At 34.8% G+C, this 72,089-nt stretch overlaps 1 protein-coding gene and 1 long non-coding RNA gene across 6 annotated transcripts; both read right to left on the minus strand.

The window, feature by feature from the left end:
* Nucleotides 1-18,162: 18,162 nt before the first annotated feature.
* LOC140891342 (uncharacterized) lies at nt 18,163-30,489 on the minus strand. 4 transcript variants are annotated; one of them, XR_012152493.1, is made up of 10 exons: nt 30,352-30,489; nt 30,006-30,237; nt 29,717-29,937; nt 29,501-29,621; nt 27,888-28,448; nt 27,624-27,800; nt 27,455-27,510; nt 26,925-27,040; nt 26,742-26,808; nt 18,163-18,497 (listed from the first exon to the last, which is right to left on the minus strand). It is a non-coding gene; the product is annotated as an uncharacterized lncRNA (long non-coding RNA). The 4 variants fall into 4 exon arrangements; XR_012152492.1 differs by having other exon boundaries at nt 18,170-18,497; nt 29,717-29,901; XR_012152491.1 differs by having other exon boundaries at nt 18,172-18,497; nt 27,888-27,963; nt 28,100-28,448; nt 29,717-30,237.
* A 15,489-nt stretch (nt 30,490-45,978) lies between these two features.
* Nucleotides 45,979-48,555, minus strand: LOC140892084 (BTB/POZ domain-containing protein SR1IP1-like). 2 transcript variants are annotated; one of them, XM_073300829.1, is made up of 5 exons: nt 48,495-48,555; nt 48,321-48,390; nt 47,633-48,223; nt 47,008-47,547; nt 45,979-46,683 (listed from the first exon to the last, which is right to left on the minus strand). In XM_073300829.1, the coding sequence occupies exons 1-5, from the start codon at nt 48,512-48,514 to the stop codon at nt 46,162-46,164; spliced, it is 1,743 nt and encodes a 580-aa protein (XP_073156930.1). In that variant the 5' UTR covers nt 48,515-48,555; the 3' UTR covers nt 45,979-46,161. The 2 variants fall into 2 exon arrangements, with proteins under 2 accessions (XP_073156930.1, XP_073156929.1); XM_073300828.1 differs by having other exon boundaries at nt 48,321-48,413; nt 48,495-48,526.
* Between the last annotated feature and the right edge of the window lie 23,534 nt (nt 48,556-72,089).

Below are 72,089 nucleotides of genomic sequence, written 5' to 3' on the forward strand. Positions count from 1 at the left end.
TAATCCAAGTATGAGTTTTTCAAATGAATATACATATATATATATATATATATATATATATTTCGTATGATTGATCGGTCCTCACTTTCTGAGAGACACCTAGATCACTCACCCCCTACTTCTCTCCCCAGATAAAAACGAAGAAGAACTTGAAGAGGAAGAGCATAGCTAATATTGTACTGATGAAAAAGGAGAAATTTAGAAGTGCTGCTATTATTTGAATTTCTTTGTTCCTATAATGATAAGTTTTAGCTTTCGTTGATGTATTTGATTTATGATTTTCTTCATGGGATGTAAGAACAAATTTTGTCATGAAATAATATACTGGTTTTTGGTTAAATTCTGTACTATGTGGGCTTGTTGTTTTTTAATTGAAAACAATGCCTATGTCAACTAATCCTGGTTCCGGGGCACAACAATATTCATCATGAATGTTGATAGATCAATTTCACAAATATTGATAGATATTTGATTGACATAAAAATATATATGAATCGTAGATTATGATAACACACATATTATTTTATTTGTCATCAAATCAATATTATTCAAGAATATTGACAAAATCTTTAATATTATGTAAGTATTCATCGAGATTGATGAATCTTAAATTTATATCATTATTGCGCACGAATATTGACAAATTTTACGATAAATCAATATTTTCAATAATTTTGACAAATCATGATTATAAATTAATTCTTCAGAGATATTGATAGAACATAGATTTTAGATCAATATTCTTTAGAAATATTGATAGATATACAAAAATATGGATACATCTTTAAATCTTGAATCAATATTCTTCAGAAATATAAATAATCTCTAATTCAAATATCAAATCATAATTTTGAATTGGTAGTTAAAACAAAATCTTTATTATTCTAGAATATTGATGAATATTAATACATCATGTTATCAAGTCAATATTCTTCATGAATATTGTCAAATCTTATATTATATATTAATATTGATAATTTTTTATATCTTTTATCAATATTCTTCGAAAATATTGATAAATTAAATAATTATATAGTATCAGTAGATCTATCAAATATAAATATAGAAAGATGTTGTGTTACATTAAAAACATCAGCATAAAATTAAAGGTTCTGCTTCTTCAAGAACATTAATAACTAACTAGAAACATGGTCATAAAAATAAAATTTAGCTATTTCGAGGAGTATAAATATAAGATCTAAATATTGTGATTCTTCGAGAACATTCATACAAAGAAATTAATACCAATATTTTTTTCTCTACTTTGAAGAGCACTCGTGCTGATAATATGTTATAAATTTAGAGGAGAAAAATGAGAGAAGAGAATGAATGATTAGAGAAATACAATAGAGAAAGATAAGTGTCATTTATATGAGTTAAACACCTCTATTTATAGGGTATAGTGATTAGTGTATAAAAAAAATATTACAATCAAATCTGAAACGACCCAAAAACTACTACTGGAATTTATTTATTAATTATACGTTATACTTTAATTTATTTATGTACTATAAAATAATAATAATACTATATATATGCCCATATATATATATATATATATATCATAATTAAAATAAATTTACATAACTTAATATACACTATATAAATATAAATATATATAAGTATATTACATGAAGATAAATACATAAACTTAATTACTAACTCATGATAAAATCTCATGCACAAAAATTTCATAACTAAATACTTAAATAATGTTTCTTCATTAAATCCACGCAAACTTGAAAATAAATACTTAAATCTAAAGTTCATGCATACGTAAAATATCTCATCATCATAAAAAAACCATTAAAATATTTGAAACGACCCTAACCTCTAAACTTAATTAAATATTAAAGAAAAATGCGGATTTTTTTTAAAAAAAATTTTCCATGACTCGTTTGAAAGTAAACGAACCACCCTGTTACACGCAGCAATTCTAAAATAAAGAAGTAAAAGTGATAAAAGAAATCCAAGCCGCGATAATCATAAACTTCGAAAATAAAGGCAACCACACACGTTTGCAATAATAGCGATAACAAACTTCAAATCATAAAAATTTAAGCACACAGGGAAACACATCCTGGCTAATACTGAAAGTACTCATAGACAAATTCTTTATTTCAAAACATAGTCTAATGCGGAACTTAAATAAAAACAGCGACGGTCATAGGGCCTTGCACCGCCAGCGTCCTCAACCTCGAGGATCCTGCCCCTCGGTCCCTAGGAACTCCTCCTCACCTGACAAACAAACAAGCATAGTGAGTCTAATGACCCAGCAAGTATAAACAGTGTAATAACAAGGGTTTAAAATAACTGCAGTAATACTCAAAATACGGTACATAATATACTTGAAACATAAGCTGTAAGAATGCGCATGCTACAAGAGAATGAGACAACATGTAAATGATGAACACATGCCAACTCACGCTATGAAACTCTTGAACTTTCTTAACTTAACTGAAACTCAAGCATGACTGAAAACTGAATGCAATAAGACGAGTCAAACTGATACTGAAACTGTAACTGTAAACTTAGATCCTTGAGTTGTGACCCTCTGTTTTGATCGATCAATGGCTGCAGTGTACTATGCCGGCAAGACGTCGAGATTCTTCTCTACGCGACTTACCCCTTTATCTGTCAGTTGGTAGGGATCCCGAGATTTCTCCCGATCTCACACTACCCGTCTATTTTGGTAAGGATCCCAGGATGTCTCCCGATCTCGATCTACCCGTCTATGGAAAGTGAGTGGGGCATCCCCCACCCATCAATACTCTGTCCCGTCACAATCAAATCACTTCGTTCAAAAATATTTTTCTTTTCTTTTTCCTTCTTTGACTCGGCATTAAAATACTTAGCTGCATGAAAGAGCCTTTCTTTGTAACCTTTTTGCTTGACCCATGGCCAAGGCTTAAAGACGCATGTATGCATTTATATGAATGAATACTCAACACATAAATGTGGGTATTAGGTGAGTAAGTGGCTGCCCCTAGGTGCTAACCCAACCTTAACTCAAAATTCTCATATACAAGGCACAACCCGAGCAATTGCACCGAAAATCGCTCAATTCTATCTTCCTTTAACCAAATTCAACACCGCTCAAACCGACACTCTCCAAACACTACAAGCTAACCATAGGACCTGTTTTCAAACTCATTTGACAGCCTAAGCAACTTGAACAAAAACCCATTCCGGACAGCCCACTTTTTTCCTCTAAAATTCTGCACCGACACCTTAACTTCAAAAACCCATAACTTATTGAAATCTTAACCGAAACGAGCCCATTTTATACCGACGCGACCACAACAATATGAACTTGACTAGGACCAGTCCTAACCACTCCCAGATCTCATATGACACCTCCCCTGCCCCAAACTCAGACTGCCCTGCCCAATGCAAACCTCATCATTCCACACTTCTACTTGGAGGAAACACCACCAAGCCCTACTCCCTTGCCCTTACATACTTCCAAACCACCAAACACACTAAAAAAACATATCTTAGGACTTAGCACAAGCACCTTGGCAGCCTTCAACCCTACCTCCACTCCACAATTCAAAATCAACAAGATTATGCACCAAAAAGCCTCACATTCATGAATAATCAATCAAGACCAATTGCCAAACAATAAAATACACTTATATACTTCAATCCCAGCCCTAACATCATGCAAATTTCGAAATTTAGGCATGCTTCATTTCTGAAATTTTTCAAGTGGGCATATGCATCAAAACTCATCATTTTTCCCATCACAATGCATCATACAACTCATAATCATCAACATAAATGAGATTTTCGAAATTTTAACATAACCCTAGCTGGAAAACCATAAAAAACCAAACACATACAAGTCAAATACAAGGGCATTTCGAAATTTTGCAAAGAATTAAGCTCAAAACATAGTTAGCTAGTTTGATTGCCCAAGGAAATGCATATACATGCCTTAGCTAGCAAAACTAAAAGAAATAAGGGAAATGAAGCTGGACACCACGGCCAGCAGCTAGCTATGGACCCTGCACACGAACTCCGGTCGGCTGCGGTGGCTGGAGGGCGGCGGCGGCGGCCGGAAGGCCAAGGGGAGGAGTGGCTGAAGGTGGGAGAGGAAAATGAGGGAAAAAGATAGTGAAGGGGGAGGCGGCTAGTTGAAATAGATTTGGGGCTAGGGTTTCACTTGTGTTATAAATTCTAATTTTAATATGTGTATATGTGTGTATATGTATAGGTGTAAGTAATTGAAAGTAGGTGTGTGTGTTCTTTAAATGTATAACTTTAAAGTACAATTTTTGCCTACTAACTTACACTAATAAAATTCCTAAGTTTAAAAGCCCCAAATCAAAAATAATAAATTGGGTTTTACTAATCCGGGTTTATGAAAACTCTAACTTTTGAAAAAGTTAAAGAATAAGACCAATATTGAAATAATAATAAAAATTATTTCTGATACCCGAAAATTCTCAACTTTTGAACTCTCATCTAATTTTCCTCATACCTCCCTACTAAAATTTTAAAATAACAAATCTTGGAATTTACCGCCAAAATCCACCATCTCCAAACGCCGAAACCGGAAGCCACTGTCTTAAAATTTTCAATAATAAATGACTTAAAATATTTGAGCACTTAAATTTTAAAGGAAACTTAAGCAAATAATTCCAAGCAATAAAAATCATAATTATAAAAAAAAAAAAGAATTTTAGGCATGGAATTTTAAATTATGAAATCTTAGGTGCTACAATATTATTCATGTGCAAAAATTAAAACTGTTCAATCAAACATCGACATCATAAAATGAGTTATGGTCACGGGTACTAGCTGCCTGGATGCTCATACGTCTCACCGTCAGTCGAGACCACATTTTTTCATTATTCTCATGCTCATCTGCACCATTTAAATCTAGTGAGCCTAGAGGCTCAGCATGTTCTATCCTTGTGTAAAAACATGAAACCACACACAAGCACACATCATATAAAATACGTGAATATACTTATACATGCATGATCTTAAAAATATATGCATATAAACGTATATAGCTTACTCATAAATATCATCATCATATTTCATCATAAACATTATACTTAATACATTTCATAAAAATGACATGTCTTAATCAAACGACCCTAACCACCATGCTTAAATAAATAATAAAAGAAATTACGGATTTTAAAAAAAATTCGCCATGACTTGTTTGTTAGTAAGTAAAACCTCTCTGTCACAGACAACAATTTTAACCAAAAGCAATAAATGCGGTAATCATAACTACTGCGATAATCATAAGTATGAAAAGGAAAGGCAACCACCACCCGGTTACCAAAATAGCAATAACAAGTTTAACAAATAAAACTTAAGCACAGGAAAAATACATCCTGGCTACTACCAAAAGTACATAAGTTTAAACTCTTTATTACAATCATAAACTAAAGCGGAAACATAGTAGCGACGGTGATAAGTGTATTTTATACACTTAATTTGTATATGATTTTAATTGTTAATTGTAGGTTTCGAGCAGATTTATGTTGTGTTTTGTTGTTTTTGTGATTACAGTGAATTATGGAATTTATTGTGGAGATGAGAAGAAAAAGAATAATTTTTGAATTATTTTGGAAAAGAAGAAATGGAGAAAGAAATTAAAAGGAGAAAAGAAAAGAATAAAAGAAAGGAAGAGAAAAGAAAGAAGAAAAGAACGTACAGAGAAGACTTAATGGGCTTTGTAAATGGGCCAATTTGTTGGCGCTAAAACTTAGCGCTTAAGGGAAAGCTATCGCGCAAGTGTGTGAAGCGAGAGAATGGAAGCCAGAGCCCTATGCGCGCCCGCGTGATGGATGAAGCGGCCGCCCGTCGCGAATTCTAAAGTTGGAAATTTTTATCGGAAGGAAACTTTAATATTTTCTTGGGCTTTTGAGTGGGCTTTTGTGTCAACATATATATAAGATTTTGATCAGACAATTAGGGAGGAAGCCGCCACAACACTTTACGATACATCAGAGAAATATTTTGTGGATTTGATCGTGAGATTTTTCTGGGATTTTCTGGAGTTTAATTGAAGAACAAAGACGGAGTTTGATAGACCGGACACGGCATCGACGACGGATTTGTTTCTTATCTTTTATTTTATTCTGAATATGTTTGGATTTTTGAACATGTTTTATTTTATTCAGAATTTTATTATGAACTAAATTTTTATAGTCTAGAGGTCGGATGGAACCTGGTGTAGACACTTTCATGAATTCTTGATTTTATTGAATTGAGTTTCTTCTAGATTAATTGTCTTTCTAGAATTGATTGTCTTTTCAATTATCTGATCAATAATTGATTTGTTATATTTATTTGAAATCTGGCACTCGGGAGAGGAGATTTTGAATAGGACCAATAGAAAATACACTGTTAATTATTTATATTACTCGGGAGAGTGTATAATTTTAACAGAGCTTTTAAAAAGAACATCGCTTGAATTGATCACTGCAAGTAGATTCTTAATAGGGATATTGGAATTGAACTGTAGTTGATATATTTTATTCGGCACTCGGGAGAGGGAATAATACACTTAAGTGTTCTTGGCTATTAATTGATTGAAATTCATGAAGATTAATTAACTAGGATTGATTGTTGTTGAAACCAGGTGAAATCTATACCTCTGGACCATTTTTCTCTAATTGATTTTTAATCTGAAAGTTGTGTGCGTGCTTTTAAATCTCTTAATTATTTTATTTTTATTGAAAAATTCTCAAAGTTTGATTTTCTAGATAAAGTTTGGACTATTCTAATTACAAGTACTAAATATTTTCATTTTACTCCCTGAGGGATCGATATCTGTTTTAATCACTATATTAAAACTTGACACTCGTACGCTTGCGAGGAATTTTCACAACAGACGGTCTTAGGGCCTCGCACCACCGGCGACCTCAACCTCGAGGAGCCTGCCCCTCGGTCTCAACAAACTGCTCCTCACCTGGCAAACAAACAAGCATAGTGAGTCTAATGACCCAGCAAGTATAAACAATGATATAACAAGGATTTTAAAATAACTGCATTACTACTCAAAATACTATACATAATATACTTTGAAGCTTAAATTGTAAACATGCGTGAAATAAGGGAAATGAGACCATATGCAAGTACGAACTCATACCAAGTCACGCCATGAAACTTATGAATTTTCTTGACTTAACTGGAATGCATGCATAACATAAAATTGAATAAATTGAGACGAGTCAACTGATACTTGAAACTTTAACTTTTGCTTTTGCTTTTGCTTTAGAACTTAGATCCTCGAATTGTGACTCAAGTTTCGATCATGATCATGGCTGCAGTGCACTATGCCGGCAAGACACCGAGATTTCTCCCGACGTGATTTGCCCCTTTACTTTCCTTTTTGGTAGGGGAGCCGAGATGAACCCGGCCGCTTACTACACGTCTCTTTTGGTAGGGGAGCTGGGATGTCTCACAGCCGCTTACTACACGTCTATGGCAAGTGGGTGAGGCATCCCCCAACCCACATTGCCTTGTCCAGTCACCATAAACTCACTTTGTTCAAAAATATTTTCTTTCCTTCCATGACTCGACCCAAAATACTTAGCATGCAAGAACTTGTAACGACTTCCTTTGAAAATATGGTTTGGCTCAAAAACGAAACTCACGCACACGAATATGCAACTTAAGAAATGAAACTCAACTCAAAACCGTGGGTGCAAGGTGGGTGAGTGGCTGCCCCTAGGTGCTATCCCAACCTTAACTCAAATTCTAACATTCGAGGCAACAACCCGAACAATTGCACTGAAAATCTCTTAACTCTATCATCCCTTAACCAAATTCGACTCCGCTCGAACCGAAACTCTCCAAACACTACCAATTAACCAATGGACCAATTTGTAAAATCATTTGACAAACCGAGCTATCCTATCAAACTCAACTCCGGACAGCCCACTTTTCCTTCAAAAATTCTGCACCGACACCTCAACTTAAAAAATCCATAGCTTATTGAATACTTAGTCGAAACAAGCCCATTTTATACCGACGTGACCAAAACATCATAATCGGACCAGCCCTAACCATGCCCATCCCTCGTCCAGATCCTCCCCTGCCCCGAAATCATACTGCCCTGCCCAAGAAGATTAACACCTTACACCCAATCTACTTGGAAAAAACCATCCCAAGCCCTTTCCCTTGCCTCTAACTCCTACCAAATCACCAAACCCACCTTAAGACATGTCTTAAGACTTTCCTCAAATACATAGGCAGCACTCAACCCACTTCCACTCCACAAATTCGAAAATGACATGATCAAGCACCGAAATCCTTCAACTCTTGAGCAATCGATGAAATCATTAGACAATCAATATAATGCTTCAAACACACTTCAAACACTGCCCTAGAATCATGTAAAATTTGAAATTTTAGGCATGTAACTTCAGAAATTTTCGAAAATGCTAAAATGCATTCAAAACCCATCATGCCTTCAAATCACATATCACCATGCATCACATAAACATCCATGTTCAATCAAATTTCGAAAATCACCAAGAACCCTACTGAAATTTAGCTTAAACCGTGACCAACATACCTTATAAACATAGGCTTTTCGAAATTTAAATAAAGGTTTAGCACAAGAATGTAAATAGCTTGCTAGAATGCCCAAAAAATGCATATACTTGCCTTTCTTGATTTTTACCCAACAAATTTTGAATTGAAAAGAGGGGAAAGGGGCTGGACACTCGAACCAACAGCTAGCTTGAGCCTTCAAGGTGTTCCTCCAGCGATGGCAGCGGTGGTCGTGGGCGGCGGCGGTGGCTGGAGAGGAGAGGAGGGGGCGGCCGATGAAGAAGAAGAAAGAGTGACGGAGAGAATAGAGGGGATCGATTCTAAGGGTGATAGAATGGGGCTAGGGTTTCATTTGTGATTTAAATTATAACTTTAATATGTGTATAAGTGTGTGTATGTATAGGTGTATGCAAATAAAAGTAGGTGTGTGTGCGTTTTGAAAAGTACAACTTTATAGTACAACTTTTACCTACTAACTTTACACTAATAAAATTTCTAAGTTTAAAAACTCCTAATCAAAAATATTAAATTGGGTTTTATTAATCCGGGTTTATGAAAATTCTAATTTTCGAAAAAGTTAAAGAATAAGCCCAATATTGCAATACTAAGGAAAAATGATTTTTCGATACCCGGATATTTTTAACTTTTGAATCCCCTTATAAATTTCCTCTTACCTCCCTAATAAACTTTTAAAATAGAAATTCTTGGAATTTACCGCCAAAATCCACCATCGCCATTCGCCGGAACCGGAAGCCACTGTCTCAAAAATTTCAATAATAAAGAACTTAAAATATTTGAGCACTTAAATTTTAAAGAAAACTTAAGCAATTAATTCCAAGCAATTAAAATCATAATTATTAAAAAGAATTTTAGGCACTATCTTAGGAATTAAAAATCAACACTTAAAATATTTTGATGTCACTGCGATTAATGAAATATTTAAATAATGACACAGCGATTAGAAAATAATTTAAACAAACAAAACGAACGTTTAAAAATAATTTAAATAAATACACAAGCGGTATAAGAAACCTTTAAAATGATTTCGACAGATAAAAGCATTTAAATAAATAAGCTAGACATTTAAAATAATTTAAATAACTAATCAATAAACTTTAATTATTTTAAATAAATAAACTGGAAAATTCAAATCATTTAAATAGGAACATATTAAACGTTTAAAAATTATTTAAATAAACAAATCTTAAATCTTTAAAATCTTTAAAACGATTAAATTGCACAATAAAATCATTTAAATAAATAAACTTAAACAATTAAAACATTAATTAAATAGTTAGTACAAAAGAATCATTTGAATAAATAATTAATATTTTATTAACACATAATCCACACATAGAATTTAAATCAATAAAACTTAAAAATAATAATCATAATATTTATTTAATTTAATGCACACAATTTTTAGTATATTGGATTTTAGGTGCTACAATTTCTTTCCCCCTTAAATGAAATTTCGTCCTCGAAATTTAAACTTACTAACTAGATCCAGATACATTAGACCAGATCTGTACTAACTATTCTTACCTAGTACCTACACGAGTCGGCGTTAATAAGCTTTAGATGCGCATTTTGATGTTTATCAACACCTACCAAGCAAGGAACTAACTAACTCCCACTGAAAAATAAATTTAAAATTCCTATTTATCCCCAATGGTAGTAGTTTACGAGAAATTTCTAATTACAGTTGACTTTAAAAATTTTCAATTCACCTCCTAAACTCCTAAAATATCAGATACCTGCCTTAGTTTGATAACCTTAAATCCTGGATCGCAATTTCAAGCAATAAATATCCGTGAACCCAATAAATAATTTATGTCGACCTTACTCATAACTTAAAAGCTTTCTAACAACGAAACTACGCTTATTGTCTATTTAACGATTAAACTTATCTCATATAATATACGACTCGATCTCTTAAGAAATTTACAAGCCCTCAAAATACTTAACAACTAAACACTAAACTTTTCTAAATAGAATAGCTAAGGGAACTACATACCTCTACCTCAACTGCCCTCAAGATACAAGAGAATCTGACCCTTACTTCCACAACATCGGCACATGAAACCCATCATGTATTACTAACAAATCTGCGGCATATCCAACGATAAAACAAATTACTAATCTCCTCAACATTTGCATAAAGACCAAAAAACAGAGTAAATTTCCCTACATCCCAAATCGATAGTATTACAGGGCAACGATACCCTCAAGAACAACTTATTAACCAATTTGAAATTCTAAAGATCTATGACACTTATTAGCAGTTCTGCGCTTAATGATCACGGACTATGCTCAATCTCTTATTAGTTACTACAACTCTCAACGCTTCTAAGTATGATTAAAATTTTCTTAAACAACGACTCTAGCTCGGCTAACCTTCAAGTTGGACGAATGCTTCTTCTCAACTTAGGATTGATTTACCAATTTCTATAAACAAACCTAAGCTAACCCTTGATAAGAAAATATAACCATAAAATTCCACTGTTGTTCAGTCCCAAGGTATTAACCAATAACATATAGAATCCAAATAGGGGACTAAACAGATATCAATTATCCAATCACCAATTTATACTTTCGCCTCTTGGTCATTTTTAATTCTACCAAAAGTTGAATTTCTTAGTTAAAATTTCCCAACGGATTTAACCACCTTTCTCTAACTCAGACGCATTGACTAAGTAATCCTTACTTACTCTTCAAGTCAAAATATACCACGAGCTATTATCCACTTATTGGATTAGATGGTCTCTAAGTACCAAACAATTCCTACATATCTCCTGAAAACATATCTCAAATCCCTAGTTCAACTAGAAAGCAAGTCTGAAAATCCAAAGATTCCCAAATTATTATATGTACAACCAGAATTTATATTTCAAGAACTTAGTATACAACTGGACACCTCGAAGGGTTTGTAACCTGATCGTAAAGGCTTTCTAATTGATCCTCCAGTACCTTAGTATTTCACCGATAAATAAATTTATAGCTTATCTAGGAAAACTACCTGAATATTCTATTCATCCTTCTGTACTTATAGGTAGTGCATTACTCTTACCGATCGACAATCACAAAATCTTAGAATGCTAATATAAAGTACTCAAAAGTCTCTAGGGACCACTCTATTTTTCCTATCTTGCGACTGACCAGCCATTCAGCTTACTAAAATCATCTGTTTACTCTTAACGATCATATTTAAAATGAAACAACACATTCAACTAATTCACTAACTAGCAATCTTCTCGCTAGGACAAATTATAACTAGTAGTCGACATTCCTCGGATCACACAATATCTTAGGATTTTATCTAGTACTAATGCTAAATCACAACGGTCTAAATACTTACCAAGAGGTTACGAGCAATTTTCTACACAAGAAATCTAATTGGTAATTGAAAATATGATCCACCCAAAATCCTCATCATGATGGATCATGAAAGAAAAAAAAACATACAGGTAATGTTGCTCGATATGAAATGAAATGACGCAAGCATTACAAACAAACAAGCTGAAAATACAAATCTAGGTAAGTGAAAACAACTCACTCATAATTCAATTCTAGGGACAAATGAATAATAATGGAGGCTCCACGAATATTGAATATGAGCCAACAAGATACAAATCTCGTGACCATTCATCCATGGGTAATGAAATCATGCTCAACAATCAAAGCACAATTAAGACAGTCAGTGTGACTACAGTCGAGAGAAGTACACACAAGTCAATAATCAGGGAAAAACAACGGTCTCAAAATAAAATCAGATGTCAGCCAGACAACATGAGTAGATTACCAAAAAGAAAAAGTGAATCTTACTCACATCAACATGTGGCTCGAGAACCGAAGGAAAAATTTCCATAAGTATGAAACATTAACAAAATTTTGCTAAGAAGTTCAATCAATGCCAAAGTGGCAGAATTCAATGCTGATTAATATCATACGAATCCATAAATGCTCAAAGAAAGTGCAAAAAAATTTCAGATACTCAGAAGTATATGTTACTACAATGGATACAAACATAAATGAAGAACAAGAAAATAATGATCGGAATAATAGTTCTCATAATTGAAAGGCTCATAGTAACCGACTCAATATTTCCAAAAATTCATATTTGCCCAAATAACAAAAAAAACTCAATCTATCCGTAATAATATAAAACCAAGTTCGTATCACAAGTCTTCACATGTGTTCTATTCATAAACTTAACTTACTAAACACACGTCTAGAAATTCCTAAATAAACTATTCACTTAGTTGTACCCTACTAAATTCCTTCCATAAGAGAATAAATTACTACAAGGGCATAACAATTAGTATCTCCTAAAACTTATTAGCACTACCTAATAATTCAAACAACATCCACGTACTGTCCAAAATTGAAAGAAATATTGGTACACCAACTTCGTTTAACTTGAAGCCGCATGCTATAAAAATAATAATTTGAATAGTACACTTAAAACTACTAAAAGAATTAAAAAGTAAAACATTGAGCTACACATTCAAACAAATTAAGCATCTAGTTTGAAAATATTTTAAAAAGAATGACATCAAAACATTTAAAATAATAACTCAAATGCGTCTAACATATAAAATTACTTAAAACTTACAGACTTTGAGGCGAGATCCCTAGAGTTTCGGCAATCGGCAGTAGGCTCACCCCAAACCAAGACCGTGCTCTGATACCAACTGAAACGACTCTAACCTCTATGCTTAAATAAATAATAAAAGAAATTACGAATTCTAAAAAAATTCGCCATGACTTGTTTGTAAGTAAGTAAAATCTTTCTGTCACAGACAACAATTTTAACCACAAGCAATAAATGCGGTAATCATAACTGATAATCATAAGTACGAAAAGGAAAGGCAACCACCACCCGGTTACCAAAATAACAATAACAAGTTTAACAAATAAAACTTAAGCACAGGAAAAACACATCCTGGCTACTACCAAAAGTACATAAGTTTAAACTCTTTATTACAATCATAAACTAAAGCGAAAACATAGCAGCGACGGTCTTAGTGGCTCGCACCACTTGCGGCCTCAACCTCGAGAAGCCTGCCCCTCGTTCTCAACAAACTGCTCCTCACCTGGCAAACAAACAAGCATAGTGAGTCTAATGACCCAGCAAGTATAAACAGTGATATAACACGGGTTTTAAAATAACTGCATTACTACTCAAAATACTATACATAATATAATTTGAAGCTTAAATTGTAAACATGCGTGAAATAAGGGAAATGAGACCACATGCAAGTACGAACTCACACCAACTCACGCCATGAAACTTATGAATTTTCTTGACTTAACTGGAATGCATGCATAACATAAAACTGAATAAATTGAGACGAGTCAACTGATACTTGAAACTTTAACTTTTGCTTTTGCTTTAGAACTTAGATCCTCGAATTGTGACTCAAGTTTCGATCATGATCATGGCTGCAGTGCACTATGTCGGCAAGACACCGAGATTTCTCCCGACGCGATTTGCCCCTTTACTTTCCTTTTTGGTAGGGGAGCCGAGATGAACCCGGCCGCTTACTACACGTCTCTTTTGGTAGGGGAGCTGGGATGTCTTCTAGCCGCTTACTACACGTCTATGGCAAGTGGGTGAGGTATCCTCCAACCCACATTGCCCTGTCCAGTCACAATCAACTCACTTTGTTCAAAAATATTTTATTTCCTTCCATGACTCGACCCAAAATACTTAGCATGCAAGAACTTGTAACGACTTCCTTTGAAAATATGGTTTGGCTAAAAAACGAAACTCACGCACACGAATATGCAACTTAAGAAATGAAACTCAACTCAAAACCGTGGGTGCAAGGTGGGTGAGTGGCTGCCCCTAGGTGCTATCCTAACCTTAACTCAAATTCTCACATTTGAGGCAACAACCCTAACAATTGCACCGAAACTCTCTTAACTCTATCATCCCTTAACGAAATTCGACTCCGCTCAAACCGACACTCTCCAAACACTACCAATTAACCAATGGACCAATTTGTAAACTCATTTGACCACCCGAGCTATCCTATAAAAACTCAACTCCGGACAGCCCACTTTTACTTCAAAAATTCTGCACCGACACCTCAACTTCAAAAATCCATAACTTATTGAATACTTAGCCGAAACAAGCCCATTTTATATCGACGCGACCACAACATCATAACCTAGACCAAGGACCAGCCCTAACCATGCCCATCCCTCGTCCAGATCCTCCCCTTCCCCGAAATCAGACTGCCGTGCCCAAGAAGATTAACACCTTACACCCAATCTACTTGGAAGAAACCGACCCAAGCCCTTTCCCTTGCCTCTAACTCCTACCAAATCACCAATCCCACCTTAAGACATGTCTTAAAACTTTCCTCAAACACATAGGCAACACTCAACCCACTTCCACTCCACAAATTCGATAATGACATGATCAAGCACCGAAATGCCTTCAACTCTTGAGCAATCAATGAAATCATTAGACAATCAATATAATGCTTCAAACACACTTCAAACACTGCCCTAGCATCATGTAAATTCGAAATTTTAGGCATGTAACTTCATAAATTTTCGAAAATGCTAAAATGCATTCAAAACCCATCATGCCTTCAAATCACATGTCACCATGCATCACATAAACATCCATGTTCAATCAAATTTCGAAAATCACCAAGAACCCTACTGAAATTTAGCTTAAACCGTGACCAACATACCTTATAAACATAGGCTTTTCGAAATTTAAATAAAGGTTTAGCACAAGAATGTAAATAGCTTGCTAGAATGCCCAAAAAATGCATATACTTGCCTTTCTTGATTTTTACCCAACAAATTTCGAATTGAAAAGAGGGGAAAGGTGACGGACACTCGAACCAACAGCTAGCTTGAGCCTTCAAGGTGTTCCTCCGGCGATGGCAGCGGTGGTGGTGGGCGGCGGCGGCTGGAGAGGAGAGGAGGGGCGGCCGTTGAAGAAGAAGAAAGAGTGACGGAGAGAATGGAGGGGATCGATTCTAAGGGTGATAGAATGGGGCTAGGGTTTCATTTGTGATTTAAATTATAACTTTAATATGTGTATAAGTGTGTATATGTATAGGTGTATGCAAATAAAAGTAGGTGTGTGTGCGCTTTTAAAAGTACAACTTTATAGTACAACTTTTACCTACTAACTTTACACTAATAAAATTTCTAAGTTCAAAAACTCCTAATCAAAAATATTAAATTGGGTTTTACTAATCCGGGTTTATGAAAATTCTAATTTTCGAAAAAGTTAAAGAATAAGCCCAATATTGCAATACTAAGGAAAAATGATTTTCCGATACCCGGATATTTCTAACTTTTGAATCTCCTTTTAAATTTCCTCTTACCTCCCTACTAAACTTTTAAAATAGAAATTCTTGGAATTTACCGCCAAAATCCACCATCGCCATACGCCGGAACCGGAAGCCACTGTCTCAAAAATTTCAATAATAAAGAACTTAAAATATTTGTGCACTTAAATTTTAAAAATAAATTAAGTAATTAATTCCAAGCAATTAAAATCATAATTATTAAAAAGAATTTTAGGCACTATCTTAGGAATTAAAAATCAACACTTAAAATATTTTGATGTCACTGCGATTAATGAAATATTTAAATAATGACACAACGATTAGAAAATAATTTAAACAAACTAAACGAATGTTTAAAAATAATTTAAATAAATACACAAGCGGTATAAGAAACCTTTAAAATGATTTGGACAGATAAAAGCATTTAAATAAATAAGCTAGACATTTAAAATAATTTAAATAACTAATCAATAAACTTTAATTATTTTAAATAAATAAACTGAACAATTCAAATCATTTAAATAGGAACATATTAAACGTTTAAAAATTATTTAAATAAACAAATCTTAAATCTTTAAAACGATTAAATTGCACAATAAAATCATTTAAATAAATAAACTTAAACAATTAAAACATTAATTAAATATTTAGTACAAAAGAATCATTTGAATAAATAATTAATATTTTATTAACACATAATCCACACAAAGAATTTAAATCAATAAAACTTAAAAATAATAATCATAATATTTATTTAATTTAATGCACACAATTTAGTAGATTGGATTTTAGGTGCTACACTTAATTTCTTAGCTCTCAACGGGTCGTATCCATGTCGGTGGCCTCATACTTAACGATTGATTAATCATAAAAGCCAACGTACATGAATGTGGGATCTCCACCTCATATGCCACTTCACCAGCCCTCTCACCTGGATCTATAAGCTCATAATAACATAAACATTAACAAAAAGGTCATCAGGCCCAGGTATCCCGGCCTCCAACCACATCACTTTCCACCTTCACTTCAACTTCCCACTACAACAAAAATGCTGAAAGACTACGGTGAAAAAATGTAGTTAATTGGAGGTTTAAAACTGTAGTTAATAGCCATGTAGTTAAAAGTGCGGTCATAGACTACGGTTAAAAATCGTAGTCTTTTCTATTGCACTTTTAACTACATAGCATTTAACAACGGTCTTAAAAACCCCTTTAACAACGGTTTTTCACCCTTGTCTTTTTTTATGTATAAAACAAAAAAAAATATAATTTTCAATATTATAAATTTCTCAAAATTTGAAATTGTAAATAAAATTTAATATACAATTTTTCAATATTGTAAATTATTCAAAATTAAAAATTTGAATCCTAGTTTGATACACACAAAAAAATTGAGTAAAAAATGGTCCTAAATTTCTAATCTTTTTGTGCTAAAACTAACTCGAAGCCTAGCTCCCTTGCTGTTGGAGAGACTTCCCCATGATTAGTCAAGACACGTGCTTCTTTCCTCATTATGATCATGATACGTGGCCTCGATCCTGTCAAGTTATCTCCCTTGCTTGTTATGCTACGTAGTAGATCGGTTATCGCACGTGTAACTCCTCCCCTCTATCGTGAGGGGCCTCTAACTACAAGGAAGAAATTATATTAAGATTTACTCTTCCGAAATAGCTTCAAATCTAAGTATATAAAAATGCATATGCCACAGCAGAAGGTTAGATCAAAGATTGACAGTGTTCCAAAAGCGAAAAATGTTTGATAAAATTTGTAAGGGATATCATGGTTCATAAAAATTATCAGAATCAGATGTTGTCACTAGGTGTTGACAACATCCTACTCAACATGCAGCGGAAATATTAAAACGTGAATAGTAACAGCAAACTAACAGTAAACCAACAATAAAAATAATCAAGAGTAAATATGCACAAGTACCAAAGTAATAAAAGGTTGCACATAAAACAGATTCAGATGTTGTCACTAGGTGTTGACAACATCTTCAATAACACCTTGATTAACATGCATCAGAATTTTTGAAAGCAATGAATAAAATAGATAAGCAACCAAACAAATCAGACTCAAATATTTAAGCAAGAGTATAAAATACTCTTGCAGCGCTCAGGGCAAAACTTTCACTAGAAAATAATCAAAGAGTTTTACAAACCCTAAAACTAATGAATTATTGTAAAAGTCAATTTTCTCAAAGCATGTGAGAAAATAAAGAATAAATAAAAACAACTCCCTTAATAGTCTACTGAAAGTAGAACAATAAAACCGAATAAGGAGTTGGTTCTGATTGCCGAAATATGAGAACAACAAAAGGTCTTTCGACCAACACTTTTGCAAGTGTAAACTCCAAGTATTCTGGAAAAACTTCACGGCAATACAGAAACGCAACAACCACTGTTGTGCTATCTTCGATCTTCTTCTTCAATTCAGAGCTCTTGATTTCTCGTGAATGTATCTCTGAATTGTCTATATGAAGCTCTGTGGTGCGCTCTCTTTATCTCGCTCAAACTCTATATTTTTGCACACCACGTTCTGCACGATCTGCTCTCCTATTTATTCAACATGAAGGACACCCAATTAAGCTTGAACAATCTTATCTCCAATAAACCTTGATCTTCTTTTCTTTCAAACTCGAACCAATCTACAAAGATAAGAAAATAAATATAAGTTAGGAGATACAGATATATTATGATAAGTGAATAATATCTCCTACAAAATAATCAAGTAAATATATAAATATTTAAACTCTTTCAAATATAGGAAATATCATTCTATAATCCAATCAACCATATTTTAAATCTAGGAATATTATATTATCTCAATTCAAATCAAAACTATTCCTAGTTTAAAACATATCAAGCATATAGATAAGAAACACAATATTAACTATCAATCCTAGAAAGGCAAAACACAATATTATAATCTTTCAAAACATGAAAAGATATCAAGGAATAATTAATTCCTTTCAATCTCCCCCTTTTTGCCTTTTTGGACAAAACACCTAAAAGCAATTCAGCAACTCCCCCTGAATATTAATTCTCAGAACTCCCCCTGAGTTCAAACTTATCAAATCAGTTCTCCCCCTGAATTTGATCTTTCAATTCTGAGTGTTGTCAAGGATGTTGGCAACATCTGAACACAACACTTAGCGATATCAGAAAATACTTATTACTTGTTCAAAAGTGAATCACAAAACACATTTAATCAATTCAGTACACATCACAACTCCTCTGAATAGCAATTCTCTCACTGAATACGAAAATACATTCTCTCCCTTAGTCTAAGCACAGATGTTGTCGAGGATGTTCCCAAAATCTCCTCAAAACACTTAAGTCAGGGCAGAAAAAAACTTAGAACAAATCAGAGAGTCATAATCAAACAAGATAACATTGATTAGAACCAGATCAGAGCAAAAACATAAAGACAAATCAGAGTAGAGCAAAATAAACCACAAAAAATTAAACTTAATGCTCTGTGATGATCTATCATTTGCTTCGCCAGAACTAGCTTCTTCTCCTTCAGAACCAGAGTCACTATCTTCTCCATCAGAGCTAGAGCCACCAGATTATCTTCTCCCCCTTTTTGTCCAGAAGAGGTACCTACACCAAGAAAAATTCGATATTAAGACATAAGAGATTCATAGTAAGCAATGTCTTCTTTGGCTTGTAAAATCTTCTGTTCAACATGCAGCATCTGGGATTGAATAAAGATAGAATCCCGTTGTTGAAGTAGGAGGAACAAATATGGCAGTGGCAAGGGAGGTGTTGGCAACATCTGCCACAGCATCTGCAGCAGCACCTGTTTCTGACCAAAGTAGGTCCAATTTCATGTTACCTCTAAGTAATGCTGGTGCAAGATTCAGTACCTCAACAACAGCAGATAAAGGATCGTCATCATGGTTTTCAAAATATTAAGATACTAGCACAGCAAATATCAAATAAGGAAACATGAGCATGTAAGATACCAACCCACAGTTTGCATATTGCATAACTGTAGTAAAACACAAGCTTTCCAAAGTTCAAAGCTGCTCCAGTTCCTACAGCAAATATCACACCAGTTTGTTGTTTGGTGACAAACGTGAAATTTGTGGACGGAGTCCAAGTCTTGATTGCAGTCTTGTAAAGAACATAAGCTATCTTATAAGAGCAGGCTGCACATCTTTTTCCACCTAGGGTGAGTTAAAGAATCCATTAATCACAGAAGGACTAAAACCGAAAATATGAACCCTCACATGAATTTTCCCAAATTTTGCGAAAGAGGGTTTGACATAGCTTTAGTCAAATTTCAGTATAATTCCAAGACCATAAGTCTAAAGTAAAGAGTAGCATATATCACAGTAGCGAACATATTTCTGAGTTGGAAAATTTTTACAAGACTTTGTGCGCCATATGCTTTCAAATCAATGGTGTGGTCCTCAAAGAAGTCACAATTGGCAAAGTGTTGCCAATCGTTTGCAGCATTCTCAGAAAAAAGAACAGAGGAATAGGATTGGCTTACTCGGTATTTTTCATCTAAGGTGTTGTCCAGGGTGTCAGCAACACCTGCAAAAACATCTTCTGCAGAAACAGCAACACCGGCTTCCTACAGAAAGGTGTAATAACAGTGACAGTAGCCAGCAAATTCCGAATTCTGAAAAATTCTACAATATTCAAATACTCCTCATCAAAGATGTCAGCAAGAATGTCAGCAGCATCTGATGAAACATCTGCTTCTGAGGAAGATTCCTCAGAGCCTTCATCAGAGAATTCAAGGGATGGATCAGCAGCAGTAAAAATGACCATCAAAGATGAATCAACAGCAGTAACAATGACCATCAAATATCTCCAAAAAAAAATCATCCTCTAAGATATTTTCAAAGATGTTGTCAACATCCGGCTCAACATCTTCTTTGTAGCTCATTTCTGTTTGAATATAAGTAAATCAAAATTCTTCTCTGCCATAAAATTTTGAACAGTTAGAATAAGAAGAGAAGAATTTGACAATAATGCAAGGACCGACAAAATTCTGTAGAAGTGATAATGTGGTGAGGGTGAGCAAAGAGTAACAAGACCATAAAATATTCTGATGATAAGATCAAATCTAAACAGCAAACCCTTCACCTATTAATCACTCGGTCGCAGTTAACGTTCCCCAATAGTAACAATTGCCAACGTAAAATGGAGTTTGAAATCATTATGAAAACAAATTTCCGAATTAAGGCAATAAATCAAGCCAATTGATTTTCACAAAATTTCCATAAAGAAACTCCACATCGAAATAAACTCCACTAAAAACACTTTCAATCACAAAACAATTCGAAATATTAGTGGATTGGGCAAATCACTAAATTTTGCTTATTTCGAACTTCAAACTTCTCAGCAAGATATATTCACCATAAAATAAATATGCATGTCCTAATTATGTCTAAAAACAGAGTGTAACAATTCAATAAAATGCAATCACATGCAAAATAATATGTTGACAAGTGAGGTCTTGTCCACGATGTTGGCAACATCTTCCAGCCATACTTCAGGATTCTCAAAAAAATTTATTTCCAGATAGCCATTAAATTCATTATTACAGAAGTGGTAGCCTGCACACTAAAGGAACGATCTTCAACGGACCCCTTTAGGTAGCTTTTTCCATTTGCTTCTGATTTTCAATCAAATTTGATGATTGAGATGATCTATTTTAACCATTTTGTTATTTTGAGTTTCTGAATTTATGAAATCACTTTTCACTTGGGACGGGATCATGGAATACACGAACATCCCTCCACTACTTCGTGATTCAGTCAGAACTCTTCTTCAATTAAATCTCATTAAACTGTAAAACAATTTGCAAAGAATCCTGAGTGAAAACTGGTCAATGGTTACAAAGTATCCATCACATCACAAAACAGAATGAATGCATGAATGCAACATGCCTAATGAACCTAAAGATGCACATGCATGAAAAGGTGTTGTCGCAGGGTGTTGGCAACACTCCAGACAACATCTCAGTTCTATCTATAATGCATACATATTGAGAGATTAGATTGAAAAATCTCTCGAAATACAATGCTTTGATGAAAATATCAGCTAATTGGTTATCAGTTCTAACAAACTCAATACAGATCATGCCTTTCTCGACCAAATCTCTAATAAAGTGATGTCAAATGTCTATGTGTTTGGTTTGAGAGTATTGTACTGGATTTTTGCATATATCAATAATGCTTGAATTATCACAGTACACATTCACCTAAGCATGATATCTAGCCCAGTAGCACAAAAAAAAAAAGATACTTCCAATTATGCTTCTGTAGAGGGTGTTGTCAACACCTTCGGCAACATCTTCCCTCGATAGTTTTTCACTTGACCTCATCGGTGTATGCATGTGTTTACAATTTTCATTCAAATACTTTATCACAAGATTTATAGCATACTGTATTTGACACAAAAAGATTCCACCATGCATTTGTTTCACTTGCAATCCCAAGAAATAATTCAATTCACCAACTATACTCATCTCAAAATTAGAGGACATGCACTTCACAAATTCATCAACAAGTTTTTCACAAGAAGCACAAAATATTACGTTATCCATATAAACATGGCAAATAAGAATATTACCTTGATACTTTTGCACAAACAATGTCTTACACACCTCACCTCTTTTGAATCCAAGATTGAGCAAGTATTTGATTAATCTTCCATACCATGCACGTGGTGCTTGCTACAATCCATACAGTGCCAACCTTTTTGGGTTCACTGTTTGACACAAATCATGAAAATCTTACCTGTGAAAACATGGAGCTCATGCAAATTAGTCCAGCCATATTTCGATAATCCACATTTTCTTTCCTTCGGGTTTGCATATCTCCATGCACATCTCCAATTACTTGTGAGGTTGGACGATTCTTCTGAATTCTGCTTGGAACATTCTTTCCAGCTTCGTTTACCTCACTGTCCTCATCAATATTCTCATCAGTAGGCTTTTCAAATTTTGTTTCTGGAATCTCAGCAGAAGGTGTTGTCGGAGGTGTTGGCAACACTCCTTGGTCAACATCTGAATTTCCAGATTTATCCAGCATATCATCAACTTCATCCTCAGCTATTTTCTTCTTTAGATCTGCAAAATCATCAAATACAACATTAATAGACTCAAAAATTGTTCGAGTTCTTAAGTTAAACATCATGTAAGCTTGAATATCCGAAGAATAACCTAAGAACAAACACTTGTCACTTTTAGCATCAAACTTTGCAAAATGATCAATATCATTCAAAACGTAACATACACAGCCAAAAACAAGAAAGTACTTAAGGTTCGGCCTCTTTCCCATGAGAGTTTTATAAGAAGTCATAGTAGAACCATTCCTCAAGTATACTCAATTTGAAATGTGACGTGCTGTGATTAAGGCTTCTGCCCAAAAATGTTTTGAGATATTTTCAGAACTTAACATCACTCTAGCCATATCTTGCAAAGTTATATTCTTCTTTTCAACAAATTCATTCTGTTGTGGGGTTTTGAGAGCAGAGAATTCATGAGAAATACCTTTTTTACCACATAAATTTTCAAAAAAAAAGTTTTCAAACTCTTTACCATAATCAGTGAGAATTCTGGTCACCTTCAAGTTGTGAAGATTCACAATCCTTGTGAGCAAATTCTTAAAAACATCAAATATATCTGATTTTTCTTTCACAAATCTTACCCAATTATATAGTGAAAAATCATCTACACAAACAACAGAATATTTATTACCTCCACAGCTTTCCATATCCATTAGACCCAACGAGTCCATATGTACAAGCTAAAGACAGAGTGTTGTCTCAGATGTTGGCAACATCTGATGTAACACCCTGGTCTGCTTCTTTTTGACATGCCTCACAAACAAATGAAATTCCAGATTTTAGATTAGGCATACCTCTAACAGCATCAAACTTACTTAAGTTCTTCAAATTCTTGAAGTTTTCATGTCCCAACTTCTGATGCCAAAGGTTAAATTCATCCATCTTTGTATGTGTACAAGCCATCTCTTCTCCAAATTGGTAGCGATTATCAGATGACCTCGTACCTGTCATAACACACATGTTAGAACTATCAACACTTTGCATGATTTCTTATCAAACTGCACATGCAAGTTGTCATCACAAAGCTGGCTAATGCTTATTAAATTTGCAGTTAGTCCTTCAACATGTAGCACGTTGCGAAGCTTAGGCAAACCAGCAACATCCAGTGTGCCTTTTCCTACGATAATTCCCTTTGAACCTCCTTCATAAGTCACTTTCCCACTCTTTTGTTCAACATAATCTGTGAGAAACTTCCTAGAACCTGTCATATGATGTGAGCTACCACTATCAAAGTACCAAGCACCTGAAACATTAGTCCTCAAAGCAGTATAAATCATATGACATTGAATATCAGCTTTTGGTACCCAAACATGTCTTACAGTAGATCTGTTTATGAAGATGTTGTGGAAAGGTGTTGGCAACACCTTCGGTGCAGATCTATATTTGTAGTCTTCCTGCATCTTAAAACAGTATGGTTTGATATGACCAGGTCTATGACAGTAATGACAAACATACTTACCTTTCCTTCTGGGCTTTACATGAGCAGTAGGTTGTGGCTTTGGTTTTGGAGGATCGGTTGATGTGACCTTTTTGGTTGATCTTTCTGAACAGCTACTTTCCTTGACAAACACCGACCCTTTTGAGCATTCACCAATCTCAAATTTACTGTTCTCAAAACCTAGTCCAGCCTTACCATCTTTTCCCATCATGAGCAAAGAATCAAGCTTGGTTGTGCTTGAATTGAATTTAGCCAATGTAGCCTTAGCTTTCATGAGTTCATCCTTAACCTGACTTAATTCCAGATTCTTCTTACTCAGCATAACTTCAAGTCTTGATATATCAGTCTTCAAATCAGAATTTTCTCTTGAAAGAAAAGTGTTCTTTTTATTTCGTTCAACCCAGTCAGCATATAACTCTTCATATTGCATTCGCACATCTTCCAGAGACATTCTTTCATCACCTGCATCAGAATTATTCACATTATCAGCAGTAAAATAATTTAAACATAATGACCTTTGAGAGATGTTGCGGCCAGGTGTGGCAATACCTGCGGCAACACCTAAAGGATTAACTTGCATCAGCTTCTTTCTTTCCATCAATGCTGTCAGGGATGTGTGGCTTTCTTCTTCATTCTGTTCTTTACCTTCTTCAGAATATTCACCACTCAAAGATGTGTTCATCCCTTTCCAAAACCTGTTTGCACATTCATTGGAAAAATGACCATAGCCTTGACATTCATGACATTGCACCGTGTCAATCTTTTTTGCAGTAGGCTTTTTCTTTCCTTCCAGCATAAGTAGAGGCTTTTGAGGATCAGGAAACTTCCTTGATTATTGATCAGACCCGCCTATTTTCAGAGTTTTGTTAGCAGCCGGAAAAAATGGAGCTTTGAGTTTTTGATCGGTCTTCTTTGTCTCTCTCATCTTCTTTAGATAATCACCAAACTTCTTTGTGATGAGTGACAACGAGTCATCTCCCAAATCCGATTCAAAGACTTCTTGAGGTTTGAAAAATGAGTTTGCTGTTGTTGACTCCATAATATTCCTGAAAAAATAATCCAGAATCAGCTCTTAGTGTATCAAGAGTAGGCTCTGATACCACTTGAAAGGGATATCATGGTTCATAAAAATTATCAGCATCAGATGTTGTCACTAGGTATTGACAACATCCTACTCAACATGCAGCGGAAATATTAAAACGTAAATAGTAACAGCAAACTAACAGTAAACCAACAATAAAAATAATCAAGAGTAAATATGCACAAGTACCAAAGTAATAAAAGGTTGCACATAAAACAGATTCAGATGTTGTCACTAGGTGTTGACAACATCTTCAATAACACCTTGATTAACATGCATCAAAATTTTTGAAAGCAATGAATAAAATAGATAAGCAACCAAACAAATCAGACTCAAATATTTAAGCAACAGTATAAAATACTCTTGCAGCGCCTTAGGGCAAAACTTTCACTAGAAAATAATCAAAGAGTTTTACAAACCCTAAAACTAGTGAATTATTGTAAAAATCAATTTTCTCAAAACATGTGAGAAAATAAAGAATAAATAAAAATAACTCCCTTAAAATTCTACTGAAAGTAGAACAATAAAACCGAATAAGGAGTTGATTTTGATTGCCGAAATATGATAACAACAAAAGGTCTTTCGACCAACACTTTTGCAAGTGTAAACTCCAAGTGTTCTGGAAAAACTTCACGGCAATACAGAAACTCAACAACCACTGTTGTGTTATCTTCGATCTTCTTCTTCAATTCAGAGCTTTGATTTCTCGTGAATGTATCTCTGAATTGTCTATATGAAGCTCTGTGGTGCGCTCTCTTTATCTCGCTCAAACTCTATATTTCTGCACACCACGTTCTGCACGATCTGCTCTCTTATTTATTCAACGTGAAGGACACCCAATTAAGCTTGAACAATCTTATCTCCTATAGATACAGATATATTATGATAAGTGAATAATATCTCATACAAAATAATCAAGTAAATATATAAATATTTAAACTCTTTCAAATATAGGAAATATCATTCTATAATCCAATCAACCATATTTTAAATCTAGAAATATTATATTATCTCAATTCAAATCAAAACTATTCCTAGTTTAAAATATATCAAGCATATAGATAAGAAACACAATATTAACTATCAATCCTAGAAAGGCAAAACACAATATTATAATCTTTCAAAACATGAAAAGATATCAAGGAATAATTAATTCCTTTCAAAATCATTATTGATCATCAAGAGGAAATGCCATCGCAAGTAAAAGAATGTCAAGATAACATTTACTTTCATGTGGAAAGTAACAAAATCATAGTTTATTAAAGAAGTCCTGACCACCTTCACGTTGCTCCCTTTCCATTCTCTCTTTTTCTTGTTGCATCCTTGCAGGGTCTGACTTCTCACCCTAGAAAATGTCGTATGCAACATATAAGTGATTTAAATCAAACTGCTCAACCTACCAATGTGCTACAAATTAACATCAATTATCAAAACTTCTGAGACTAGAAAAAAAAAAGTTACATGATCCCGTAGACTCTGATGTGTAGCCCGAAAGATAGTATCGTCAAAGCGAGTTTTTAGAATTGCAGCACGCAAAACCTTCTTTGGAGACATTTGCAAATTTAATGGCGTCCATCCTAGAAGCAATTCAAATTCAGAGTTAACATAGAATGATAAGAATTGTAACCATGAAACTCATGTCTGGAAACAAAGTAAAACGGAGTCACAAATAAATTATCCATAGTTCATGTGAAAGCACGCTGATGTCACGTATTTTAGACAAAAACATACTTGAACAATAGAAAGTGAAAAACTGTATTGTTTCATTCCACAGAAATGCTCGAGCAATAAATATTTTAAAGGTATCTCTCTCACAATCAAACTCAACTAAACAAATATTTAATTTCCCTACAACGAACATCCAAGGAATAGATTTGTTTCAATTTGCGCAATGTTATCATTCCCACGTCAAATTAACAAAAGATATGACAGACAAGTTGGAGCCTTGCCATATTTTGGAATATAGACCACATATTAATAAGATAAACTACCTTCACCAAGAACATCATCTGTAGCAGGGGTTGAGACATGGCCATGGGGCTGCTTCCTGCAAAATCAAATTATACAAAATCTTGAATCACATGAGCAAATCATTGCAAAAAATCACCAGCGCCATTCATATGTAGAGATAATATATATTAGGGGAGAAAATGCTCTCACCACCAAAATCTGGGTTCAGTTTGCTTGAGTGAGATTTCATGGGATATTTCACCTCGCCATCCTGATATGTTGAGCAAAGTTACATCAACCACTTTTCAAGCGATGCACAATAAATATCAAAGTCAATGATACTTACAGATTTATCATAACTGTCAGGTTCTGATGGTCTTTCCAACGCTATCGCAACAAGACAAAATACAATGAGTTGTTTAACTACCAAAATTTAGGCGTACAAGAAATATTAAAAATAAGAATGGAACTAACCATTAGAAGTTGACAGCTGAAGCTATTTTAAGCCGCCTGCAATGGCATGAGAAGGAACCAGAGGCAGAACATTTGGCTGAAATAGAATTGATAAATTGTTTGTTTTGCACAAGCAAAATAACTTTTACAACGCTTTTCTTCGCCATTAGGAGATGCCTAATTAGCTCTAAAGAAGAGCTAAAAAGAACACTCTTTTCTAAACCACTTAGTACCTTTCACAATAGCTTTATTCGGTAATTGGCGCCCATTTTTTTTCCATATTGGCAGGTTTAATGTTGAAATAAACACAGAACCAGAGAATCTCACTAAAAGCATCACAGGTAAAAACTCAAGTGAGATAGAAGCAAAATGACCTATAACAAAAAAGTGGTGTAAACACGCAAAGGTTTAAGATTGTCAATTACCACAACATGCAAAATGGTCGTCAAAAGAAAGTTACTTTGACACCGCAACAAAACGAAATAATTACCTTCCTCCATAAAAATGATCTTACCTTATCAGCTTTCGTATCCAGAAAACATTTTACCGCTTTCTTCAACTTCCATAAAGTTTCATCCTCAGCTGCATCAAAAAAGGAAGCATTCCTTTCTTCAGTACTGGAAAGCAATAATTAGCTTTGAAAAGCAGCAAAACAAGACCAGGTGAAGCATAAAGATTAGAGAAAAATACTCAAACCACAAGATACATAAAAAGTAGCTTGGAGAGGCAGGCTAGTATTTGTGTAATTTTTGGGATTACTTAAAAACAGTGCTTTTGAAATTTTATAAAAGAAAAACTCAAAAACACTGTTTTTAAGCAATCCCATAAATAACATCCAAACAATAAACCTAATAGAAAGAAACACTTTGTCCATCACAGCAACAATTGCCCACTCAAAGGTGTCAAGCCAGTTGGAGCGCTGGACGGCCCAGATCACCGAGAAGAAAGTAAGGTCGTATGTGAAGGTACAACTCGTATATTTCAACGTTATCGTGTTTGAGCCGTGATTTGATTGTCACAATTCTCACTTGCTGATGACTTGATATCGTTGAAGTTTGAGAAGCACACATTCACCAGTTTGGTAGAGGGTGCCGCAGGTGTTAAGTATTTACATTAAATCATGAATTGGAAACTATCAACACTAATGCAAAGGAACCAATGATCAATGAATCAACAAATTCTCATCATTAGGCACTTGACTCTGAAGCAAGACACTGAAAACAGATACCAGGTAGATATGATGCAACTTCAAATGTTCACAAGTTTTTGCAAACCCACAAGTTTCCAAGAGCAAAATATAAAACTGTACCGAAAAACCATACCACAGCACACAAAATAAAAAAGTTCAGGTCTATCTATTGGCTACTGCTAAATCGATGAGAAAGCAGATGATATGCTAGGAACTTCCCGCTGGGGCATAATACAACTCAAGATCTTGCCTGTTATTCTTTGTATCATTATTTATATCTCTAATCACGAAAATCACTCCCATTTTTACACAAGTGCATTCCTGCAAAGCATGTTCATTTGTGGGTTCTGCAACAAAGCATTCGAGGATTTAGCATTATTTTCATTCCTATTTTCTATGATGTTGAACATTGACAAGAATGAGATACAAGAGTAAAGATTAATACATTTGAAGCTTCGGAAGATTGTGAACTCGAATTATCTCCCAAACCTTGAAAACACCTCAAACAGTCCACAACAACTCTTCCATGTCGTTTGCACTGGACGAGGAGCAGGAACCAGCAACACCTGAAAAAAGTTTTTAAAAAAAAGGGAAAGATTTTTGTATAATAGTCAGTGAATCACGAGATATGTTCCAAAAAGTAACATGAAACAAACAGTACCTCGGTAACTCCAGAATCTTTCTCAAGTTCAACTCCAATGTCATGACTTTCCAGGGTTACACATTCCTTAGTATCTGGGACAACTATATTCTTAATAGATTCGTCCTTCCTCTTCAATGGCACATCCATGATAACCGTCGAACTGCCATTGTCTTCGACAAAACCCAGTCTTTTCTCCTCGGATTCTATGGGTTTAATTATAAAAGGGGCAATAGAAGTATCTGTCTCTACTTTACTTCACTTCAACCAACAGACTAAAGAAAGTAAAAACAAGTGGAAAAAAACTCACTCCGCTAAATCGCTGAGCTGTCGTAAGACGCCGACGAGGCCCGAAACGGCGATTCCAAACAAAATCTCCTTAAGATCTTCCTTGAGAGGGAAAAAAAAGATCCAAACTCCCGAGAGAATCGATTGGCGAATTCGACGTCGATAGTAGACTTGGACTCCAAGCTGAACTCGTTGCGAGTAAATCTGGAGAGCAAATTGGACTTTTTGACACCGGAATCGCCGATCAACACAACCTTGAACAAATAGTCGTAGTCATCGTCCGCTCAATACGCACCCATGAATGTGTTCGTATATCTATGAGAGAGAGAGCGAAGAAAAGTAAAAGGGTGCCAAGAACGAGATCTTACCATTGTCTAGCTTCAATTGACGGATTTTCGACGTCTAGGGCGACGAATCGACGTCTTGGAGCGGCAGCTAGGGCTATGGGAGAAAGGGGATCGATCGTGGGAAAGGTTTGGTAAGGGGAGAGAGACGATTCTTTACGCCTATGTACATATACATATGTATCTATTGTATATAAGATAAGACTACAGTAAAAAAGAAAACCGTAGTCTATTTGTTAAAAAAAAGTTTATAGACTACGGTATAAAATAATCGTAGTCTATTTATTTTTAAAAAACGCTCATAGACTACGGTATCGAAAAACCGTAGTCTATTTATTTAAAAAAACGCTAATAGACTATGGTACAAAATAACCGTAGTTTATTTATAAAAAAAACACGCTCATAAACTACGGTTTTTAAAAACCGATGTTGTAGAACATAAACAACAACGGTTTTTACAAAACTGTAGTTGTATATTTTAAAAAAATGCCTATTAACTACGGTTTCTGTAAAAACCGTAGTTAATTGTAAAAATACTACGATTTTATTAAAAACCGTAGTCTTTCTGATGTAGTCTATTACCAAATTTCTTGTAGTGTCCATAAAAATTAATTTTTCTTAACATGTCTTTAAACTTATCATAAAAATTCTTACATGATGCATGAACTTAAAAATTCTCATTATTTCTTTATTTCATGAAAATTTTCCCGTAAATATATATTTAATTTATTTTATTAAAAATCATACTTATATATATATAATAAAAATACATGCATAAATTAAATATATATTTACGAACCTTTTATTTTTCCAAAGACTTGTTCGAGTTGCTGACCACTTAACTTAAACCCCATGAATTCCTAGACTGGCCCAATAAGCATTTTGCCCAACATGACTTGGCCCATTAATTCTCATGGACCACCCCAGGGTCCAGGCGCAACCCTATGACCAGGCCCTTTGACCAACCTTGCTCTAATCAGCAAGGACGTCAAACCATTTTTGCCCCATAAAATCTGCACTCGCCCAGCTTCTGTCCTAGCCCATTCTTACATGGTTCCAGCCACTTCCAGCCCTGAACCACCCATCCAAAACCAACCCTAAGGACCCTAGATCAGACCCCTAACCAAGGTGCAGCAGTCCCGATCAAGCCATGGTCAGAAAATCGTCAACATGAGCCTTATACAACAAAAAAACGTGATTTCATGCATGAATCATGAATAATATCCTTAATTTCTGAAAACACATGCATTAACAAATCATTCATGCTTAAAAACAGTTTATATGATTTAAATGGTAGCCAAGAACAGATTCGAGACGTGCTTTTTTTATTTTTCGAAGCCAAAAACTTGATTCCAACGCGTTGGACGATCTCCGAGACGAACGAGGTTTGAAACCTTGTTAAAATCCTCCAAATCTTCGTTTATAATGTGTTTTATGACGTGCAAAAAGGTGATAAAATTTGATGGTGGCGGATGATGGAGAGAACGTGAAGAAGGAGGAGAAAAACTACTGGAAATATTTATATATCTTTCTTAATATTGTGTATATCTTTTTGTATCTTTTTATTTATTTTGTTTCCATTATCTCTATCTCGTGAGATTGTATATAAACTTACTTTGTATCCTTCCTTTAGTATATATGAAATTATATTATTCCAATCGTTTCTACATGATATCAAGAGCTCATGGCCTACGCCAATAACCCTAGCCCTTCGTCGCCGCCGCCCCTCTTCCTTCAATTTTTTTTTTCGGAGATCACCATGGCTGTTGCAAACAATTTGTCTAGCACCCCGATCTCCTTCAATGTTGCTGCTCATGCGCCTTTGAAGTTGACATCCACAAATTATCTCTCCTGGCGTCTCCAATTCATGACCCTCCTCACTGGTCATGATCTCCTTGGTTTTATTGATGGTTCCCACCCCTGTCTGACTCAGACCATCCACCTTACCGCCATGCCTGCTACGGCCACCACCGCCGCTGTCGCTGTCACTACCTCTTTGAATCCTGCTTACACCGCCTGGATACGTCAGGACCAGTTGATTCTCAATATCCTCATTGGATCTCTATCTCCTTCTCTAATTTGGTTTATTGCCACGTCCACCACTTCCGCTAACGCCTGGACCATTCTTGCCAATACCTATGGTAAGACCTCTCGTGGTCGCATCACTCAGCTCAAAATGCAACTTTGGAATCCGATCAAGGGATCTCAATCTATCACTGAATTCATGCAGTTCATCAAATCAAAGGCTGACGAACTGGCCCTCATGAATTCTCTGCTTGACATCGAAAATATTACAATAAAAGTTCTTCATGGTTTTGATGGTGATTATAAGGATCTTGCTCATGCCATCCAACCCCGTGACAGTGTCATATTGTTTGAGGAGCTCCATGAAAAGCTTCTCAATCATGAGGTTCATCTTGTTGCTCGAAGGGGATCTCCATCATCTCTTCCAGCAACAACCCACACGACCCACCAATTCACTCATCACGGTCGCCGCCCACCGCCTGCTCATGTCGCCGGAGCCTCCCATGCACAGCCTCGCCACGGCGACGCCTGGTCCCCTTGGCCAGCGTTTCAACAGCAGGCCCAGCCGCAGGGTCAGAGTTTCTCACGCTCGTATCTGGGGCTTTGTCAGCTCTGTAGTCTCCAGGGCCACTATGCTTGGCGTTGTCCCAAATTTCAGTTCATGCCTGCCCAGCATTCTGTGCCTCAAGGTGGCCAACCGCGCGCTGCACATGGCCCGCCATCATCCTCTGCAGTCGCTTATATTGCCACTTTGTCTGGGCCGTCTGACTGGCTCTTAGACTCTGGAGCCACTCATCATGTGACAGCTGATCTCTCCAATCTCTCTCTACACACTCCGTATGTTGGCTCTGATGGTGTTATTGTTGGTGATGGCAATGGTCTCCCCTTTACTCACACAGGTTGTCTCCTACCACCCTCCAGTTCCCCAACACTTTTGTTTCCACATGCCCTATGCGTTCCTTCAATTAAAAAAAATATGTTATCTGTGTCTCAACTTTGTAAAACTAATGATGTCATTGTTGTTTTCTCTTCCTTTGATTTTCAGGTGAAGGATCCTCGCACGAGGGGCTATTCTTCATCAGGGTCCACTAAAAGGCAGTGTCTACTCATGGTGTGCGTCTCCGTCCTCTCCGCCACTGGCCCTTTCTGCTTCTGTCGTGTCTTTTCCTACATGGCATAGTCGTTTAGCTCATCCTTCTGCTCGAGTTTTACATTATTTAGTCGTGTCTAAGTCTGTGTCTTGTTCGTCTTCAACTCGTAATTTTCATTGTAATCCGTGTTTATGCAATAAAAGTCACAAACTTCCATTTCATGACTCATCTTTTACTTCGAAATTTCCTCTTGATCTCATATTTTCTGATGTTTGGACCTCTCCGGTTATCTCTAATGATGGGTATAAAATACTATGTTATATTTGTTGATCACTATAGCAAATATATCTGGTTGTATCACCTAAAACACAAATCGGATGTCTTATCTGTCTTTAAATGTTTCAAATATCTGGTTGAGAAACGCTTTAATCGTCACATCCTCACTCTACATACTGACAATGGTGGGAAATTTCTTGCCCTCAAATATTTTCTTAATCAGCATGGAATTTCTCATCTCACCACTCCCCTCATACTCCTGAACATAATGGTTACTCTGAACGCCGTCATCGCCATATTGTGAAAACTGGGCTTGCTCTTCTCCAACATGCGTCCGTCCCTACTCATTTTTGGCCCTTTGACTATGGCACTGCCACTTATCTCATAAATCGCCTACCAAAATGCAACCTCTTGTATAAATCCTCCTTTGAGTGTGTCTTCGCCACAACACCTAACCTATCCAAGCTTAGAATTTTTGGTTGTCTCTGTTATCCTTGGCTCCTTCCCTACTCTTCTCATAAGCTTACACACTAGTCCTCCCTTTGTGTCTTCCTTGGCTATTCACTCACGCAGAGCGTCTATCTCTGATACGAGCCATATTCTGGTAGAGTCTTTGTTTCTCGTCATGTCTTTTTTGAGTCTACGTTTCCTTTTTCTAGTGTTGGTTCGGACAATGGACGTTGCTTGGGTACGCCGCTTGGATCGCCTGAGGAGGACCCCTGTGTCCTTGATTCTTTACCTGTTGAATCCTTCAACCCATGCCCGGCTCCACCTCTACATCGACCTACGTCCCCAACTTTCCAGCCCAATCCCGCACCCGTCGTGGCTGCACGGCTATCCCCCGAGCCACCAGCCACCCACGTCGTTCCACCTTCCGAACCGTCGCCTCCCCCTCCTGATTCCGACACTCATCCCATGGTCACCCATTCCAAAAACAATATTTTTTTGGCCAAAACCCCGCTTTGGTCTCACTTCTATTGCTGACATTGCCCCGTCTGAGCCTACATCGCATACTCTTGCTCTCAAGGATCCTCACTGGCGTGATGCCATGTCTGAGGAGTTTGATGCGTTTATTCGTAATGGTACTTGGGATCTTGTTCCGTCCGATATGGCCCACAATGTTTTTGGTTGCAAGGGTCTTTTGGCTTATAAGCGGAAGTCTGATGGTTTTATTGATCGCTACAAGGCCCGTCTGGCTGCCAAGGGGGTTCACCAATGTCTGGGTCTAGACTTCACTGACACCTTTAGTCCTGTGGCAAAACCCACCACTGTTCGCATTCTCTTCTCCCTGGAAGTCTCCAATGGTTGGTCTCTTCGTCAAATGGATGTGAATAATGCATTTCTCCAGGGTCAGCTGGACGAATGTGTTTATGTGGCTCTGCCGCCTGGTTTTATTGACTCTGATTTTCCGGCGCATGTCTGCAAGTTAAACAAAGCAATTTATGGTCTTAAACAGGCACCCAGGGCCTGGTACACGACACTCCATCGATTTCTGATCAGTCTTGGCTTTGTTTCCTCTCTGGTTGATACCTCCTTATTTATTTTTGGTTCTGGAAGTGTCATTGTGTATCTTATTGTCTATGTCGATGATTTAATTCTTACAGGAAATGATGTTGCTGCTCTTTAGACTTTCATTAATCAGTTGGGTGCTCGGTTTTCCATCAAGGATCTGGGTTCTCTCTCTTATTTTTGGGTATTGAAGTTGTTTCCACTTTAGGGGGCCTTTGCCTATCTCAGCGAAAATATCTCATTGATATTCTCACCAAGACAAACATGGCTAATTCGAAACCTGTCTCCACGTCTCTTGCCACGACTGCTCCTCTGCATCTTCTGGATGGCTCGCCCCTGCTGATGCTACACTATATCGCCAGGTCATTGGTAGTTTGCAGTACCTCTCCTTTACTCGCCCAGATATTGCCTTTGCTGTTAATAAGTTGTCTCAATTCATGCATGCTCCTTCTTCTCTACATTGGGAGGCGACCAAGCGCCTCCTCCGTTATCTTAATGGAACTCGTTCATATTGTCTAATGTTTCGCTGCCACAACTCACCATATCTTCATGCCTTTTGTGATGCTGACTAGGCTTGTGATGTTGATGATCACACCTCTTCTGGTGCGTATATTGTTTTCCTGGGTCCTAATCCCATTTCCTGGTGCTCCCGTAAGCAAGGTTCTGTTGCTCATTCTTCTACTGAGGCTGAATAATCCACTGCTGCAGAGCTCCAATGGATTCGGTCGCTGCTTGATGAACTCGGCCTCACTGCTGTCAACTCTCCAGCTTCTATCTATTGTGACAATGTTGGGGCTATCTATCTCTGTTCTAATCCAGTTTTTCACTCTCGCATGAAGCATATTGCTCTGGATTATCACTTTGTTCGTAAGCTGGTTCAAAGTCATAAAGTTCGTGTCTCTCATGTGTCCTCCTCTGACTAGCTTGCTGATGCGCTGACTAAGCCTCTTGCTAGTACGCGTCTACGCCTCCTGTGTTCCAAGATTGGTGTCTCTCCACATCCACCATCTTGAGGGGGCCTATTGAAAATATTTATATATCTTTCTTGATATTGTGTATATCTTTTTGTATCTTTTTATTTATTTATTTTCTTTATCTCTATCTCGTGAGATTATATATAAATATATTTTGTATCCTTCCTTTAGAATATATGAAATTATATTCTTCCAATTGTTTCTACAAAAACTAGGTTGATCAGATTATTTGTTTACTTAATTAGTAATCTAAATTTTTAGAAGATATTAACTCAAGTTTAAATATAAGAATAGCCCCTTAACATTTGATAATTTTCAGATAAATTTTCGAAATAAATAATCATGAATTTTTAAAAGCCTATTAAAAACTCTTAAAATGCCTTATTCTGGTGAAAACTACTCTTTTCTGAAAATAATATCTTAAAATAATAATTTTAGACTCATAACATTCCCATAAAAATATTGGGAGTGAAAATTCTACATCTCGTTCATCCACGGTCCCATCTACGCGATCAAAAAATAATTTTTATCAAATAAATTTATAAATTCCATAATATCGGATTAAATGTCGTAATAACATTTAAAGCATGCAAATAAATCACACAATTCACATAATAGCACATAAAATTCATTTTCGGGCATTACGAAATCAATCACCTAAATATCATATATACTAGCATAACTGCACACACGCGCTGCGTGTGTATAAAATAATATAATATATTTGGTATTATATGTTATATACAAATAGTTTTTTTTCAATAATGTTTAAAATTTTTATTTTTTTCGTTTCTAATATAAAAATAAATTTAAAAGTTACTTATCATTTTATCCTATCTATAATGATTAGTTGAGAAAAATATGAAAAAATATATAAATAAAATCAAATTTTCTTATTTATATTGTGTAAGGACAGTTTTGAAAAAAATTTGGTGTCCTTACTCTAATAAGATACTCAACTATTATAAATAGTATAGATATAACAGAGTGTAAATAACACTCCCCAACAAAACCTATCTCACACCATGTTTTCAAAACCAGATCGGACCGGCCGGTTCAACCGGTTTGACCGGGAACCGGTCACTGGTCCGGTCCGGATTGCTCCTAAAAACCGTTTTTACGATCAGAACCGGTCAAAACCGGTCAAAAACCGGTCGAACCGGCTTTGAACCGGTCGAACTGGTCAAAAAACCGGCCCAGAACTGGTCAAGAACCGGTTCAACCGGTTTTCCAATTTTTTTTATTTTTTTGAAAAAAATATATTTTTAATTTTAAAACCTTAATTTAATATTTTAATATATATATACAACATTATTTGGAATTTGTACTTCATGAAAAATATAATTTTAGTAATATTAGATTTTTTTAATTAATTAATTAATTTTAAAAAAATATATAACTAAAATTAATATTTTGAATATATTTATATGGTTATTTAGTTTTCAAACTATGATAAATCTATATATTTTTCTATTTATATACATCTTTTAGGTTTTATAATTTTAAAATATATTATTAATTATATTATATTATATAAACGGTTTTTCGGTCCGACCGTCCGGTTAAAACGGTCCGACCGGTTGGACCATTTTTTTAAGATAACCGGTTCGATCACCGGTTCGGTTATGAAAACATTGATCTCACATTCTCACTAGTATTTTGGAAAAATCAGTCGAAAAAAAATCAACTAATTTAATTACGGTAAATCTTCTAATTTTCGTGTACGTGGGATGTTATTGTATTTAATTATTTTTATTTGAAATTTATATAAAGCAAGTGCGCCTCTTATTACATACTTTAGTTCGACCTAATTACACCAATTAATTTTTACATAAATATCTCAAACCATTATGAGATATATTCACATATTTTAGGAGCAAATGACAATTAAGAAGAAAACTATTCAGTTTCTTCTCCCATTCTTTTTAGGGGTGGGCATAATTTGGTTAAAACCGAAAAAACTGGTCGAACGAAAAATTCGATTTATTTGGTTTGGTTTTTTTGGTGTTTCGGCCGGTTTCGGTTTTAAAATTTATGGAACCAGTTATTTGGTTCGGTTTATGGTTTTATACCACGAAAAAACCAAAAAAACTGAACCGGCCGTATTTTAATTAAAATATATATTAATGAATATTGGGCCTTTATTCTAACTTCTATGGTTTTTTTCTTACAAGATGTGGGCCTATTTTAATTAAATATGATTTTTATGGAACTCAATAATCCTTTCTTGTTTTAAATGAAGTTCATATTGTTAATTCTAATAGAATAATTTATGTTTTATTGTTATTAGTTCTTTATTATGTATTGCATGCATCAAGTGAGATATCATTTAGTTCTAAAAAAAATTTAGTATTAACTTTTTTATATTTTGATTTTGATTTTAGTTTTAAATCCATATTTATTTTAAACAATGCGTGCTTTTCTTTATCTCTAAACTAATATTTGAAGTCGCACAAAATCAATTTAATTTATTACTTAAACCGTATAAAATCGACCAAAAAAACCGAACCGTATCACCAAAAAACCGGACCGAACCGTAATAAAATTGTTCGATTTCGGACCAGAGATTTTCAAAACCAAATCGAAAAAACCGAACCGTAGTAGAATAAAATCGAACCAAACCGACCGATGCCCACCCCTAATTCTTTTAGACGGCAATGCAATTTTTTCTCCCACAAAACTCTCTCACTTTCCATTTTCACGTTTTGTTTCTACTGATACGTACGTTTCGGAAAATAGGTCTATTTATATAAACTATCATCCTAAGGAAGAATTTCTGTTTGGACAAGTACTTATAAAATGTTTTTATAAAAAAAATTTAAAAAATATTATAAAATTTGTTTTAAGAATAATTGTGTTCGTAAAAATATTCTATAAAAACTATTTAACATTTCAAAAATAATGTTGTTAATCAAGTCTTACATAGTTCCATTCTAAAAATATCAAATAATACCTTTCGATTGTTCTCTAAAAACTATACTTGAAGAACTTTTTTAAAAAAATATTTTTCAAAAACCATTTTATAAAAATTTTGTCCATGTTGAAAAATATTATTATTATTAATATTATGTTGAATATTGAATGTTGAATGTTGAATACTGAGTTGTAAAATGTGGAAAATTAGTGTGTGATGATGTAGATGATGATGTATTTATTTTTGGACTAATCTCAAATGTGGATCTATAAATAGGTCTTCATTTGTGATGAAAAATACAATTGAGTTGAGAGAAAAATATTATAAAGTGTAGAGTTTGATAAATTTTAAGTTTTGGGATATTTACTTTTTACCGTAAATTTTTACTTTTTCACAACACGTTATCAGCACGATCACTCGAAGGTTCTCTATAATTTTCGACGCTCCAAAATACAAGAAGAAGTCAAAAATATTCAACAAGTAAGAATTTTTATTTTACTGTTTATATATTTTTATTGTGTATATATTAATATATAATATCATGTTATGATTTTTTTTAAAAAACTTGTTATAAATCCTGGAAGGATGTTAAGACGACATCCCACACTCCCGGTAAGGGATACGACAAGTATAAAAGCCTCTAATGTTTTTAAACATTATAATCATATTTGTATAATGTCATGTTATTATATAAAAGGTTGTCTATGACACCGATCTTATAATAATGTGATATGATATACTATACCTGACTTTATACTAACTATATTGGTATAATTTCACAATATTATATAAAAGGTTGTCTACGACACCGATCTTATAATAATGTGATATGATATACATAATTATTTAATTATGATTATCATTATATGCATTGTATCATTATCACAAATTTTTATTCAACACATACTCGATTTTTCTTTACCCCCAACGGTCACAAACGGCTAGTTTTTGGCCTATAAATATTTTCACTCAAACTCATTTTCAATCACACCAAAATTCATTCTTCATCTCAAAACATTTTCTCCTCGGTTTTTTTCGAAAAATAAGAAGATGGAGTTTTTGGCTTTTCTAAGGATATTTTTCATAACGACTATGATCATCATGCTCACGAGTTTTGTACTCACCGGCGATTTTCCACCACAGATTTTTTATCTATTTATATACGCACTTGTAATTTTTGTCCTTCCATTATTTTGTATTATCATACTAATAGAAATTAACTAATAAAATGCATTGTTATTTTTCTAGTACCACCATGTCAAATTTGGCAAAGCTTGAATTCGTTGCAATCGATATCACTGGAAAAAAATTATATGCCATGGACTCTTGATGTTGAGATGCATCTTGAGTCATTGGGTCTAAGTGAAAGCATCAAAGAAAATAATATATCAGCCTCACAAGATAAAGCAAAAACTATGATTTTCTTGCGCCGACATCTTGATGAAGGGTTGAAATGTGAGTATCTCACAGAAAAAGACCCAATGACTTTATGGAAAGGGCTAAAAGAAAGATTTGAGCATATAAGGGAAGTGATACTTCCGAACGCCCGTGATGAATGGAATACGTTGAGATTCCAGGACTTTAAAAAAGTCAGTGATTATAATTCTGCGATGTATCGAATAGTCTCGCAATTAAAATTCTGTGGACTTGAAGTTACAGAGATGGAAATGCTTGAGAAAATATTTTCCACTTTTCACTCATCGAATATAACTCTACAACAACAGTATAGAGTGCGTGGATTTTCGAGATATTCCGAACTAATCGCATGTCTTCTTGTGGCGAAAAAGAACAACGAATTGTTAGTAAGAAATCATCAATCCCGACCCACTGGATCAACGGCATTTCCTGAAGCAAATGTCGTAATGAAAAATGAAAACCAAAATCAAAGGCATAAACCAGATTTTGGTCATGGACGAGGTCGAGGAAATGGGCGTGGACGTAAAAATTATCGCGGTTGTGGTCGTGGCCGTGGATATGAAAATAATCGAGGTAGTTATTTCAATAACTTATCTCAAAAGAACGTCACGAATCACCCACCAAAAAGGCAGCATGAAAATACGAGTGAAAATGAAAATCACTCAAAAAGATCTGAGAGTGTTTGTTATAGATGTGGCACTCCAGGACATTGGTCACATATTTGTCGAACCCCTGAGCACCTATGTAAGCTCTATAAAGAATCGACAAAGGGGAAAGGAAAAGAGACAAATTTTGTTGAAGATAGTGACCGTTTAATTGGTTCAACTAGTTTCAATGCTGCAGATTTTTTGAATGATTTCGAAGACATTGATTAAAATATTGGTGGGACTACATTGTAATAAATTTATATTTTTCAGGCATTCTTGTATTATAAAGCATGTTATATTTTGCATTTGTATTGTACTTAATTTTTCTTTATTGCATTTTTTTGTGAAGTTTGATATGGAAAATGCTATGAGCAAACATGGAAATAATATCATGGAAATTTGCATACCAGATAGTGGTACAACACACACTATTCTGCGAGATGAAAGATATTTCTTGGAAATAAAACCAACAAAAATAATGGTGAATACCATATCAGGTCCTGTAGACTTGATTGAAAGTTGTGGAAAAGCACATTTTTTGTTATCTAATGGTACAAAATTTCTGATAAATGATGCTTTATATTCACCACAATCGAAAAGAAATTTGTTGAGTTTTAATGACATATACTCTCATGGGTATGATACTGAGACGATAACTGATGGAAATCAGAAATATATGTGTCTTACCACATATAAATCAGGAAAAAAATATGTGGTTGAAAAATTATCAATGCTCCCTACTGGATTGCATTATACACATATAAGGCCAATCGAATCAAATATGGTGGTTAATAATTCTTTAATATTAACAAATTGGCATGATCGATTGGGACATCCTGGTTCAATAATGATGCGAAGAATTATTGAAAATACGCATGGTCATCCATTGAAAGACCAGAAGATCTTTCAAAATAATAAGTTTCAATGTAAAGCATGTTCTCTTGGAAAACTTATTATAAGACCATCGCCAGCTAAAATCCAAACTGAATCACCCATATTTCTTGAACGTATTCAGGGTGATATTTGTGGGCCAATTCATCCACCATGTGGACCATTTCGATACTTTATGGTATTGATCGATGCCTCTAGCAGATGGTCACATGTATGCTTATTGTCAACTCGGAATGTGGCATTTGCAAGATTGATGGCTCAAATAATAAAATTGCGAAATCAATTTCCCGATTATACAATCAAGAAAATAAGACTTGATAATGCTGGAGAATTTACATCCCAGACTTTCAATAATTATTGTATGTCAATGGGAATCACTGTTGAACATCCTGTAGCTCATGTTCATACGCAAAATGGATTAGCTGAATCATTGATTAAACGTCTACAACTGATTGCTAGACCAATGATTATGAAAACAAAACTCCCTATTTCTATATGGGGACATGCAATTTTACATGATGCGGCATTAATTCGCATCAGACCAAGTGCATATCATAAATTCTCCCAATTGCAACTTGCATTTGGTAAAGAACCAAATATCTCTCATCTGAGAATTTTTGGATGTATGATGTATGTGCCTATTGCACCACCTCAACGATAAAAAATGGGTCCACAAAGAAAAATTAGTATTTATATCGGTTATGATAGTCCATCTAACATTCGATATCTTGAGCCTCAGACAGACGATGTGTTTACAGCACGCTTTGCTGATTGTCATTTTAATGAAGAAATCTTCCCAGTGTTAGGGGGAGAAAAGAAACACATCGAAAAAGAAATCACATGGTATGTACCATCATTGTTACATTTGGATCCAAGGACCAAACAATGTGAGAAAGATGTACAGGAAATTGTGCACATGCAAAGAATTGCAAATCAAATGCCAGATGCATTTGCAGACACAAAAGGGATAACAAAATCATATATACATGCTGTAAATGTCCCTGCTCGAATTGAAATTCCAAAGAAACAAATTGAAGACACTCATGATGTCATAAAACGCTTGAAGCGTGGAAGACCAGTCGGTTCCAAGGATAAAAAATCCTCGGAAAAGAAAAGGCATAGAGAAACACGACGATCATAAAATAGAATATGGTGTTCCAGAAGAAACACCAGATGATGAAAATGTTCTGTCAGAACCACAAACTGACGAGAATCGTGAAATCTCTATCAATTATATTAATAATGGAAAAATATGGAACCGAAAAGATATAGAAGATATTGATGAGATATTTTCTTATAATGTGGCATGTGACATCATAAATGAAAACGAGGATCATGAACCAAAATCCTTTGGTGAATGTAAAACTCGTCATGATTGGGCAAAATGGAAAGATGTCATCCAGGTTGAATTGGATTCGCTAAATAAACGCAATATTTTTGGACCTATAGTCCTCACACCTGAAGGTGTAAAACCTGTTGGATACAAATGGGTTTTTATTCGAAAGCGAAATGAGAAAAATGAAATAGTCAGATATAAAGCTAGACTTGTTGCACAAGGTTTTTCTCAAAGGTCTGGAATTGATTATGAAGAAACGTATTCTCCTGTTATGGTTGCAATTACGTTTCGATATTTGATTAGTTTGGCAGTGTCTGAAAATTTGGAAATGTGTCTTATGGATATTGTTACAGCTTACTTATACGGATCACTTGATAGTGATATATACATGAAAATCCCTGAAGGATTTAAGATGCCTGAAGCACAAAGTTCAAAACCCAGAGAATTTTATTCTGTAAAATTGTAAAGATCATTATATGGGTTAAAGCAATCTGGCCGAATGTTGTATAATCGGCTAAGTGAGCACTTGATGAAAAAGGGATATGTAAATGATCCAATATGCCCTTGTGTTTTCATCAAGAGAACAACATCCGGATGTGTAATTATTGCTGTATATGTTGATGATTTAAACATCATTGGAACGAATAAAGAAATTCAAGAAGTTATGATGTACTTGAAGGAAGAATTCGAAATGAAGGATCTTGGAAAAACCAAGTATTGTCTGGGTTTGCAAATCGAACAAAAAGAATGTGGAATTTTTGTTAACCAGACAAATTATACAGAAAAGATCCTTAAACGTTTTAATATGGATAAATCAAATCCATTAAGTACTCCAATGGTTGTAAGATCATTAAACATAGAAAAGGATTCATTCCGTCCATGTGGAGATGATGAAGTTATTCTTGGTCCAGAAGTACCATATCTAAGTGCCATTGGTGCCCTTATGTATCTTGCAAATTGCACTAGACCTGATATATCTTTTGCTGTAAATTTATTGGCAAGATTCAGTTCATATCCAACAAAGAGGCACTGGAACGGAATTAAACATATATTTCGTTATCTACGAGGAACAACAGATTTGGGACTTTTGTACTCAAAAGACACCAATTAAAGTATCATTGGTTATGCTGATGCTGGATATTTATCTGATCCACATAAGGCACGTTCTCAAACCGGATATGTATTTACTCGTGGAGGCACCGCAATTTCTTGGCGTTCACAGAAACAAACACTCATAACAACTTCATCAAATCACGCTGAGATTATTGCGCTACATGAAGCAAGCCGTGAATGTGTTTGGCTAAAATCAATGACACAACATATCCAAACTTCTTGTGGATTATCAGTAGACAAGAAGCCTGTGACGTTGTATGAAGACAATGCTGCATGTATTGCTCAAACGAAAGAAGGATACATCAAAAGTGACAGAACAAAACATATACCCCCAAAGTTCTTTGCCTACACTCAAAAGCTTGAGAAGAATAAAGATATTGATATCTGTTATATTCAATCAAGTGAGAACTCATCAGATCTCTTCACAAAGGCACTTCCCACGACGATATTCAGAAAGCATATATACAACATTGGGATGCGCAATCTGCAGAATATGTGAAGAATCACTCATGTTAACATGAGGGGGAGTTTACGTGGCTGCACTCTTTTTTCCTTACTATGGTTTTTATCCCACTGGGTTTTTTCTAGTAAGGTTTTTAACGAGGCAGTATAAAACACGTAATGAAGACAATCATCATATCACGATCATCATCACAAGGGGGAGTGTTGAAAAATATTATTATTATTAATATTATGTTGAATATTGAATGTTGAATGTTGAATATTGAGTTGTAAAATGTGGAAAATTAGTGTGTGATGATGTAGATGATGATGTATTTATTTTTGGACTAATCTCAAATGTGGATCTATAAATAGGTCTTCATTTGTGATGAAAAATATAATTGAGTTGAGAGAAAAATATTATAAAGTGTAGAGTTTGATAAATTTTAAGTTTTGGAGTATTTACTTTTTACCGTAAATTTTTACTTTTTCACAACAGTCCAAACACATATTATAATTTTTCAGTTATAAAACACTAAAAAAACGTTTTTAAATTATATGTCCAAATGAAACCTTTATAATTAATGTCGTTGCTCCTCTTGTAATTATCCAAGCATATAGTAAGAAAATAGTTTTTTTTTATCCATTAACTTGTTCATTTTTTTGGTTTGGTCAATTAATTTTTTAAAGTTTAGTTTGGGTACACTAACGTTTAGTTTTCGGTTATTTTAGTGAAAATGATGTCGTGACACCGGAAAAAGATGACGTGGTAACGGAAATTAATGACATGTAAAAGTGTCACGTCAGTAATTGGACCTAAATAACAAAAAATTTAAGTTAATGTACCGAAACCAAAATGTGAAAAGCTAATGGACCAAAAAAAAAAAAAAAAAAACAAGTCAATGAACGATGAAAAATCATTTTCCCTCTAGAGTACCTATTGAGTTTTTTGTTCTGAGAATTGGCAAGACAATAGGCGTATAATGTACTACAAGTGTATCTCTCTGACAAATCAATCAATGAAATTTTGTACACAAATCAATTTAGATGTGCTCTACACTATTAATTTATACGAATATCACTCAGAAAATGGATTCAATACATGTTTTCTCCACAAGTTCAAAGCCACAAGCATTCGCGAAAACAAAAAACAAAAAAAACATAAGTAGTTGCTGCACTTGGTCTGGTAAAAATCAAAGTTTCATGATATCGAGTGGCGCCTGTCTCTGCTCGATTTCGGCTTGATTTTCGGGCTTTGCATGATTCCAATATCAGCACGGATAAATCTGCCAAGTTTTCTGGACACCGAACTTATGAATGATTTCCGGGGCTCAGGCGTTTTCTCTGCAGCCGAAGTTGTGCGAGAGATTGCCAATGGACTAGCAGGAACAGACGATGTAGTTGAAGATTTCTCCAAGTCTTTCAATCTCATTTTCATCTTCGCCAACTCGAGTTTCAGGTTTTGATTTTCTCTCTGGAGATTCGATATCGAAGAATCATCTGGAACGGGGTGAAGGTCCGTGGAGTAGGAATTCTGGGTATTTGTGCTGCCATCCATGGCTTCTCTGAGCCGTTGCTGCTCGTAGTAAAGGACTTGGACTACCGTTTGGACCGGGAGCCTGTCGTTTTTAGCTGCGTGCGCGCAAGCATCGCGGGATAGCTTTTGACAGTTCATTGAACTGCATATTCTCTTTTTGTCAACGTCACTTAACGAGGGGTGCGCCTGGAAATCACAACGAAACGACACAGATGAAGCTGACGCCACAACAAAGTACGTTTGCCTAGAAAAACAGTGCAAGAATCTTGTAGTTCTGTCTTGAATTTGGGTATGAATTCATGTAGTGATCTCAAAGCCTCTGTCTAGAAGATGTGTTTGGACTTTGGCTACAGATGTTTTAAATTAATTTAATTAAACATGAAAGGGAATTGCCCCTGAGCGTGTGGCCCCCCTCCCCTCCTCTAAAATCATGTTAGAACTTACTTTTCTAATAGCATGAACTCTGAGATAAATGGTAAATAGTACCAGATTTCTAAAGAATGTACAAACCTTCAAGTAAATGTCTATGGCTCTATACATTCCATCATCTGTGATTCTGGTTTGTCCAGGGATAAGTTCCGAAAGACCGATGAACTTGGCAACCGATAAGTTGCGGTCACAGGCTATTTCTTGAAGGTAACTCTCCATTAATCTCGCAACCATTTCCTTCTCATGTGATGAAGGGGACATATAATCTTGATCTTCAATACATGCCTCTCTGTTTTCCTCTGTGTCACAGCAGAAAAAAATCATCATGATCCGCTGCACGGTCTCAATATCGAACAATGTGTCCCCTGCGATATAATAAGAAGGAATCAAAAGGTCATCTATCACGGCTTTTCCGAGTTGTGAAGCCATTCTCTTCTCCAAATCAAGCCGGCAAGCCACCGTTGTCTCTAGATATATTGCAGCACGAAGAAGCATAGATATGAAGCTAACAGGAATGGCATCTTTCCCTCTTGGAAGAAGGCCGACTATGGTTTCTAAAACCACCCTTTTCTCGTGTTCTTGTTTTATGTCAAGATTCTTCCTATCCTTAGAATATATCTCCTGAAATTTCAAGAAAAACTTGTCACACTTGTTATTCATATTAGTATATATAACATACAGTCCAGTTTATGGAACAAGACCTCACCAAATCGCGAAGAGATTTCTGCACATACAGCATCAGTATCGCGCCCAGAGCAAGCTTCTTGAATCCCCTGGCCATCATCGCAACAAGCACCCTTTGAAAAAGGTCGATCCGAAGAACGATCAAATCCTCAGCCCACCAATCAAGAACAGGCTTCGATTCATCCAAACCGTTTTCGGCTCTAAATTTTTCAGCAAAATGGCTATCTTTACATGCTGCAAAAGCTATAGTATCTATGCATCGGTTCACTAATTTAACTTCCTCCGCCATAGGCAAAAGCTTCTCGCAAGAATGTAAAATATACACCGCCCCCGCAAGGCTCGTGAGCGCCACTTCGTTCACATACGCTTCGGTCCGCCCTACTAAATTCCCCACCGCGTAATCTTCTGTCATCTGAAGAAACTCAGCCACGCATCTCAGCGTGGCGATGTTGGCTGTGTTGATTTCGAAGTTTATTCCGTAGCAGAATTTCGCAGCAAATTCGAATCCATCCGCTCCGCCTGGAATATCAGGGATTTCGATTACAGAAACATCCGCATCCGTGGATTCTGAAGCTATCTGCCTTATGTATCCACATTTCGACACCAAAGGGAACTAGAAATAAATCAAGAAAATTTAGCTTAATTTCCCCATCATCATTATATATATTTTATTTGCACTTATTCAAAACAAAACATATATATGATTCTACCTTGTGCAATGAAAAGGAAGTCCCTGCAGCAATAACAGTAACATTGCTGGGAATTTCCTGGGAAAAGATCCTGTTTAACATGAAAAAGAAAAGCTTTTTTTTTTTTACTAAATCTTAATTCAGAAATCAAGAACATATATCTGATGTTGGAACAACAGAAGGAAAACCAGTTACCATTCACCTGTCCTCTTCATGGTAGAAGAAAAGGAGATCGAACCTTTTTTATGGCAGATGTATTTTCAGTCTGGCACTGTCAAGACTCCATAGTCTCCATTATATACGCTAGCGTCTTTGCATATATTATTTGTATTTTAAAAATATTACATTTTGTGAGATGAAAAATTCATTGAAAAAAACTTGATTTTTATTTTAAAATAAAAAATTAATCGACCAAGTAATAAGAAAATTAATTGATAATATATAAAATTAATGGTATTTAATAAAAATAAATATAAAAATTCATATAAATATATCAAAAATAGTTATTATAGTACTTTTTTACTTTATTACATAGTAATAAAAGTAATAGATAAAAGTGGCATAGCCTAATTTAAAATTATTACCAAATAATTTAATTTCGAGATATAACTGATTGTTAATCTTGTCTTTTTCCCGACAAGTGTACTGAACCAAGTACTGAAATCAATGAACCAACATTTGCGGAATGAAAATCATTTAATCTCCAGGTTCATGTCATTTATCATATCATCTGTCATTTAAAAGAGAAAGATACGTTAATCTGGTTCGAAAATTCCTTTCATGATTGGCTTTTGTATTTTTTTATAAAAAAAGTCGTATGCTTATTTAAAATTGTTATTAAGGATATTGAAGAAACATGTTGTTGAAATAATTAATATAATGTTATTGGTTTATTTATATAAAATTGTGCATATGTAGATAGTATACGATAATTCAATAGAGTAATTAAAATTAGTCCGTAAGCAATAAAACAAAATAAATATGAAACTCGATATTCATGTATCCATGTATAATATGTCAAGAAATGGAAAAAATAATTTCTAAAACAGTATGAGAAAAAAATATTTTTTTATTAAAATATAATGAAAATTTTTAGAGGAATAAAATAATTCGTTTTCATAAAATATTTTTAACAATAATAAAATGGTTTCAAAATATATTTCTAAAAAATGATGTCATTCGGAACCCCTTCAAACTTCCGTCCAAAATGTACCCTGGCAAGAGTTGTTGCATAATGAACTCTTCACGGCTAAATTCATTTTATTTTATACTTTAGAAATTAAATTAATCAATTTATTGAACACAATTTTTACATAATTGTATATTTTTAAAAATATCTCTTATAAATCAACTTACACGTCAATAAACACGTCTCTAAATATTAATGATATATACTAGTGCACGGAGCATAATATCTTGAATGTGCATAGCATATATTTTATTTGGAATTAAAATTATTTTCATAAATTTGAATTTAATTATAAATTTTCTTTCAATGTTAGGATAATGCGATAGTTACATTGTAGGATAATGAGATACTAAAAAAGAACGTGAGAAATTTTTGAGTAATCAATTTACGTTTTTATGCCTTAATTATCAAATATCTTGGAAAAGTAATAAAGGTAAATTTGTACATCAACTAAAAATACCAATTTATTTTCTCTAATGGATTTATGTATTATAATACTCTCTCCATCCCAATTATATTGTTTACGTTTTTTTTTTGTCCCAAATATATAGTCATATACAATATTTAGTAAATTTTTTACACTTCTTTACTAATATACCCCTATTAACTACACCTTAAAAATTGTGCAATCATTTTTTAATACATTGAATAGGGATAAAATAGGAAGTTTATATAAAATTTTCTTTCCCAATACATTTTTTTTAATCTGTGTAAAGATCCAAATATGACAATATATATGAAACGGAGGAAGTACAATAAAATATGAAAATTAAACAAAAAAAAATGTGGATATATATATATATATAGAAGATTTTTTAATAGTTTGTGGTTGGAGAAATATGTGAGGTAAATGCATGAGAGATTATCATCCACAAAAAGAGATGCAAAACTTTGAACAACATTAACTGTTCATGAGGACAATACTTGCTTCGTGTTTAGCCATAAATAAATAAATATATATTTATATTTATCAAAGAAGTATAAGTGGTATCTATAGAACAACTATTTTAAGTGCATGTCTAAATCGCTTGTTCATGAATTGTGACACAAAGCATTATCCACTCCTAATTTTACCCAATCCCAACCCAAAAAAAAAAAGGGTCTAATCGTGTTAAAATATATTTTTGGTATTTAAATTATTTGAAGAAAATAATTATTTTGAAACCAAAAAAATTCTTGATACTTGTCACGAGTGGTGATTGATAGGACCTATTTCTAAACTTTTATCAAATAATAGAAAGTGATAAGAACCCACCAAAAATGCAAATAATTGGAACTAATTCCAAACCCTACAGTACTAACTATATATGATTTCAAACAAACCCATGCCCCATATATATATATATATATATATATATATATATATATTTAAAATTTTAAATAAAACTAAAATCTTAGAACTCAGTAGAACTTTACAATATTAATTATACACATTATTGATGTCAACCGAAAAGAAAAAGAAGAATTGGATCACAACATATAATATGTATACTCAATGAGGTTTAGTAATGGTAAATATTCAATTGGTTAGATGAGAAATATAAATATGGTCAGTGGAGTCACAAACTTTTATATTTTTTCTTTATGATTGATCAAGATTTGGATGTGGGGATCCCCCGACATTCCATGTTCTATTACAGATTTATACTTTCAAAACATGTAATTTCGTGGCCATCTGTTGTTTGCTTTGAAGCTCCCAAAAATGAAAAGAAGAAGATAACATTTAAACTGAATAAAGTATACATAGTTTAAATGGAAAAAAAAATAGAGAGATTACCTCCCCTTTTTAATTTATACCAAAATCTTAGCACATATATAAAATTGTCCTTAGCGCCCCACCCGTACGTCCATAAACATTCAAACATAGAGGGAAATTATCTTAAACATATATCATGGAAGTAGCCGAAAACCAAATAAAAATATAATAACAAATTAAGAGCTGGTCCACTGATGGAAAATTGAGTATGAATAAGATTACTTAATAATAATAATAATAATAATAATAATTATAATAATATTTTTTTGAAAAAAACAACCAATATCAAATACTTAACTATTATGATGCGAGGTCACTTGGCAAGCAGAGATGGCAATGAGATTGGACGGACTGAATCTAAAACTCATCTCCATCCAATCTCCACTTTTTTTGACCGGACTTCATCAAAATAGAAACTTTAGTCATTTACTTTAAATTAAAGGAAACTTCTTTTCCAAATCTCATATTAAATTTTTATCGCCCCACGAGATTCCTCTTTCTCACTCTCGTGGGGAATAAGTCTTAGATTTGGGCAAGATAATGAACATGAAAGTTATAGCGCTTTGTCATAGATTTTCACAGAATCAAGAAACAATAAATTTGAAGTTTGAATGACTCTTTCTGATACCTATGCAAAACCAACAACTTTATCGCGATTTATCAGTTTCTTAAGCACCGATTCAGACTTTTACTTATGACGATGATTTGTAGATCAACTAAGTGTAAACGTATCAAACAAATAAATAACACAAGAACACAAGGAATTTGACGTAGTTCGGTCTGACAAACCTACGTCTACGGGACCATGCCTAGAAATCAAGTGAATTAACTAAAAAACGTTAAACAAATACAAAATAAGGTCTTATTCAAAACAAAAAGTCTCTCTCTTTCGTTGAAACCCTATACAATAACATATTTAGTAGAAATCACTTGAAGAGCTTTTACTCGTCTTCAGATCTGCTTCTGAACGAACTCCCTTCCATGCTACGGAGAGTTCTCTCCCAAGAACTAACTCAAAAATTAGCAATAGTGTTATGTGTGCCACCACAATGAACCTTGTTTCAAAATAGAGTGAAAAGGTGGGACTTTGAGAAAACATGTTCTAAGTGATGTTAGAACACGAAATGGACAGCAATGATAATTTGTAGAGAACGATCAAGTGTTTGTATATTTCATCAGAGATTTATAAACTTCCAACACACAAAAATTCACGTGCCACAGTCCATAATGCACACATCATTATCACCTATCAACTGCACACTTTTCTTAATATTTATTGTTATTGAACATAGACTCAAAACACCCTAGATTCAAAACATTATCAGATGAAACTTTATCAAAACAACAAGCAGTATCCAAAATATTTAAATATCAAAATATGAGATAACACTATCCAAGAGACCAAGTATATGAAAACTAATGACATGAGTTTAGAGTCCAAAACTTATAACAAAACCGCATAATCCAAAATCAAAACAAGCCAACAAAATATCAGCAATAATAATTAGCAATTTCAACGACCAACAGTAGATCTGTTGGGATGTGAAACACAAGAAATCTTGATTTTGATGATAACAAAACTTGATATTGTTTTTCTAACATATTTAATCTAGTGTGAAGTTGCTAATTCAAGATGAGAGCTGAAACTCAAATTTAGGGAAACTGAAATCTTGCGAGTTTTAGTGTTTTAATGATATCTCACAGCTCAATGAAAAAATTTATAGTCTTCAAAATGAATGCATAGAAAACTCAATGTTGAACATATCGTATTTCACGTTATTTGGGCTAAAAAAGATGTTATCTATATCAAGCTGACGTCTCAAGACTGAACTGGAATATCAAACAAACATCAAGATTGGACATCAATTTACTTTGAGCAGTTCTGGTATTTTAGTCATATCTTGAAGCTCAGTTATCCAAATGTAACTATTCTGTATGTTTTACGAAGCTAAGAAAATTTTCTACAAATCATATTTACAAGTCAAAGTCTGAATCTGAGCATAAAGAGCTTATAAACTGCATTAAATTTGTTGATCCGAAACTGAAATTATGCAGAGCAGAATTTCTGGCATAGTCTGGTATTTCGAGCATATATCTCTCATATAAACTCGAAATGAAGTGATTCTTGATTCCATGTAAGGCTAAGAGAAATATCTACAACCTTCATGTTTATAATTTGCCTAGAAGTCCATGAATCAAGAGGTATAACACTCAACTGGACCACATTTTCTCGACTGTTTTGTTCTCGATTGTTTAGGAGCAGATATGATATTTCAAGCATAACTCTCTCATATAAAAATCCAAATGGAGGGCTTCTTGATGCGTTGGAAATCCAAGACAAAAAACTACAAATTTTATGTTTATAACTTTGCTCAAATATCAACGAATCATGTCCAACTGAATCCATTTTTTCTCAACAGTTTTGTTAAAATGATTTGCAAAACTGAATGTACTAAAATGATTTGCCCAACTACTACAGTACTTCAATTTATCACCAAGTTCAGTCTTGCTCCAAAAATTTTCCAATGGCTATATTTTTGTGTCTAACAGCTATATCACTCTTGGAGCTTATCAATAAAACATCTTGACGATCTAACAACAGCTTTTGAAGAGGATCAAAGATCATGGGCAGATTATAGTAAAACAAAGGCTTCTAAACAAGATTTATCAGCTATTTGAGAGCTTTCCCTTTGTGTGAAGAAGAAAACATGATTTGTTGCGTATTTTCTTGCTCGCAAGTGCACGGTGTCAAGTTTTAATATAAAAAGAGTAGAGTATCGTTCCCACGAAAAGTATGTATTGAAATTTATATTAATTCTTGTAATTAAAATAGGATAAACTTTATTTAAAAAATTAAATATGAGATTTCTTCAAATTCAAATAAATTAACTAAGACAACTAATAAGGAGTTAACACGCTTGAGAAAATATCAATGAGAGAAAATATCTAGAAGTTTTGATTTTACTTAGTTTCAACAACAACTACTTCTAATTAATTGATATTCATGAATTCCACTTGTTTAATAGCCAAGAACACTTATTTATTTCTACTTTCCTTTCCCAAGTAACAAATAGAATGTATCAATTTTTAATTTCAATATCCCTATTAAAAATCTAAATTTAATGATATGTGAAAACGATGTTCTTATTCAAGCTTTGCTGACGTTATATGCCTCCCAACTATATAAACATTAAATTAAGGTGTTTTCCAATGATCATATTCAAAATCTCGTCTCTCGAGTGCCAGATTTCAAATAACACTTCAATTAGTGATCAAGTAATTGAAAGACAATCAAATCTAGAAAACACAATCAAACTTGAGAAGGAATTCAATCAAATAAATCAAAAGGTTTTAGAAGTTGTCTTAACTAAGTTATATCAATCTCTAGAATAAAAAATTAGTTCATGATCCAAAATAAACAAAAACAAATCATGTTTAGGAGTTTAGACATAAACATGAAAAATTTAATAAGAGAAGAAAAAGAAGAACAAATCCAAAGTAGCGTCTCTGTCTCCAGATTGCGCCAACTTCGTCTTTAATCCCTGCTTTTGAATTCTTCTTCACTTGTGCAGCCCTCCTCCTCTCGTTCTCTCTCGTTGTGCGTCTGTTATGATGCGTAAAATTCCCCTCTCTAGGTCCAATCTTTCCTCTTTTATATGTCCTTGAAGAAGCCCGACAAATCGAGAGTTTTCAAAAAATGAAATTCTGCACATATTGTGTCTGCCGCTGTAGCGCTGAAGTGCTTCTTCACGGGCGCTGGAGCACTGCTCTTTCGTACCATTAGCGCAGAGGCGCTGCCTCTGTTTGCGCAGAGGCGCTGCCTCTGTTTGAACCATCAGCGTTGCAACACTGATTATGTAACGCTATATCGCTAAGGCTTTGCATTATGTAGCACTGCAGCGCTATAGCGTTGGGGCGCTTTCTTCGATTTTTCTCTTCTTTTATTTTTATTTACTTTATTTTTCCATTTTCATGTTCTTTTGCACTCTATTTGCCACATAAAAGCTCATACTTGCTTCGTATCTTACGAACAACAAAAACAACAACAAAATATGCATAATACCACTCGATACATCATAAAAGCCAAGTCAATATGCATGCAAATTAAGTGCATAAAATGTACTTATCAAAATTATTGAGCTTTCACAGTTAAGTTCTTCACACCTAGCTCACTCACACACAAATGAAAGATGTATTTCATAGATTAGTTGAGTGATTCTTAACACAAAGACGTTAAAGGTTGTGTTTGTCGTTTTGGTATAAGAGACGTTAAACATTATGCGGATTGTGAGGTTGAGACCTACATTATAGTGTGCTAGGATTTCTTGTTTAGGCAGTGGGTAAGTCCTAAACTGGATTGAGTTTGTAAAAATGACTTATATAAATCAAAGTATTCTAGTGAATCTTTCCGAGGGCAAGAAGGGGTAGCGCAGGAGTTTTATCTTCGAACATCCTTAAGAAATTCATGTCTATCTATTTATCACATTTACTTTACTATCTTTACTGTTTTTAAGATGCATTGTTGAAGAATTTTATTTTTTTTTTGTATACCAAAATTTTGCATACGAAGTGTTTGATAAAATGTTTCAACCAAAATATTTTTATTATTTTAACTTGCATCTTCTTCAAATGATTTACAAAATATTTGATCGGTTTCTACGAAAGATTATTTTGAGTATCTTCCGCTTGGTTTGAAAACCAAACTCTATTTAATTCATCGGTGTTCATATTTCAAAAACCGAGCTATTCTAGCTCAAAATATTTTAAACATGTGTATTCACGCCCTCTATACACCTTGAACTATCCTATCAAGATCATTTTTTTAGATTCATAATGCACACCGAATAGTTTCATTTGGATAAGTGAGCTAATAGATATGGCCAACATATCAAAGATGGTTTATCGAGGTGTTTGCTGTTATAAGTTCGTCCAACTCTATCTTGTGACCATCCTAACATCCAAATTGGAACTATCGATCTAAAATATGACTTTTATAGCCTTTTGTGTTGGCTGTACAACCTTGTTGACATATAGTAATTTGGTTCCTCGAGCAATGAGATAAGCTTAAAAAAAGTTGCACTAGAAACTAAATAATGCTGAACTTATATTCCAACAAATTAACACTTCAAATTTGTGATCTACAAATTACTCACTTGAGTAAATATGTTAGAAATATAATAACAAGTTTTTTTATCATCAAAATAAAGATTTCTTGCATTTTCGGACCCAACAATTGTGGTTCTGTTTCTATGCTAAAGTCGCATTCTTTTATTTTACAATATAAATATATAAACGAACTGTTGTAGCCTTTGTAGTTAGGAGAAAATGAAAATGAAATTTTCTTCCATATCAGTGTTTCTCAATCATTAAAATGGTATCAGAGACATGACGATTTTCATGGGTGAAAATCTTGTGAACCCGATCACTAAAAATTGGTATTAGAGACATGGCAATTTTCATCGGTGCTGTTAATTTTGTGAAACTGATTTCACAAATCCACCACCTCCTCCTCCTCCTCATCCTTTTTTTCATGAATTCTTTTTCTAGGTCTTCTCAATAGACTTGTCAAATTGGATTGGGCCCGTCAGGTTGGCTCATCCCGCCATAGAAATTAGGTGGGTTGGGTTGATAAAATATCAACCTGTTTGGAGGGAGGTCAAATTGGTTGAGCCTATGTAACGTCCCAAAACTCGGGAACGTTATTAAACGTACATACTTAAAAATTCTAGGAAAAAAATAATTTGCGGAAAATGAAAATCTTTACTTAGAAATGGTTTAAAGATTTCCAAAAACTAAAAGAAATAAAGTTTTCAGTATTGCCAACAAGGCCAACAAAAAAGATAAGTAAAACTCGTGTTTCCTTCCTCTGAATTAAAAGAAATTGTGCAAAATAACATCGTTCATAAACATGGCTCTCATGCATCACTCGCCGGCCCGCCTGTTTTCTCCTCTTCATGCCCCGTTCCATACTCATCAATATAACTATCAACGGTGTCATCACCTGCACCATTCAAGTATAGTGAGTCTAAAGACTCAACAAGTAATGCATAAGAAAAACATTCTTAACTTGGAACTTCAAATAACCAAAAAAAAATCATAACTGAACATATAAAAAATGTCACATACTTATGATGGGATACATGCATTTGTGGCAACTGTCGTATTGATCACGTATTCTGGAAAAGTCATCCCCGGAGCTCATCCCAGGGTGTCAATTCCACATTCTCTTGAGAACGTATTTTGGAGTGGTCATCCCTGGAGATCATCCCAAGGTGTCAGTTCCACATTCTCTTGAGCACGTATTTTGGATAGACCCTTCCAGAGCTCATCCCGAAATTCCAAATCCCGTCATTTTCATCTCGTATTGCCACCACAAAGTCACATACAACATCAAAATGTTTTCATGAATTTTTCATATCATCATAAAATTCATCATATACGTCGTCGTCTCATGCTCATAACATTCATAATTAACGTCATGCTTGCTAATAAAGATGCAAAACTCATGCATGTATGTAATTCTTTATAATATTTCATGACTTGCATAATAAAAATGGCTTTCATGAAGTGATATAACATAAGGATGCATTACATAGCTTAACCGATCCACGTGACTCGTTCCGTCCATCCCGGTCATTCAAATTTTAAACTTTTTTCCAATAGAACATCTTAAAATACTTAAAATAGTTTAAAAGATCATAAACTCGAATTTCGGACTTCAAATGCGAAAATAGAAAAAGTTGGACAGAACTTTTCTCGCTTGGGCCAAAAATATTTCCACCTAGGCGCCCTAGCTCGCGCCTAGGTGGAAAAAATTCCGCCTAGGTGAAAAGCGTGTTGCCTGAATTTTCCAGGAAGTCTGACGCTGCGCGAACTGGATGAAAACATGGACATTTCGACCTCTTTCGGCCCCTTTTTGATTAAAATACTCGCTCACACTTGAAAGGATTGAATATACTACATAAAAACTTCAAAACATTCCAAGAATCCATCACACGATACATATTTTCAAAAGTTTGATTCAAAACCTCCATGAACACCATACACACACCAAATTTCTGAAACTTCACATCAAAAGTTCATAAATCTCAATACATTTACACTAAATACATCAGGAACGCATCACGCTTCATGATTATACATCATAATTCAAAAGTTCTTCATAAATCATGCAAAAAAACTACATACACATCTAGGGTTCATATCAAAATACCTATACTCTTGAATGGAGGTTTCAAAACGTTAAAAATTTTCCTGGATTCTAACGTTTGGATTTAACCTGGACTGGAGAATGATCTAGCCTCGAAAATATAAAGAACGTTGCTCTAGCCTTGGAAGCAGTTGTACGTGAAACGTGGGAATGGGTAGAGAGTAGATGGTGTTCAAAAGTGAGAAAAAGAAAAGGCTGAAAGATTTTAGACGCCTGAATAGTTTGTGACTAATGGGTAGGGATGTAAACGAATCGAACGGTTCGCGAGCTATTCGGAGCTTGGCTCAGTAGAAAGCTCGTTCTTGCTCGTTCGGAAAGCATATCGAGCCGATCCCGAACTTGTTTTTGAGCTCGACAATTTTCACGAGCCGAGCTTGAGCTTAAGGATGTTCTACTCGTAAGCTCGAGAACATTTTTGTTAATAGGCTTGGGAGCCCGAGCTCGGGCTCGACTCGTTTAGGAGGCTCGCTAGTATGGGCTCGAGCTCGGCTTGTTTAGGAGGCTTGCGAGATCCATCTTGGGCTTGGCTCGTTTCGTAGGCTCACGAATATGTTCATTTAATTTATGTGTCTTTATCTAGTTTGAGTTTGAGTGGACAAATAAAAAATATTAATATTAATGCAAATGACATGATTAGAAAATAATATTTTGTTGAAATAAAGATGAATTTACAATATATATAGGATGCAACCACAATTTGTATTTTTTATTTTAACTTTAAAATCATTGTATTAAAATTCCCTTAAAAACCCAATAAATAAAATATTTATATGTCCAATATTAATAATGAATGACAATTCAGTCAATTTATTTTTAAAAAACTGAAATAACAATTTTATTTAAAATATCTTACGAGAATTAAAACTATATGTGATAGATGAATGATATTAAAAAACTTTAGTTAAAAGAAGTTGTGAAATTATCTAAATTAATTTTGTTGTGTTAAAAATTGGGGCTAATTGCATTAATCTCCCCTGTGAAAAGTATAAAAATCATAAAACCCCCTAAGAAATATTAATAAACTAATACATCCCTCAGTTTTTTAAAATGTGGCACATTTCACCCACATGTTATACAAAATCGGGCACATTTATACCCTCTCATAGGGGTTTTTATGCTAATTTTTTTAAAACATAGGGTTTAACATGATATTAATTTTACACAGGATGTTTTATGCCTTTTAGACTTTTTACAGGGGATGTGGATGCAATTATCCCTTAAAACTTGTTAACTCAATATATATATATATATATATGCACAACATTTTAATAAAGTTATATTTAAACGTCCCTAACTCTACTTTAAATAATAATTAAATAAAATGCGGATTTAAGAAACTTTTCGGCATGATCTCTTTATAAATATTCAAACCCGCCTGTCTCAGACAACAAACAAAATGAAATGAAAGAAATAAACAATCGACGACACAAGTAAACTAAACCGAGAAAAGAACGAGAATCCAAGGAAGAGAGTCGACATAACAAATATCCAAAGGTGTTTAAAAATCTAATGTTTACATGCCCAAAACAATTTTAACTAAACATTACATACATTTGACAAATAAGCAAAATAAATGCTTCGTAACATATAAATTCTAGTAACTATGCGGAAAACGAGCATAGGCCGGAGGGATGTGACGTGCCCGCATCGCAGTCCACTCGATAGTCTTGCCCCTCGATCTAAATGAAATACTCCTCACCTGAAAAAAATAAGTGTAGTGAGTCTAAAAGACTCAGCAAGAATATGGGGGGGGGGGGGGGGGGGGGGGGGGGGGGGGGGGGGGATAACGAGTACTACGTAGATACAAGCACACGCAGATTAAAAATAGCTTGATAATAAAAATACTTTGTGCCCTTAACTTAAATAAATGATTTCTGAATAAATGACGTGAATATGAATGAAACATATGCATGACTAAGTCGAACATAATCCATATATCTGCATAATCTGTACTGAAATGTCGTCATAAATATCTTAAACATAGTCATAAATATCTTGCACATAGTCATAAATATTGAACTTAGATCCTTGAATTGTGACTCTTTGATTTCGATCATGATCATGGCTGCAGTGCACTATGCCGCAAGGAGGTCAGGTATATCCCAACCCATCTTGCCCATACTTGGTAAGGGGGGCCAAGATTTCTCTCAACCCCACCCACCCACACACACACACACACACACACACACACACACACACACACACACACACACACACACACCCCGATCTAACAGGGGAGAAATCTCTTCTCTTCTCCTTCTTCTTCGATCCGCCAGCCTCCTTCACAAGAGCTCCCATCTTCTTTTCCTCTTCAAGTAAATCGATCCTAGGATAGAATGGGCTACAATGGACTTCTATAGTAACTTGGGTTAATAATTTTCGTAAAGCAAGGACGAATACGAATAGTTGCTATAGGGGCCCATTGTGCAGTCGCGCAGCCACGGGCTTGGGCCCGGGGCATGACAGAATGGTATCAAAGACGGTCACCAGCCGGCAGACCCCGGGAAATAAGTTCTATGTGGGACAAAGTGCTACGTGCATGAGAGCCACCTCTTGAACCTGCGGGGCAAAGTGCTACATGACAGGAGCCAACTCTTGAACCCATAGGAGCCACCTCTAGATTTCCGGTGCTGATGGATCGAGAGTTCAGGTCGCGACGAGGACGTCGCGTTCTAAAGAAGGGGTGATTGTGAGACCCCTGTCCCACATGGGAAAAATGAAAGGTTTAAAATGAGTTTAAAATGGTCTACAATGGACTTCTATAGCAACTTGGGTTAATCATTTTCGTAAAGCGAGGACGAATACGAATTAGTTGCTATAGGGGCCCATTGTGCAGTCGCGCAGGCACCGGCCTGGGCCCGGGGCGTGACATATATAATATCATTAAATAAAATATTTCATATACGTGTAGATCGTATCACAAGTAATGCTTATATCTCATTATAAAAATAATATTGTGGTGGTTTTTTTAAAAATATTTTAAAATAAATATACATTTTTTTAAATCTAAAATAATATATATTATAATAATTAAGCCACACAATAAATTTTTATATACTTGTGAAATAAGAATTGATGTGTTGGTTTTCTTCAAGGATAAGTGCTCGAAACTTGGGTTTAGGATTTTTAGTTGGGGAGCTTCAGATTTTATTTGAAAGATATAAAGAATAACGAAGCTTGAATTTTGAGTTTTTTTTTTAACAGAAAAGTTTTAAGTTTATTAATTATTTGATCGTGTGGTGAAATTTTTGGAATGATTAATACAATTGTATACTATGTAGCATAGGATAGTGCACATTGAACTTGTACAGATTGAAAGCAGTCGAAGTATTGTGGTTGAAATTTGCATCTAGAATTTGATCTATAATAAATTCGAAGATTTCAAAATATATCATGATTTGAGCAGTTAGTAATGATGTTGTAAATTCATAAAGATCGAAAACTTTGATAAATGACATTGGTTAATTTTTCGAATTGGGTTGTTTTTGAGGTTGAAGTTTTAGATCATGGTATTATAAATCAAGTTATAGTCAATTTGATCCAAAAATTATAATCGAAAAAAAAATCAAACTCGAGCTCTATTATATGTCTGAAGAGCTTGAAAGCGAGCTCGCTAACAAGCCTGCTTAACGAGCTCACTTAACGAGCCTGAGATTTCTTAACGAGCCTGCTAACAATCCTTGCTTAACGAGCTCACTAACGAGCTCTCTAACAAGCCTGCTTAACGAGCCTGAAAACGAGCCAAACTCGATGTAGTCTCGTTTAATATGATAAACGAGCCGAGTCTGAGCCGAGCTCGAGCCGAGTTTGAGCTGAGCTCGAGCCGAGCCCGAGCTTTTATATATATTAAACGAGCCAAGCCCGAGCCTTATGATAAAAGCTCAGATCGAGCTCAAGCTTTATTTCTGTCAAACGAGCCGAGCCCGAGCCTGGTACTATTTGGCTCGGCTCGGCTCGGCTCATTTACATACCTACTAATGGGCTTAAGAGTCGGCCCGTTAGTCTCAACCACTCTCTTTTAAAAAGTTCTACTCCCAAATTAAAATTGCAGTACAACTTTAAAATTACAAAACATGGAATATTTCTTCTCAAAATACTGCTCTAACATTAAATTTAATTTATGCATAAAACTTTGTCTTAACTCACTCGATGGCTAGTCTCGTTCCTTCGGTCCAGTCTAAATTCCAAACCTGAAAACTTTAAAATAATTTGCAACACATTAAATTTCAGGCCTAACATGACATCATAAAATTAGACAACAACTAAATATCATGAATAACATGAATATAATCATACATATCATTTAAGATTATCGCGATCTAGGTAGTGGACTTTTGGACCTTACAACCTACTTGGTTCGCGACTGAAGTCGGGGCGGGCAGGCGGGAGGGCCGAGATGGGGTGGGATAACCCATCAAATTAGGGTTTTATTATTTTATATTTTTAAGTTTTAGGTTTTTTTGGAAATTTGAATACTACTACTGTTGGAGAATCAATAATTGAGTTTTGGTGTTAAACAAAATAATTAAAGGTAAAAATAAAATACTAAGTTAAGTAACTCAAATGGACAGTCTATTGAAGACAGTGAACTATTCTTTGAACAACAGTTGGGTATACTCAACGAGACTAGTCGACTGTATTTATAGAATAATCCAAGACTGATTACAACAGATATTTTGATGACCGAATACGACGACTAATTAGAGCACTGTGACTGAACCATGACTGAAAGACATTTTCAACTATTCAAGGTTTCTCAACTGAAGCAATCTCAACTGAAGTTATGGACGACTGACACTTATCAGAATATTCAAGAATGTCAGTCTTGATCCTTAAAAATTTCCAACACAATTGAAAGACTTCAGATTTGTCTGTTATCTATTTTGAGAAGACAAATATCCGTACACTGTAGACTCCGTAACAGTGACAATGCGCAAAGGTGTATTATTTATCAAAAATTATCTTCAAGCCTTACAACTAAAGGCAACAGATATTTATTAAAAATAACAAACACTTTTGTAAGAATTTATGACTGTTGCAGATCAATGCCTTTAAATAGGCATGAAGATCAGTTGAAAAATTCTCTCCAACTTTCTACACATTCAATCTATCTTTGCTCACAAGCTTTCAGTCGCACATTCAAAATCACAAGTCTACAACAACTGATAGAGCACACTCATTCAAATCTTAATTATATCTGATCAATTAAGATCACATTGTGCTAAGTTTTTCTAGATATAAATTTCATACTTGTAAAACCAGTCGAGGACTGTGTATTATTTGAATTAAGTACTAAGTGTTTTAGTCAAGGCAGTGTTAAGTCCTTACTAAATTGGGGTTTTGCAAAACGTTTGTAACACTCAAATCTTATAGTGTGAACCTTCCCAAAAAGAAGAAGGGGTGACGTAGGAGTCTTTAACATCCAAAAATCCATAAACATATTATGTGTTATTTTATTTCAGTTGAGCCATCACTTTTGTGTTCTATCTGTCAGTCGAACATTTTCCACACAATCATTCTGTTGGTATATTGATATTGACAGTCAAGGAAAAACTAGTAGTTCAATTGTCATCACAACTGAACATATCATTTGGGAAGAAAATTGGTATTCATCCCTCCCCCTCTATATGCACTAAACGATCCAACAAATAGTATCAGAGAAGAATCTTTCTTGCTTTGAACTCTCACTGAAGATGGCATAATTCAGCAAAATACCTATGTTATCAAAGGAAGATTTCTATGATTTGAAAATCAGGATGCAAGCCCACTTGGAAGCATAGGATAACGATGTGGTACATTGTTACTGAAGGACCCATGACTATTACCAAATATAACACTGTCGTTGCTGTTAGTGGTAGAGCACCACAGACCATTAAGAAACCAAGGAGCGAGTGGACAACTGAAGACAAGAAGAAACCAAATGACAAGGATATTCTATACAAAACCCTCAAAAAAACACCATTTAGCAAAATCAGAACGTGTAAGACTGCAAAAGAAATTTGGGAGACGTTGATACAACTCTACGAAGGTAATGAGAAAACAAAAGAGAATAAGTTATCTGTAGCTAGTCAGTAGCATTGTTATTGAGCTGACTGCACTTGGAAAGATCTATCCCAATCGAGAAGTTATTTTGAAGGTCTGAGAGGACTGTCCAAGGAATGAGATGTTAAAACAATGTAAATGAGGGAGTCCAAGGACCTTAACAAACTGAAACTACATGATCTCTTTGTTGACCTTAAAGTTTATGAATTCGAGCAACAAAGTAGAGAGGGTGATCAGTCGACCACCCCAGTCACCAAACCTTTAGCAAATGTGAAACTGGACTCACCATGTCTAGTTGAGAAGACAACAGAACATCTGAGCAGTGATGCTATGTCACTATTTGTGAAGAAGTTTGGAAAAGTTTTGAGGAAGAATCAAAGAAGATTTTATAACAAAAACTACTCGAAGAAGCCCTATCCACAGAAGGAAATTGCTGAGGATGCAAGTGCTTGCTAAAACTATGGAAAAACAGGACATTTCATCTTCGACTGCTCTAAGCCCAAAATAGACGACCGATGATCAATTGACAAGGCAAGAAGCTAGTTGAAAGAAGAAGAAGAAGAAGAAGAAGAAATGATAGAAAAAACATCACAAGAAAAAAAAACATTAGGTGATTGTGGCCAATGAGATTTAGGTCAAATGGGTAGAGACTGATAGTGACTCATCCGAATCAGAATGGTCAACAAGTTCCAGTGATTATGAGGCAGTCACCTGCTTAATGGAAAAAGACCAAGAACTGGAGTCTACTAGCAAACATGTATTTGACTTAAGCTCTGAAAACTTTGCACGAGAAGACTTGATCATTGCACTTCATGAAATGGTAAATGAGTACCAAAGACAATTCTTATCATTCGACGAATTCAAAGAAAAGCAAATCAATATGATTTGCAAGACACCTCGACTGAACCTAATTGAGAACAGTCAGTCGAGAGAATCAGTCTAGAAGGAAAAATTGCTAAGCTGAAGACTGAGAATGCAAAGGCACAAACTGAATACCAGAGGCTAAGTAATGAGAATCAAAAGCTAAGCGACCTGGTAAAAGTTTGGAATAAGTCTCTAGTCACTCTAATTGAGTTGCATGAATTGCAAAGGTCCATGGGAGACCTTTGAATTATATCTGTTCACTATTCAATAGTTTGGGCATATATATATATATATATATATATATAAATATGTGTGTGCATGTGTGTATGTGCATATATATATGAATAAGGTCTGGACAATCGAGCAAGCATCGCGGAGCAGTAAGGGTACTCATTAAACAGCTAAAGCCGAAAAACTAGACTGAACAATAAAATTCGATTTTCTTAGTTTAGTTTAAATGGTTAAACAGTCAGTTTCGATTTTGAATTCCAGTGATTTCAGTTTTTAAATTAAAAAAATCGGAAAAAAAAACAAACCAACTGTTTTACTTATAATATATATTAAAAAAATTTAAAACTTGTATATAGAAAATATTAAAATATTTCAAACAATAAAATTATCATCTCAAAAGATCATTATATTTAATGCTAAATATCAAATTGAAGCTTTTAAATCATTTATTATATGTTATTATGTTATTATATTTTGATTATATTTATTATAAATTGTTGGTTTTGTTTTATGATCAAATTTTAATTTTTTAGGTATTTTAAAAATAATATTCAAATACTTACTAATGTTTTATTCTAAAATATAGAAACTAATTTATTATTTAATTTTATGAATTAAACTATAAAACCGAACCGAATTAACTATACTGTAATACAAAAAACTGAACCGATGCCGAATTTAAATGGTCAGGTTTTCGGACAAGGAATTTGGAAACCAAAAACCAAACCAAAATTTATCAAAATCAGACCGATTCGACCATTGCACACCCCGAGCATAAGGTCGCTAACTAGGAGCTTAATTTGTCTTTATGAAGAGAACTATTTAAGCATTTCAGTTTAAGATTCCAAGATAATGCCTGTTTCTAATGGGTTGATTAGAATTTTTTCCTAACACATGAAAATTGTTAAACATGAGCTGCTGGATAAGAAATAATGGCGAAACTCTAATGCTAGAACCGAATTTTCTGTGTTCATTCACCAGTGTCAGTAATTCATTTCAAGACTTTAATTATACCACAAAAAAAATTGTGAAATATTTTATATGTTAATTTTGTGAGACGGATTTCTTCTTCATACGACCTATAAAAAAGTATTATTTTTTTTGTTGAACCGTAAGTTTTGGTGATAACAAAACAATAAATTATTATTGTAGATCTTGGTCTTTCTTTGTACAACATGATTTGACCTCTTGCAATGAAGACTAGTTATCGCCTGGCTGAACATTCCTTGACCGATCAACTACAAGTCATATCTCTCGATCGGTCACTATCTCAAGATCTACTCGTATGGTCTAGACAAGTTTCTCTCGATCGTCCAAACTTACAAGCTAGCATCTCACAACGGTCTTAAGGAAAAAATTCCAATACAAGAAACAACATTCTCAAGGGACGTCTAGAACATTTATACACAGCCAGCAAGGAATGTAGGAAATCAAAATATTTACTTGAAATGATTACTGAGGAATTAGGTTGCCTCCTGAATTGGGAAAGAGTCAAATCACACATTTATTAAAAAACACTACTTGTCATGCGAAGGACAAAAACTATAGTAAATGTGCATTAATGATATTAATAAAGATGTTGTGACTCTCCATGCGAAGGACAACAGTCATATTACATGTGCATTAATGACCGCAATAAAGACATTGAGACTCTCCATGTAAAGGATACTATAAATAGGAGATTTCCCGAAGAGAATGCATGGTACGAAGCTTTATCCCTGCAACTTGAAAGATCTCTTGCATTTTAAGCAATCTCATTGAGCACTCAAAGACTTCCCTATCTACTTCTCACACAAACCATCGCCTACTACGAAAGTTATTAGATCTTCTAGGATCACTCAAGGGTTTGAAAGTTTGGATATGTGAATTCAAACTTATTGAAATTGCTATCAGTTTGATAAGAGCTGTGAATATTATTTTTTTTGAAATCTAGAAGTTCCGAATTAGGTAGTGTATAAGTCTTGATTTTGAAATGGGCATGTTACAAGACGTTGTAATAGCCAAAGTTTTCTAGTGAATTCCTTCCAGTGTGGAAGAAGGGGAGACATAGAAAGATTCAGCCTTCGAACTTTCATGTATCTTGTGTCTTTTATCTTCCTGTTTATTGTTTTATCTTGTTGAATCCCAAAAAAGTGATTTAAGTTAACGTTTTCATCGAAGCGTTTTGGAATAATTCCACACTTTTTAGTTGTCCAAATATCTTCAGAAGTTGAGAAAGTTTGTTGATTGTATTAACATTTATTCAACCCTTTTGTTCATTTTAAATAATGTTTTAAAAGTGTGTATTCACCCCCTCCCCCCTCTACACACACAACCGATCCCCAACAAGTGGTATCAGAGAGAGTTTTCCTCAACTGCTGATATTTATACTTAAATATTGACTTTATTTAACAACATACACATGTTTTATAAATAAGAATATGATTATTTATAAATTTGTATGCATACACTTCTTGCAGCACAGGATGACGACATGTGGTATGTCATCACCGATGGGACCATGAATATTATGAAAGCAAACAATGTAATAGCAATATTTAGTGGTGGGCCTCAAATGGTAGAAAATAACATATCTGAATGGACCACAGAGGATAAAAAAAATCTGGACAACGTTGCCAAAGGTATTCTTTATAAGATGCTGGACAAGAACATTTTCAGCAAGATCAAAACATGCTCCACCGCGAAGGAGATCTGGGAAAATCTTACTCAACTGTGTGAGGGAAATGATCAAACCAAGGAGAACAAGCTCATAGTTGCCATCCATAAATTTGACAACGCGAAAATGAAGCCAGGGGAAACCATGAATGAATTTGACGAACGGTTTAGTAGTATCTTTTTGTGAACTTATTACTTTGTGAAAAACATACTCTAATCGTGAAATTTCTTTGAAGGTAATGCGTGCTTTGCCCAGAGAGTGGGACGTCAAAACTTTAGCCATTCAAAAATCCAAAGATCTGAGCAAGCTTGAGCTTCATGACCTCTTCGCTGACCTTAAATCCTATGAGTTCGAACTTGGTATAAGAACATAATAGGAGCCCTCAAATTCTCACCCAACCAAAGCATTGACCAAGACCATTGCATGTCCATCGGTCGAGAAGGTTTCAAACAAGAAGACTTCAAAACAAATTAAAAATGAGACGTCTCTTTTCGCAAGAAATTCGGTAAATTTATGCACAAAAATCAATCAAAATTTACAAAGCCTTACCACAAAAAGACAACACTGGCGATGGTCCTTCATGTTTCAACTGTGGCAAGCAAGGCCATTTTATTGCAGACTGTACCAAACCAAGAAATTATGAGAAGAGGAAACCGGTCGAGAAAAAACGAGGAAAATATGAGTGAAGGTACTTCAAGAAAAGAAGAGATCATAAACTACTAGTTGCAGAAGACAACAAAATCAAATGGGCAGATTCAGACTCAGAGCCCTCTAGTTCAGCAAGCTCATCAGAAGAAAGTGATGATGAGAAGGTGTAGTGTTTCATGGTCAACTCAGAAACAGAAGAAGAAGATGATGAGTTATTTGATTTTGGACCTTCTGAATTTGTGAGACCTCGGTTTTAATCATCTAATCTTGGGATAAACGATAATTAAGCATGCAAGAACCAAGATTAAAAGCAAAGGAATTTTTTTTTGGATGAATAGTGCCGCGCTCGATCCTACGAACTCGTAGGATCGAGCGCATCATTTTTTGCAAGGTTGCTGCCTCAAACAATTAAGGGCCGCGTTTGATCCTACGAACTCGTGGGATCGAGCGCGCCCTCTGCCCAGAAAACATCAGAAATAGGGCAGGTTTTCTTCCACTCAATCACCATTCAAAACTCCAATCTAAAACATGCATCAACACATCCAACATGCATATTACAACACAAGATAGTTCTAAAGTTATACATCCAATCCAAACTTAAAGAACATGCATTCGATCTAAGTTTACAATCCAAAATACAAATCAAGTTCGAATACAATCTAAGTTCGATTACATATTCGACTTCTACAATAACAATGCCTCACTCTATCAACTCGACCACCTAGCCATGCGATCTCTGACTCGGTCCTGCCCTACCTGTTGTCAAGCACACATACAAAGACAAGACAACAGCCGAATAATCCGGTGAGAATAATATTCCCAGTAAAAGAGACAAACATGCAATATCAGATAAGTATCTCAAAATGAAATACATCAACTTCCAAATATTCAAATATCAACCATGCAATTCCAAGACAAATCAAAATGAAATGCATGTCTTTAAAACTCTGGGATTATCAAGTCCGGATAAACAAAAAATTGCTGCTTTTTCTTTTGGGATCCTGAGGATGAGATCACGTAAACAACTCACCGAATATCCCGATTGAGGTGGTGCTATGTATCTCCATCCTCTAGACTTTGGTGCGACTATAAAGAGTATGCTAGCACTAGGTGAAACGGCTACACCCAGGCCACTCACAATATAGCCCCAAAAACGTCTAACATAAAAGGGCCGTCCTGCCCGCTGAAATCAAGGATTCTTAGCTCAAGATGAATGCAATGCAAACATAACTCAATCAACTAAATTCAAGTAAAAGCAAATAACATGCAAGTATGTGATTCTTCGGAACACTCGAATCAAGTCGGATTCGAGTCACTCATTCCATTCCAGTCTAAGTCATCTTATACCTCTTCTCAAGACGTCGATGCTTCAAACCTGGAAACAACAACAATTCCTCAATCGAGATTCAATCAACTTCCTAGTCGATAATAAGAAAGTTGATACTATACCAGCTACAATCTTCAAAGCGATTCAACTCGTGCAATCTCACAACTCAACGACCTTTGAACGAATCTGTACGGAGGCAAGAGAAGATCAACAACGACGATCAAACTTAATAGCCAAATATCATCAACTCAAAATGGTTTAAAATCCCAATTTCAAAACGGCGGCATAACGGTTATATTCTAATTAAACCGGAATCGTAGACAGCATCGTAACAACGATATCAACTCAATACAATGCCCAAACAACAACCAAAGATCAAACCCAACAAATCTAAAAATCCTCATTTTCGAAAATGGCTTCCAAAAATCATAACAAATCCGAACGACGCTCTATTTCAAAACCGACAGAGAATAAACGATCAGAACTCTTCCAAGATCAACATACTCCAAACTCAATAGATTCTAACGACATCCGAAAATAGAAGTCTAGTTGATCGAAGAAAAACTTACTATAGAACGAAGCTCTCGCAGCCGTGATCGTTAATCTGCCTTCAGAAATAATTTCTAACGGACGGATCGACCGGAAAGTAAAATAAAAAAGCTTGAAGTTCACGATTTGCTCTTCAATAGAGGGAGAGGCGATGGAGGAATGAGGTGGAGTGAAAGAATGGTCAAAATCATGCTTAAATATCTAACTAATCCAATATTTGCATTTTAGTCCCTGAAAAATCCAAAATTTGCAAAAAGGACCCTGATCAAAATCAAGTCGGTTCTTGAACTCTGGAATCTCCGATTATCTCAAATAAAGTCAATTAAGATAAAATCGGGGCGTTACAATTCTTCCCCTCTTAGAAAAGATTTCGTCCTCGAAATCAAACACGGTTCCAACACAAACTCTGTCTCTAAAGTTACTCCTTCAAGTCCGTCAATTAAAAGTCGACTCATTCTCGTCAGAAAATCCTTCTAAGCTCATTCACAAATCGAATCATCTCTGGTTCCCACTCAAGCATCACATCTAAAGTCAGACTCGTCTGATCTGACTGTCCGTCGTTCTGAGGATATCAAACTAAATAAGTTGAAATCAGACAACAAAATCTCATCGAAGTCCTTGCCAAAAGGACGAGTGCATCAAGGATCTCTGTCTTAACTGACAGAATTCGGCAAAAACATGACACCTGACGACCTCTGACGAGATATCAATCCTCTGGTCTTGACTGAAAGTCATTTTGTACAGAAAACGGTAGCAGATTCCAACAATCGGTCAATCGAAATCAGATAGTAGATAAAATAAGAACATCTCAAAACATCATTTGTTGCATAAAATTCTTCAGATAAAGATTCGCAGTCAGAAATTTCATACAATCTAATCCTCTTATCTGCCTCCAAATCAGTTCTGTCTGCAAAAACAATTACTCCAACTCTTAAGATTAGAAGAGATCACGTAAATTTCATCATAAGACAATAGATAACAGATCTTCTAATCAATAAGATCGCTGCGAGCTCAAAGTCCAGATTCAGACATTGAGTCTCGAGTGTCTTCAGCTGTCTCGATGTCTAGACTAGAGCGCGATTCCTCTGAATAAGAATACATCCCAAATTCTCGATAAGAAGAGAGCGCTGATCGGCATAAATTCCATCATCAAATCATACAATCGAAGAAGACCATTCAATCCAAAAAGAATTCAGACATCGAAGAATAACATACAACAGCTTGGTACCAACATCTGCTATACGATTCTCAAAAGCTCTGAAAGATCAGTACAATTCTCATTCCAAAAAGATAAGAAATCAACGATAAGAATTCATAG

Source organism: Henckelia pumila, chromosome 3, assembly GCF_033568475.1.
Source record: "Henckelia pumila isolate YLH828 chromosome 3, ASM3356847v2, whole genome shotgun sequence".
Taxonomy (NCBI): domain Eukaryota; kingdom Viridiplantae; phylum Streptophyta; class Magnoliopsida; order Lamiales; family Gesneriaceae; genus Henckelia; species Henckelia pumila.

Excerpts from the sequence above, each read along its gene's own strand:
- LOC140892084 (XM_073300828.1), bottom strand. Across the intron at positions 48,224-48,320 it reads CTTCCTTTTCATTGCACAAG|TTCCCTTTGGTGTCGAAATG; the intron begins GTAGAATCATAT and ends ATTTATTTCTAG. Across the intron at positions 46,684-47,007 it reads CCATAGACATTTACTTGAAG|GCGCACCCCTCGTTAAGTGA; the intron begins GTTTGTACATTC and ends TGTGATTTCCAG.